Genomic DNA, 56,684 nt, shown 5'->3' with positions numbered 1-56,684 from the left:
GGAAAGAGAGGCGTCAGTCTGCAGGATGAATACAAGGCGCCAACTCAGTGTCTGCCAGAGATGTATATTCTTTGTATATATATATTTCAGTTAATACAAAATGTAATGAAATAATAGAAGAACATAGAAAAAAATGGTAGATTAATGAATGTAAATAATTTATGACAATTACTTAAACATGTGCACTAAACAATAAATAGATAGTTAAAAGGAACAAATTAAAAGCAGTATAAACATAATCTGAAAAGCCTTTAGGTCAATTAAGATTCAATAGTTTTAACATACATTCCGAATTAATATATGATATTTTTAGGCTACTTGAATTCATAAGAAAGAAACAACAATTATTGTATATTTTATTGTATTGTGTTATTGTATAGATATAGGCTATATAACAATTATCGTCAACAATTATACTGACATTTATGAAGCACCCATAACTGCATGTTGGTGTATAAACCGATGATGATGTATCAGTGGGTGTAATCACATCAAATCTGTCTTCATAGGGAAGTTACAATTTTTCGACAAATACTGTAGATGAATAAACTCCACAAATGGCTGTAAATCTGCTTATAGCTACATTATGTGTATCATAAACAATGTATTAAATACCTATATTTAGCTTAGAAATTATAACAAGGGGGGTTTTACAAAATGAAATCTTTTCTTAAGACTTTATCGTGGACTGCTTGTGCAGTTTCTTTCCATTTACGTGTAGTATCAAAATATCTATTGCAGTCATATTTTTGATTCCACTGTGGTGTGTTCTCTCTGCGACTGGAATGTTTATCATTTCAAGGCACACAACAGGAGCCTTTGACCTACATCTATAAAATGTCACAAATAATTCCAGAGCTCTCAGTGTGAGAAAATGTTCTCTTTTTCAGTCAATCCAGCTCCAGCTCCTTATTCTTTAATCATTTCCGTGCCTGCACAAAAGGTCCTTATTAAACAGTCAGCTTTACAGAATAATCCTTCAATAAATCCTTAGATTCCAAATTTCCTCGCATGTGCATTATACATATTCTGGCATCAGATGCAACCTGTCTCACTGAGGGTTGCTGAACGAACGCCTGTCTGACACAGTGTTTAAACTATTGCTTACACATTTGAGAAAGTCAGTGTTTATTGCGCCACTGCGCAGTGTGGAGAGGTTTCACCGACCGGGGGGGGGGCGCTGTGGAGACGCTTCAAACGGCTCTAGTTGAGTGAAATTGACAGTTGTGTTTTTTAACAGACTTGGCCAAATTCAGCCACACCGCAGATATGTGAGAGTTCATCACTGAAGCGACGGCAGGAACCGAATCGGCGACTCGGAGGTGCTCGAAATGGCTCAGCAGGTAGATCTGAAGCGATGCTGTTGCTGTGGGATTTGAATAAAAGAGTGAAAGTTTTTTTTTTTTTTTTTTTTTTTTTTCCTTTGTAATTACTCTGCATTGTTTTCTTATTTTCCAGCTAAATAACGAAGAAGGGGCCACGTTAATTCCTCCACAAAAAGCTGCTGGAGGAGCAAGAGGTTCTATGATATCTGCGTCTTTCAATTTTATCAATTCCATCATAGGATCAGGAATCATAGGTAGGCTAAACATTCACTCCATAATTCAAGTGGCCTGCATTGTACTGCTTAATAAGCTGAATAAGTTCAATTACAAGCGAACGGTTGAATGAACGATACAGATTGTTGAATGTTACCAATTTCCAGCTTCGTGTTATTGATTATTTAGTTAAATCATCAGTTGCAGTCGCTCAGTTCTGTGCAACAAGGAGACGCTTTCATTACCGCTGAAGCCCTGCAGCGGTGAACCCTCCGGATCATATGACTAGCGCCTGTTGCCCCACTATTCTCCCTTTAACTCTTTCATCCTCAAAAATTGCCCCCGGTCCATATGTGCATATTTTTCTTAACATTTCTCTAACAGCAGCACGTAATCGTTTCAGCCACACTATTTGATTGGAGCCTGTCTGAAATACTTTGTGTGTGTGCGTGTGTGTGTGTGTGTGTGTATGTGTGTGTGTGTGTGTTTTACATGACAAAACAAATAATAATTTATGGGAAGCATAAGCTTTTGATACAAAAAATTGTCACAATGCCTTTAAGTTGAAAAACATATTTAGTGAGTACATTGATTAAAAACCATGAATAATCCATGGATTGTTTCTTACAATAAAAAGTAGCTGCTATTGTGTCCTTATGTGACACAAAATGTCCCACAGTGTAATTTTCTTGAATCTGTGCAGAATGAACCCTTTCACTGTGACTTCAGCTGATTTCCTCTTTTACCACAGCGATGCCCCAAAATGAGCATCTTCAGATGTAAACAAGCAGATCAATAAACCCAGCTATTCTGTTTAAAAAGTCTCAGTGGCTTTATTCAAAAACCTCAAATATGACTTTATGTCCACTGTAGAGATGTGTCATGTTCTCTGTTTCATTGATTTCACAATGTTAGAAATATTAGGAAATATGACACAGATGGAGAGAGTGGTTCATCTTCACTTGATATTTATCGTGAAACCAAAGCATGTAACCACAAAGTGAATGTGCCAGGAAGAATTAAAGTAACCATTAAGTATGGCATGTACCTATATTTAAAAACAGAACTCAGTGTGACTAAATCTTTTTGCTCGGTCTACCATGGATGCTGTGTTACAGCATTCCTAAGCTTCAGCTGCATGTCTTTTTTGTTTTAAACCAGGTTTACCATATGCACTGAACCAGGCAGGGCTCCCCTTTGGCCTCCTGCTTTTGATAGTTGTTGCGCTCATCACAGGTGAGTATGTGGAGGAATAGGTGATATTGTGAGACATGAATTTACCACTTGGACAAATCAATCACTTTATGTTTGCATTTCATGGCAGACTACTCAATCGTCTTATTAATTAAAGGAGGCAACCTGTCAGGGACAAACAGCTATCAGTCACTGGTGCAAAGCACATTCGGTTTCCCGGGATTTCTGATTTTATCTGGACTGCAGTTCCTTTATCCTTTTATTGGTAAGTTGTTTAAAGTATGCAAGTAGCAAAGTAGCCCAGACTTGAATATTATATCATGTAACATAGCAGCATGTGAAAAGTAATTCTCTTATATTCTCTTTGTTTCATTCTCATCGTTGCTGTTCTATGCCTTTTGACTTTTGGTTCAGTCTAAATACTATAGATTAATGTGAATAAACAATGATTCTTCACCCCTGTTTTCCTCCTCAGCTATGATTAGCTACAACATCACAACTGGTGACACACTGACCAAAGTATTTCAGCGAATACCAGGAGGTATGGGGCACGTAGTTGATTCCACCTCAGATGAAAGCTTTTAATAAGCTTTAAAGCTCTTTAGATAAGGTTCTTGAAATAAAACATGCAGTACATGTTGGAATGCTTCAAATGTGTTGTTTTGATCTCTTGTATTTTCAGTTGGTCCGGACCACATACTTGCAGAGCGTCACTTTGTGATCTTGCTTTCAACTCTTGTATTCACACTGCCTCTCTCGCTTTATCGAAACATAGGGAAACTTGGGAAGGTAAGGCTGACAATAAGACATCTGTCAGTGTAATTTGGTGTTTTCAAAGCTGCCTGTAAAACATCCATGTATGTTACCAGGTGTCCCTCCTGTCAATGGTGCTGACACTTACCATCCTCGTCATTGTTATCATCAGGGCAGCTACCTTTGGACCCCAAATGTATGATTCTGCAATTTGCCAATCCATAGTGGCTTGACTGTGTGTGAACCATGGGGTTCTTTCTTCATGAATCCCCAGTAAATGCTATTATAGAATCATAATTGTGTTTTTTTTTCTGTGTTCCTTTATGACTACATATGAATGTCACTCTCTAGCCCCCCTACAGAGAATGCATGGGCATTTGCAAAGTGGAATGCAATTCAGGCAGTTGGTGTAATGTCTTTTGGTGAGTGTGTCTGCATGATGCTGATGACGGAAATGCCTGATATTTTAAGCTAAATATCTGTGAATATTAGATTACTTTTGTTTGGAGGCCAGATTTGTAATTTATTTTATTTAACACGTGAGCCATAACAACTTTACTTAAGTGGGGACCTGTTAGAGCTGTGTGTCTGTCAGCTTTTTGTCGTGCCCTCTAGTGGCCAAGAATCAATTCCTGCAGCTTTAATCTAATGTCATTAAACTGATCCTATCAAAGATCCAAAGCCCGCAACTTCAATGCACTGTATTGTCTAGTCAGCTCTCTGTAAAGAGATCAAGGCCATTAATTTAGTTAGATCACCGTCTAAATAGTATTATGCCGTTGGTAAATCAGTGCACAACATCTCAAACGACGTCTGTTGTCATCAGCGTCTTATCAAGACCCTGCCCATCATTGCACACTGAGAGTAGAGAGCTAGGACTTTTCCACTCCATCGAGTGCTTCACATACATTGTGGTGAAAATGATGGCCTTGAATCAAGTGCCTTTATGATAATAGCTACTACTGCTACAAAGAAGGCCATTTAGATGGGGCTGTGCATGCTCTCAGGAAAATACAGAGCAGTTTTACCCAGAAGTTAAATGGATATCGTTGGCAACCTCTCAATCCCAAATGGAATGGACATGCTCAGTTTAGTATCAAATCCAAAGACTTGCACTGTGTTGTTTTCATCTAGATGGAGAAGTATTTTTAAATCTTTTCTGTATGTCTCTTTAGCCTTTATATGCCATCACAACAGCTTTCTTATCTATGGTTCCCTGGAGCAGCCCACGCTAGCAAACTGGTCTCGAGTCACCCACATCTCAGTTGGTTCTGCCCTAGTAATCAGTGCTGCATTTGCTGTTGCTGGCTATACCACCTTCACTGGCTACACACAAGGTAACAATACAAATGTAAAACGTAGACACTAGTGTGACAGATGTTGAGTTGAATGCACGTTTTTTTTTTTTTTTAATAATTTTTAATACCACAAACGTATTTTGATCTCAAATTTCCACTTTTCAGGAGACATATTTGAGAACTACTGCAGAAATGATAACCTGGCAACATTTGGTCGCTTCTGTTTTGGCCTCAGCATCATAACCACATTTCCACTGGAGTGTTTTGTTACACGAGAGGTAAGTCATACACCCGCAACCTCAGACTTAAACAGTTAAACGTTAACATATGTCAAGGTTATTCCGAGGGTTTGAGCGAGAGATGGCTTCGTTAACAAAATGAACAAAAAGAAAGTGTGGCGTTTTTCACCCAGTTGCCCCTGCAGGGCTAACAGCCCAACAGTGTCAGCTGAGAGACTAGTTACTGTGTGTGTTACCCTCTCTCAACTTGCAAATACAATGCTAATTAGTTATTTGTCCAACCAGTGGTATATAATGTATAAATTTAAATACATGCAGACATGGTGCAATTCATTTTCATATTGTTGTTTCCCTTCTCAGGTGGTATCCAATGTCATTTGCAGTCGGGATCTTTCAAAAGCTGAACATGTGGCCATAACCTTGCTTATAGTTGCAGTTTCCACATCAGTGTCTTTGGGCTATGACTGCCTCGGAGTTGTTTTGGAGCTGAATGTAAGCCAGACCTGCTCAGCTGACCTGTGTTCATTTATTTGTGACAATTAAGTGCTCTATTTTAGCTTACTGCTATTTTCTTATCATCCAGGGTGTTCTGAGCGCCACTCCTCTGATCTTCATCATTCCTTCAGCATGCTTCCTCAAACTCTCCTCTGGCCGCTGGTTCCAGGGTGAAAACTTGATACCCACCATCTTGATAATAATGGGCTTATTCGTCATGATCACCGGGCTGACCATGACAAGCCTCTACCCTCAGGACTGCTCACACGGTGTGGAGATGCTCTACTGTGCAGACGCCAATGTCTCTGGCACTGTACCACCTGTATGAGAGAAACGTTTTTACAGCACACCTTAGAATCTTATTTCTACAGATTCTAAAATGATATTTTGGACAGTATTGTGCTACAGATGTTGTGGCAGCAGTTTGAGGAAGGACCTTCGCTGTACCATATAAAAATGATTTTCCCTGTTTGGTGTTGGAGCACTTATGTAGCCTGCACAGAGACCTGACTTCAAACCCATCAAACACCTTTGAGATGCCTCAACTGTGAGCCAGACCTTAGTGGCCAACAGCAGTGCCTGAACTCAGCAGTAACCTTGTGGCTAAAGCCATTCAAGCCAAACTCTTGCGGGGAGCCTTTCCAGGAGCGGCATTTTAATGTACAGGCTTTTGGACCAAGATATTCAGAAATCACATTTGCGCGTAATGTCAATGTGTCCATACTATATACTTTTGATCATATATTTTAGAGGAAATATTAAAATTGTAATTAGTTCTCTGGTTAGTTTAATAGCTCTTTTGCAATGTGTTGATGTTTCTTACTCTAGGCTGTTTGTATCCCAGGGAGGGGGGACTGGTCGTTTCCACGTCCGACCATGCGGTGTCACTGTAGACAAATAAAACATTTATTCAAAGGAAGTTCAAAACAACAGCGCCGGTGTCTATTGATACGACTTATTCCACAATAAATGAGCGGACTTGTGCTGTTTTTCAAGACATTAGTGTATGGGGTTGTTGCGGTGTGCGTTCTTGCGCAGAGGCAAACGTGGACAAATGCCTCATCGGGATCCTGGAGGGAAGGTAAACTGGCTCCTCCTCAGCGCTGCGATACAGTGCGTTGGATGTGCAGAGAAAAGTTGGCAGAGTTCTGCTCGATGCCAGGAGGGATGCGGTTTAGACATGGTCGACTGCATGGTTTGAAGATAGGAGGTGAAAACAGAAACATTGAAGTCCGCTGGAAGGGGTTGCGTTAGAGGCGCAAATCGCGGAATTTAAACGGAATTATGGATCATTCATCCGAACAACATCTGTGCGTACAACTGACGTTATCTTTTTGAAGACTGATGGAAGTTGACAACTGCTTCGAAAGCCAGCTGCATTCATGGTAAGGTGTGACCGGTTACTGTTGCAAATGGAAAGGCACATTTCTAGTGAAAAGACGGAAAAAACGGTTCACAGTCTTTGATTGAAGGGCTGATGACCTCATGTGGGATTCGCCCATATTTCAGTATTTGCGCGTTTGCATCACTTGGAAGCAGCAGGTCAGACCAAGCCTTTACAACAGTATGTGAACTGCTACTAAAAATGAACTGTGCTTTTTGTTTGTATCTGACTAGTCCGAGGGATTTTGTTAAACCGCTGAGTTTAGTCATGGATGATCATGGATCCCAGCCCCATCCACGGAGCTCAGGTCTGAGGTATGTAACTGTCAGTAGGATTCAGTCAGTTCTGTGTATTTTATTTTATTACTGCTAAGAGAAAAAAAAAAGAGTTATTGAGAACACTTGTGTCTAGTATTCTTTTTGCAGTTAGAAACATTATTATTATAATTCCACCAAAGTCAAGTTCTGCTGCCTCTGAGTGGCTGACAACAGCTGGAGGCAGGGAACCAGCTACTTTCTGACCAAACTGTTAAAGGTATGAGCATAAAGCCACCATTGTATAATAATGCATCTGCATATATACCCAACTTCCAACTAACATTCCTTTCACTCAGTGCATCTCAGCGAAGTTGCAGTTGTTGCAGACGCCTCAACCTTTGAACTCTCCTCATTTCCTGCTCTCAGAGTTTTACTGAGAAATTGCCTTGACCATATGTAGAGGTCATGGGAAGTATTTTGCAGGCAAAACATTCTACCTCCTCTGTCTCTGCGATGAGCTCAGTGATCCTTTTTCTTGTGGAAATCATGTGTTGACTGGGCTTGACACTGATATTCTATAAAATACTGATTTGTCATGTCCAAAAGTCAAAGAAAATCACAGTTAAAAAAAAAAGTGCTGTGAGTATATGGCATGATGGAATTTCCCATCAGTTTTGGTTCAGGGACTAAGAGATGATGTCAGCCGCACTGTATTCCAGTGGTTGGAATCATTAAAAAAAGGGGAGTGAGTTTCCAGAGCTTTTTTTTTTCTTCACAGTCTCTACTCACTCCTTTGGCATTCAGTGATCTGCCGAGTTTTTGAGATTTAAATTAGAGGTGAGATTTTGAACCTAGTTTCCAAGCCAGTATTCCATACAAGCTAAGTTTCCAGTCCTGCCCTGCATACTGTAATTTCCCTTTTGCAAAAATAGCATTCAAGCACATCATATATACTTTACCGAGAAAAAAAGATCACCCTCTTGGTGTGACTTGTGTTCATATTTCATAAGTGTTTTGTAATCTGGGAGCGCAGCCATACTCCTTGGCCATGGGGAGCAGCAGACTACCTAAATCTTTCTGTGGTTTGACTATTATTTGGAAAAGTAAACCACACTCTTCCATAAGCTGCTGGGGTGTGGGCGAAGACACATGTTCTGTGTCTTATTTGTGGCTTCTTCTATTTCGAGCCAATAAACCTGCTGCTTCTCACTTTATCAAATGCAGTCATATGTGAAGATTTCATATGACCCCCAAAGCTATGCTACATTTGCTATCCAAATACTGACCCTGCCAGAATCAGTCTGAGCGGGCTGTTGTTCAACAGCTGATGCTGCTTATGCACTAGCACACACACAGAATATTATTTAACATAGTCTGAACAACATTATTGAGCATGGTTTCTTTATTGTTTGATATTTGGGCGGTCAGTTAAAAACTCATTTCAGCAAAGTTTTTTTTCTGTGTGTATGATCGTTCAAGACGCATAATCATCCATTTCTGTTTACTCTAACAGTGCACTTCTTGGAGCTTGGAGCCCTGCTAATTGGACACACCTTAAACCATGATCTCACATGGCTGGCTTTCCTCAGGGCAGAATGTGGAATTAGTTAAGGTATTGTGAATCCCCACAGCTGTTTCCCAGCATACAGGCAGTCCAAGGGCACAGCTGCTCACATGAGTCTACAGATGAAAATCGTGGCAAGATTGACAGGTCAGACTGAGGTAGATGAAGAAGATGGACACGTGGAGTAGCAACACAGTGACCAAAGCCAAGGTAGAAAAATCACAGGGTCTTGAGTGGACTGAAGCACATTACAGTATTTTCTCAGAGAAACTGTGCTCAGAGACAACAAGACTGTCTTCATTCAGGAAACTATATAATTTGGTCTACAGCATGCTGCCCTCAGCAAGCCCACACAGATCATCTGTGGTCCGAAAAGCAGGATAAAGGATGTCATTCAAAGATATCCACCCACTAGATGCAATAAAGCAGGAGGAAAACCAGCATTAAGGCCCAGCAATCTTCCCCTGCTAATGAGTTGATGTGTCTTTGAATACTGGGACATTTTATTTCATGGGTACTTTCTGCCTCACAGGGCTAAAACAGACAAAATGGCTAAGAACCAGGGAACGGGGAAGAATGGGTTGCCTTTGTTACCACTGTGAAGCCAACGCATTGACCGTAAATACCAGTGAAGATTCTCACTGGACGGTTATTAACACAAAGAGACACAGTTTGTTGGTCATTACAGCAATTTTTTCTTTTTATGTCTTAAGTAGACATTATGCTTATGTATTTATGTGATAGTGATGTCGTGCACAGCAGCCTATTTAAATAGATTTGCTGCACTGATCCTGCCTGTACACCGGCTAAATAGAATGGAAGTCTTGGCCCCTCTTTGTTTCTGTCTTCCAGGGCATAACAGTTGGATGCCTCCCACTCTCAGCCTGTGTAATACGACCTAACATGAATAGGTCCTTTGTGCACTCTTAAAAGGAACTTTTATTTATCTCCAATAACATTCAAACATTTTATGCGACAAAGGAATAAATTGCCTTGATTTGCTTGACCTTTATTATCAGTGTTTGTCTTGTTTAGATGAGATAATGTATGTGTAGAAATGGCCCAGCCAGTCCTGTCTGGCATTGGTTGAGACCTTGAGAAGTATTTATCCAACCAGTGACAAATCATGAAGCCAAGATTTAACCGGTGTTGGGACAATAAATGGTGGGTGTAAAATGGGAAATTGCATTCCTCGAAATAGTTCACTAGATGGCTCTATCTCAGTGTGTATGTTCATACTGTTGTATACGCCCAGATGTGTGTGCACATGGGTACTGTAGCACTAGTTCCTGTGGTGAATGTCAGACGGGTAATGAAGTGATTTAGTGAGCCTTCAACATCATCATCTTCATACATAAAGTGTAGCAAGCTAATGAACCACAAGCAAACAGCAGCCAGCCGTTTCAGTGAGCACATTCACACTGACAGGAAGCATGAGTTTGTGAAGGAAGCAGGGCAACTTTGTGTTTAAGATCCGCTCACTTTGTTTCTATTATGTACAAAGCCTCTGTGGAGCTGCTTTTTGTTGAAGCTGAAGTAATTGAAGGAAAGGTGCAAAAGCTCCTGCTCTGACCGTGACATTGAGAGAGCAGGATGGTTGTGTTGTTCTTGCCTTGAGATTGCATGTGAGAAGAGGGTGTAACCCTGCTGACATTAAGATAAAATGTGGAATTTTCTTTTTGTGTTCCAGATCTCAAGGTCTCAAGGTTTGTGCAACACTGAATATTCTGTTTACGCTATTAGCGATGAAATAAGACACTGCATGTGCCTGTTTTAGCGCAGAGTCACTGTGTGCGTACTCACTTCAGAAACCTCAGTTCATGTGATTTGCAAAAGAGGGAAAGCATGCTGGTGTGCTTTTGAAAGATGCCCCACTGTAGACAATGCTGCATTGTTTCAGATGAAAGAACACAGTGTGACAGTTGTAATTAGGACTCAAGGGGGGCTTCCACCAAGTTATTTTATCTAAATGTTTGTCTCACTTAAAAAAACAAAAACAAAACACACAATCGGTCAGAGGTCAGAGCGATAATTACCTTATCTTTTCTGTACCTTATTCAGACTATGCAGGACTATTCTGAGTGTCTAGTAAACAATGTGTGCAAATCCAAACCACTTCTTCCAAGTTCACCTTCTTGATAGGTTTATTAAATCTAACATTGTGTTCTTTCTTTTGTGTTCTTTTTTTTTTTTTTTTTTTTTTTGTCTTTGCAGAACCAGGGTTTGTTTTGGTGCGGTGTTTAGACTAAAATTATTTGAGCTGCTCTGAGATAAGGTGAGGGTAATGTACCATAGCAGACCCCAGTTCACGGACTAGAATGATATGGGGGGATTTGTACAGAGAACTGAGAGCTCACCCTCTATAATCTTAAATCTCATTACCTAACTGGCTGGCAGACATACTGGCCTGCTAGCTTACTCTGGCTCTGCTCTAGTACTAGGCACTGTATAACATATAGTGCAAGAGTGAGCACCGCAGGGAGTTAGAACACTGAGTGAAAATGAGGCGGATCTTGAAAGACGGATATTACACACTGCATTGAGAAGCTAAGAGTGTCACAGGATTGGTCCAACAATAATGGTGTTAAGGACGCCCGGAGAGTTTGCGTTCAACCAGGCCTGTGCTGGAAAATGCTGTGGGAAAAGGTTTTTGTTTTTCCTGCAATAATAAACAATACACATAGGAAGTGGGAAGTTCTCATAGGGTCCCTGTGCTCCCTTTCTCCCTAATCTCTTTCCATCCCACACTGCTTATGATAGTGCTAATGGTCTTTCCAGACCCGCTTGAAAAAGAGTTTACTCTGAGTGACCTCTCGCCAAATTACCAGCTGTGGCCCTGTGTTTTGTCTTTCCTCAGGGACCCCCCCCCCCCAACACACACACACACACACACACTTTTCAGTGTAACTTCTCAACCCCACCCCTTCAGCCTTCCTGCTTCAACACACTATACACATCTAACTAACAGAACCTCCTTATCATCTGATGGTATTTGGTGACCGTGTTTGTAGAATGGGACGCACTTTCTTCACTCAAAGTGTAGGGCTGCTGATAAAGGACTGGCGGTCAGCACTTATGTAATATCGGAAGGTCAGATTCATTGCTTCCGTACCAGACGGTGTACAGTTTCCTAAACTAAGCCATAGCTATTCAAACTGGATCAAGCACTTGAATCAAATAACAAATCAAATAACAATAAGTATGAAACCGTATTGATTTATTTTAATGCATGAGTCACAATAGGCCACTAATGTTCTTCCTGCCCCTGGCTTTTGGTTGCAAAATCTATTGCAATTCTACATTTACATCAAAGAAAGGAAACAAGGATATTTTAAAGTTTGTATCCGTTCCTACAAAAAATAACCATCAATAAGTATATACAGTATGCAGTTGAAAGTTAGTCAGTCATATGTGCAGTACATGTCATTCCTCAGCTCATCAGGAAATGATACAGTTCCCCATTTTAGACTGAATGCTTTTTTGATTTTAATCTGTTGATTAAAGTAACAATGACAACAGAAACATTTTCAAAGGCAGTGCTTCCTTGTCTGCATCTGTTAAGTGCAAGGTGCTGACAGCCTCTTTTCACAGCTTTTATTAATGACAGTATCTCATTGCTCGCGTGGGTATCTGTGTTGACTGTCGAATATTGTTCTAATCATGGCTTTTAATTTTTATTTTTTTCAAACTTAAAGTGTTTAGATGGATTAGTGTATGTGCTTTGCACCTTTGTTTGCCAGAACCACTATCATTGTCGTTCTGCTCAACCAACGAGTCCTCTAACATGATTTTGGAGTGAGTCATTTCTGCAAAAGTAAGGTGTGGTTTTGAAAAGGCAATGTCTTTCATAATGAAAAGCAAACACAGGAGAACTACCTGATTAAATTAGGGAGTGGGGAGGAATCCAAGACTGTAATGGAGATAAGAGTTTGTCTAACTCTCCTTTTACCCTGATAATCATATCATCACAAGCATGAGCAGAATTAAGGCTCATTCCTGATTAAAGCACATCATGATAGTTCGGCATATTTACTCTAGTCTTTATCCCAGTTACCGCTGAGAGCCCACAGTGTGTTTGCAGTGTGTTCCAGTGCACTGTTGCTCCACTGTAGCCCCACCCACAGGTTCATGTCTGCACAGGGAGGCAAAAAGCTGCTTACCTTTCTGCCCGTGACCGTGGGGGGAGTGCTGCCGACAGGAGGCAGATTTGTGATGTCACAGCTTGGGCGTGGCATTAAGGTGGGCCTTTTTAAGCTATACTGATAGAGTTTAGTCTGTCTGACTACTCATGGGAGATACCCAGCAGAATGGAAATTGTTTGAGCGGAGACAACAGTAGACAAAGAGGTAAGAGTGTGGAATGAAATGTTGGCAAAGTGAGAGGAAAAGCAGGTCTGTCACACCTGCTATCCAAATCTGTGGTTCTCGTTGTTATGGCTATAGTATTATCTTAACAGCACAGCAGTGCTGTCACTGACTGCTCTGAAAGTACTGGAAAGGACCTTGAATTATGATTGTGTTACTTTTCTTTTTTTTTTTTTTTTCATTCAGACTGTTAACTGTATGTGTTTTGACTTGAGGAGGAGGAGGGTGTGTTGGACTTGCTGCACTCTGGCATGTTTGAGCCTGTACACATGACTGTACAGCTAGCTAGTAAACTACTGTTTGTAGAGTTCTGGCAGCACTGTGGTCACTGGAGCATTGAATTGTTGCCCTTCTGTCTTAAAATAATTAGGGTGTTGTCTGAAAGTGTAACTGAGCAGAAGGACTTTTTTTTTTTTTTTAAAAGCTTGTTTGTTTCTTTACACAAACCCAGTGTGTACATGAATCCCCCAGGGGCCACTCTGCTACTCAGCAGCTGCTAGCACGCCACAGTAGGCATTTTTGCTAATCCTAGACCCTCTCACAGTCTCAGAGGAAAGTTACATTTCTACCAGTGCTTTGGTCTGGTTTCTCCTCTGGGCTACTCCCACCTGATCACTGTTACATTTGATCCAGGATTTGCCCGAGGGGAATTTCATTGATTGGGCGGAGGAAACACATAGAAGTGAGTGAAATATTTCTGGTAAAAGTCATGCCAGCTGGAACGAACTGTAATGGAATGTAGGGAATTTTGATATTCCTTTGTTCAGCTGGTTGACTTCTGCTGATATTACATTTTTTTCATTTTTGATGACTTATAACAAGGGACAGATATTTCCACCATTCTTCAAACTCTTTCTCTCCCCTGTCTCTCTCTGTCATTCTGTCTTTTTCAGACATAAGCACAGAAGTATTTCAAGTATTTTTACACGAGAAGCAGCGTCTGGATATTTTGCCGGCCTTTTGTTTTCCTTTATCATTTTCAGTGTTGTCAGTAGAGATTTAGTGAAAGCTTCACCAAGCGTATTTCAACTTTTGAGGACTTACAGCCTTTCCTCACCTGTCTCAAGTTATGTAGCAGCAGACATCTGTTTTAACTGTTGCACTTCAAATCACAAGTCAACGGATGGCTGCAGTTAAACCAGTCATAGCAAACTATCATAGCATGCGGTATTTATTTATCGCAGTGCATCTCTGAATCCATTTATCTGCACTTACTGAAGTTGACAAGATTGTTGTATGATGAAACAACAACAAAAAAATGGCACAATGACAACAGGCCTGTTATTTCCTGGTAGTCTGTGATCAGGTCTGTCAGGCATGTCCTCTGGTATTGAATGGGCTTGTTTGTGAGTGTCAGACCTCCCAGGGAAACCCTGTGAATGAAGCATCAGCACAGTCAAGCTTCAACACGTCTCCTCTCATTCAGCAACACATCCTGGGCTTCTGAAAAAACACAGGCCTGGATGGCAAAAACAAACCAGCCTGTGTATCCGTGTCTGTCACCTGCTCGAGGTGTCTCGATAAAATCACTGATGACACAGCTGTATAAACTGGACTGACCCTGAACCTGAGGCATGGGTATTGTGTCTTTTTTCCCATGTTAATGTATTAATTGTTTCTGTTTGGGCCGTCCACAGTTGAATATCACATGAGGGTTTTTTTTTTTTTTCCACTGAACTATAGAGAGCTGTATCAGAAGAAGAACTGTATCAGTTAAATAAATCTATTTACAAGGCCCAGTTCTAGAGCATTTGTAAAATGTGTGGAAAAAGAAAAAGTTTAGACACAGTGCTAAAGGATTATACTCTTGTTGCCAAGTAAATAGCCAGAGCCATCAAATCAGGACTTTGTACCCAGTGGAGATCACACGGTAAATGTCTGTTTTAGCTACTCTGTCTATTGACATATGTGCAGGGAATTTGTGACACATCGCCATGATTCAGCTCCAGGAGTCATATCTGTATATTATTATTTGTCACTCTCCCTTCCTTAATTTTCTACACCCTTCTAAAGTGTCCGGTTTGGGTAAAGAGGGGTTGCTTTTCAACACGTCAATATTATTCACACAGACATAAACTGCTGCTGTTGGTCCCTAGAGGTGGCAGTGGTACAATTATAGCTGTAGAGTTACATCTCATAATAATGTGTGATTGTGTTGGATAAAATTAACAACAGATAGTTTTGCTTTTTTCTAGAGGCCTCAGGGTGGTAAAAATCAAGCTTTGGAAGTGAGGATGGAACTACCACCCTGCTCTGTCTGTGGTTAACACAGATGTTATGTAAACCAGCCTGTTTCATCATGTTGTTCCATGTGAAGTGGAAATTTTGTTGTTTGGCAATATCAGGATATTAGATCATGTGGGGAAAATGAGCATAAAAAGCAAATATGGTCATAATGTCAGCCACCAGCAGACTATACCTGCAAGACACTGGCCTGCATTGATTTGTCAAGCTAAAATCCAAACAATGAGAGATCAAAATGGTTTTCCATTTTGTTGTGTTTTTATCTAATCGCTTTTAATCTAATCATAGTAACAGGTTATATCTTATCTCATAACTCAACTCCGGCTCCAAAATGTCAACATAACTGTGGGAGTTATTATTGCTGATTGATAATCCTCAGCAAAGCCCTTTGTCGCATGTTAGCAACAAAGGGTTAGTTGCTTTTTTCTGAAAATAGAGTATAGGTAGCTAAATGAAAAAAATAAAAATGGCAGTATGTGCCAAAATGTTGAATGTAGTAATATCAATACTGCATCAGAGTCATGTGTGCAGCTCTCTCCTCTTCCCTCTGATGTCTACCTCCTGCAATCCAGTGACTCACAGGAGCAGGTTTTGTTAGGTGTATTCAGTGGAACTGACGAGAGGCAGATAGAGGTATTTACTCATAGTTTCAGTCATTCAGATCAGTCAAACTTTACACGGAAAAAAGTTGTTTGCTGCTCTATTATTGTTTAAAATCCTTTTATATATTGTTTGGCCCCCTAAAATCTTTGTATTTGGGCCTCACAGTATTTTACAGCTCATGATGCTATGTGCCTATAGTTGTTTGCTTTTAATTGGAAGTTGTTTCCTAGCAACAACTTATGCATTACTAAGTCTTAAATGCGTTGCTGAAGTTATACTGGCACAATTTGTGGGAATAGTGGGTGCAGCCCAATCCAGGGGTCCCCAGGAGTGATGAGGACTGTATTTGGATCCTCTTTCTTGGTTTACATGGCTTTTTGTTCCTTTTTAGTTTATTTTTCAAGACAGATTCACACTCATCACTGTCACACAACTCATGGCAGTATTTGGGTTTGCTGGTTGCTGTCTGCATTAGATCGTGTGGCTTTATTTATCCTGGCTACTGGTGGCTCCAAGATGAACTGATAAACAAGTATGTTCCTGCTGTGTCTTGTTTGTTGTTCTTTTGCTGCCCCACCACTCCTTGCAATTTCTCAAATTATTGAGTATCTTCCTCGGCACTGCCTGTAGTCTGGCTGACCTCTGATCAACTAAAACAGTTCTCATGGCTCAGGCACGACAATTTCAGAGCCTGTCATGCAATTCTTTGAGGAATAGTAGACAATAATGTGAGGGGGAAAAAAAGTCTCTCTGACATATGACTGATGCTGTGTCTGAAATAGTTCTGTTCGTGACCATCACTTGTTCCCTCCTTGTTACATTGCATTGTGGCATATTTCATTTTATGAAAGAAGTAAAAGAGCCAGACAAATATAGTATACGGTCAGTATTCAGTGATTTCAGACACACCCTGAGTCGTGGGGGTCTTAGCTAGCAGTAGCTACCGTAGCAATAACACGCTTTAGCTCCCTGAGTCTGTGTGTTCAGCTGGCCTGCTGAACACACAGACTTCTTTCAAACTCCACAAAGTAAAACGATGTTTGTGGGGAGCTTTTCCTTTCAAACTTGTTGTTCCTCTTGTTCTCCATTTGATTCTTTGTCACAGCATACTCTGTTGCAGAGGGTTTTATAAACATGGCATGTAGTAACTAGTCCACAAGACAAGGAAATGGATAATGTCTTAACTGGCAAAGTTCCCCTTCAAGACCAGAAAAAGTCACCAGTAAAGTTGTATCAGGATATTATGATAATGAGCTTCCATTCACGGTAGTAGAGAGAATAGCATTTGTATTGGTAGTATAGTATATGCCCCAGCTCTAATTAGTTAATAATTAGCATAATGTGGTTCCAGTTTAGACATTTGTTTTTTAAATGACACTTATAAGACTGACAGACTGAGGCAACAATGTTAACTGTACAATGTGGCTGGTGGGGTTGTGCTGATGTAATTTTGCATTTTATAACGTGTATGATGTACATATCCATACTGACTTGATGATTAACATATCTACAGATTGTGGTAAACATTGTGTTTGTCTGTGTTTTTATACGTGTCTTAGTCATAGTGTTTAAGGACAGCCACCCCCATAGCAAGACTAATAATCCTTTGCTAGACGAGCCTCGCTGGAGCCTGTGACCTTGCATTGCTCAGATTCCTCTGTTTGAATCAGCAGTGCCCCCACGTGAGACTTTACAGGCTATAACTCAGGGCACTGGGTCTGCAGAAACTTTTTTTTTTCTATCTATATGCTGACTAAATGAAGTGACACTAGAATGTGTCTTCAGTTACGAACCTACCTTGGCTCGCGGGCGTTGCAGTACAATAATGTGATGTTTGCTGAGTTGATGTGATCTTGTGTTTACTTTCCTTTTTGTTTTTTTTTGTTTTTTTGTCATCATAACATCTGCAGCTTTTCATTTCAAGTGTGTGGTAACACCAAACAAAATGGGTTACAGCTAATCTCAAAACATTATAATGACTGTTTATGGAAAACAGGCCCGCTTCTCAGGAGCATTATGAGAACGGTGCAACAGATCCTCTATGTATTACTGTGTCCAGCTGATAGGATGAAATCATTGGTACAGTACATGAAAATTATGGGCCTGTGACCTTTTTTTTTTTTTTTTTTTTTGTGGCCTACCTGGTGAGTCTGTAAGTCTCACATGACAGCTACTGCTCTCTCCCACACTTTATTGACACAGTTTCCAGGAATGTCAGGCCTAGACAAACACTCAAAAGTGCACCTCAAAACTGAAATGTGTTTGTCATAGTTACAGTGAAAAAAAACAAAAAAAAAAACACAATAAATCCTAGCTGTACGAATTGATGTTTGGTGATGCATGGGAGGTTGGATATACATACGCTTCACTGTAACACCATTTACCACAGCTTACACTATAAAACACAGTGTGTACAGTTACTGAAGTCTTTATCTTGCATCTTATTATCCGTCTCTCTCACATGCCTGTCCATTCACAGCCATTTCTTCAGGCTCAATGAGTAAATCTGTCTACTTGGTTGTCTTGTGACTTGTTTGCAAAGTGGACTTGAGCTCTTTCATGTAATAGCTTCACTGCTTTCTAAAACCTGAGGAAAAAAAGGACTCCTTTCAAGCTGTCTGGTGCACTTTGATTTTCAATCAGGTTGTTGTCCAAGATAACAGAAACCAATTTAATGGCATTCTTTTTGGAAAATGAATACGCATGCATATGAGTGGAAAACAATGCCCAGTCGTCTCTAAAGTGTTCATTTGTCCAAATGTAGGGTGTCGACCAAAAGCAAGGCACCATCCCCACCAGGACTAAAGAAGCTGGATTCTCCAGGTTTCTCTCAGTGGTACCCGGGAAACCCTCATCTAACCATGGACCAGAAAGAGAACCTTATTGATAAAGACCTCTCTCTGGTTGTGGTTTTGCCTGGTGGAGTAGAAAAGATGACCACGGTCCATGGCAGGTACAGTCAGATCACTGAATCTAAATCAGTGTCTCACAGTCATGATGTGTGCAGTTTAAATGCAGACAGTTGCTGCGTACAGGATGCTTTTATGTGCAAGCTGAGCAGGAAAACCGCTGTGTATTTGTTCAGACTGAGCCTTTTGATATATAAATATAAACACTACATCATGAGACTGAAGTCAGAGTAAGTCATCACATAGAGTTCAGTTCCAGTCAGATTGAGTCAGAGAGGTGGAGTCTGAATGTGTGGTTTTAGTTAATATGTGTTTATGGAGCAAAGTGGATTGCCTTTCTTTATTTTTGTTCTCCCATTAAATGATATGAGTGAGATTTAATGAACATTTTATTCTCTAATTGGGTGCTGCATTGCAATAAAGACACATGCAAATCATTCTTTTGAACACTTAAACTGGGACTGCACAAAGCACGATGTTTTTTAAGAACAAGATTTGCATGTCCCTCTGCGAGTCAACTCAACTCAGACAGCTTGGACTTTCCATCAACAGAGTTTACTTAAGATATCTTTATCTTTCTCACATTGCACACAGTTTACAAACATTCTTTCATAGGTATCTTTTGCAACATGGTCTCTTGAGAAATGACTGAGACCAAGCCAGTGTGAAAGGATTAAGCACTGGATTCTTTACCTTCTTTTCCCCCTCTAAACCTTTTCTAAGTGCCTGCACAACAGAGTTGAAGCTTTATTTTGAGGATTAAGTTTAAGGCATTACATTTTAGCTGTATTATCAGTTGTCAGGAAAGATTAATGCAGCTACTGTTGGTAACTTACTGTAAATTTCCTCTGTATTGTTTTCACACATTTAGCAGTTACATTTGTGAAGACATTTTTTTTCTTAACTGGCCCTTAAATTTTAACTGTACCTCTTCCCTATTTTTTTTGTCTTTCAGCAAACCCCTAATGGATCTATTAGTGATGCTTTGTGCAACGTATCACCTGAACCCATCGAGCCACACCTTAGAGCTGGTCACCACCAGCAGGAACAATATCAAGCTCAAGCCCAATGCTCTCATAGGAACTTTGGATGCGGAGAAGATTATACTTAAACCGAAAGGGGAAGATAAAAATAAGAAGACAAGTCCTCAAATGCCGGAGGTAAGTTAAACACATGCTGGCAGATACAGTAAACACCACTTTTTTTTTTTGCTGTTTATATCGTGTAAACCCAATTAAAGTGGCACATTTTGTATTCTCCAGGCAACTGTTCGGATGGTGATAAACTACAAAAAGACCCAGAAAACTATACTACGAGTCAGTCCCCGAGTTCCCTTGGTTGAACTCTTACCAGCTATATGTGAGAAATGTGAATTTGACACGGAGACTACAGTTCTATTGAAAGATGTCCAATCACTGACCCCTTTGGACTTGTCCAGTTCTCTTAATGATTATGCAATAAGGGAAGTTTATGCAAGAGACACGAAAGGTAAGTGCTAATGTATTAAAGGATCATATTCTGACTTAGGATTTTGTGGTGTAGCATACTGACCACCCGGTGTTTGTCAGACTGTACCTCATCAGCTCACTTGTTGTGTGTTACTGTTCTGCACTAAATCTAATGCCTGCTGACTCTGCAGGACAAACAGCTTCTCCTGTGTGTCCAGCTTCGCCAAGTCATGCAGGTAGTTCTGTTTGTAAACTGTATGATTGATATCAGCAGACCTATCATATTTCTGATTAATTATATCTTACAATGTTTTTTGTTTTTTTCCCCAGGGACAGTCACGCCAGGCAAAGATAAAAATCAGAAGGAGAAAGAAAACAAAGGCCTCTTCAGCAAGTTTAGAAAAAGCAAGAAAAACTCTGACCAGGTAATGCAATATTTTATGATGCACTGATTATGCAAAGATATGGCTGTATTAGAAAGTAACTTTAAACATTCAGAGGGAGGTTTGTTTACTTTGGTTAGCCATTGGTTAATGTGCACTGTGTTGTTTGGGAACAGTCCTCTTATCATGTTCTGATTGGATGATTGTTCTTTAAAGGCAACGACGGCCAGTGCCCCGGCTTCTCCAGTGCTTGTGAGCAAGCCTCGACCACTCAGCATGGCCTTACCTAGCACAAATGTGTCTCCGCTCAGCTCTCCCACCATCTCCACCGATGTGCCAAAGAAGAGACGTGCACCCCAGCCCCCAATCCTTGTGTCTCAGAGCAGCTCCTCTGACCTCAGCGCTCACAGGAGACTCAACTCTGAACCTGACGCACAACTGGATAGTGACCAGGTGAGTGAACTGGACTTTAAGACAGAAGCTCTGACATCTCAGCATAGCTCTCAACACTTGGCTTTGATGGTAGAATGACAGTCATAAGATTTCTATGTTTAGGTGCATTGATTATGTAACTGCATTACATCTTGTTACGCAGATGGCTGGTTTAAGTCGTGGGTCCTCAGCAGAGTCTTCCTTAAAAAGGACCAAACGCAAGGCTCCCCCACCCCCCACATCCCCTAGTGCTGTCGTCCAAGAAACGGCTCCTCTAGATGAAAATTTGCAAGGTTTGTCTTTGTTCACATTTGTGTGTCTTTATCAGCGTTTCATGGCAAACTCATTAAAAATGACTCCATCAACCTACTCAAATCAGTAGGTTGATGGAGTCATTTTTACTGAACATTTCAATTCTTGAATCTGCTGCATTGAATTAAAAAAATGCCTGATGTGTGAAGTTTTGTCGTGTACTTTGGCCTCAAAGACAAGGACAGGTCTTTTCAGGTTTGCAGCCTGATTCTACAACTTTTTATTTGATTTGACTCTTGTGCCTCCTAGTGGTCGCCATTGAACAGTGCCTCATTTTAAGCACTTCCTTCATCCTGTAAAGAGATTCGATCTTGGGAACTTGGAGCAGAAACAATAATTCATCTAAATAGGATTTATGTTTAGCTCTGTAGGCTCTGCTTAATCTGTGAACAAGAGTTTATGCTGCCCTGGTTCTGCCAGTATGTTCTTTGTACTGCATGTTTCATTCATAGAGATCAAGTCTTGTTTATTCAGATATCTGTGAAATGTCTAAAAATCCAAACCGCAATCAGATGTATGTTGAAAAAACACTCAGTGTCTGAGAAGCTTGTTTATGCTATATTACAAATTACTGTAAGGGTCAGAATTATTTGGTAGTTTTTCATGGTTGAGTATAATTAACTTTTCCTGTGATTGTGTAGAAACAGCTGACCCTCACTGTGTTGTATTGTCCTGTGAGGGAAACTCTACCCATCCTGTATGCAGAGTGCTTTAAGGAAAAAAAAACATTATTTTTAACTGAGGTTTAATAAACAACACAGCCAATTTATTTTAGTTTATATTGCTTTTGTATCTGTGTTCTTCTTTGTGGTGCTCTGAAATTACATTTAATTAATTTCAATGTTTTTTATTAATCAAAAAAAAATGCAGCAAGATCTGAATTTGTCCCTGGACCTGAAATTTGTGTCTGGGAGAAGATGCCCTTTTTGAGTTTTCAGTTACCTTGAGCACCATTTACTAAATTTAATTCACTCCATCAAGTGTATACTGATTAGACATTGTAAGAACTAGTGTCCTGTATATCCCGCAAACATCCTCTTTCTTGTATTTTCTATACTTATACCTCAGTGTCTTTCTTTTTCTTGTTCTCTTTACATGTTTGTATTTATACTGTGTTGTTTCGTCAGAAAATCTCTCACCTCTCTTTATTAACCAGCGGCACATCTCACAGACCTCATTAATAGAATGCGTCGTCATAGACATTTTACAGCTCTTGCCTGCGTGTATACACCACTGTTTCTGACCCCCCCATTGATTTTTCAAACACTTAGTTCACAGAGAAAGATCACTTCCTCTGCTTTTTCCCTCAGAGCCCAGTGTGGCTTAGTAGATACAGAGATCAGAGGCTGAGAACAGTGAGTTTTGTTTAAGTAGCCTTGATATTCCTTCTGCTCTCTGCTCCTCTGTGATGCATTTCCTTGAAGTGCTAAATTAAGAACCAGTCAAGAGGGAATGAGATGCAAAAGATTATTTAGGGGAAAGTTTATGAAACTGTTTTTATTGGAAAGGGTGAATGTGTAAACCCATGAGATAAAGAAGTTGTCAAGCTTAAAGTGGGAAAATATCACAACTAAAACAAAACAAATATGATGACTTAAAACAGTTTTAAGACTTTTGATCATATTAACAATTGTTTATACATTACAGTCAATATATGGCCTTGCCAAAAGTTCATTTAGCAACACTTCATTTGTGTAAAAGTGAGTGATTTTCGACTGATTTCTTTTATGATGATGTTCTACAGGGGGTTCAGCTGCTAACACACTGGAGGAGATCATGGAGCAGGAGGAGACAGCTCCTTCTGTAATGTCTGCAACTGCTAGTGATACCCAGGGAGAGAACAGCAGCCTCAGCATGTCAGCTGATGTCTCACTGCATTCCCCGTCCCCAGATACTGAGATACTGAGCACAACGTCAATGGAGGGCAGTGGGGAAGATCAGTCTCGTGATCTGTCCTCAGATGGCAAGTACGAACTCTAGTGAGACTCCTCAAGGCTGAGCCGTGTTTTTCAGCAGCATTAGCAATACTTGTAATTCTTTATTTTTGCATGATTTTTTACAGTCAACTGCAGAGCATGGGGAATGATTCTGCAACTCTCAGTGATGTGAGGACAGCTGCTGGCACGGACTCATCTGAACAGGCAGATATAAGTGGGTTTGCTCTTGGATTGAAGTGTTACTTTCTTACCCGTGGGAAAGATGCCTGCGAGTATATGTCTTAAACTTCACCTTAATATGCTAGGTCAGTGTCTTCTCAAAGAAAGCCAGCACTCCTGTCTAACGTGAAATATGTTTTCTTTTTCCTGTATAGATGGTGGTCCATGTCAAGTTGAAAATGTAAGCCAACAGCCAGTTTGTGAAGCTGACTGCAGCACTGCACCCAGCAGCCTCCCTCAGCCTGTAACGCAGGGTGCAGAAGCGCAGGCCTCTGTTCAGGCAAACACTGAAACCCCGTGGGAGCAGACTGACAGGTTGGTGAGCCCAGTGGCCATCAGTACATCACGCCCCATTGGAGAGGATGCTCAAGTGCAAACAGAGTTCACCCCGCTCCCTGTGCCTCCACAACAACAACATATGGACAAAGTTCCCTCTGCAGATAATGTGCCTGCTTTTGAATTGGCAGAGAAGAAAGATATGGCCACTTTGACTGACGAGCTGGACCCACCTGACTTCGAAAAACATGCCTTATCCCACACCTCAGAGACCTCATCATGCCAAGACTCAACACCAAGTCCCCCTGCCACAACTAAGACTATTTATGCCACAGACTCTGAGCCAAAGCCCAAGCCTTCCAACGAGCTGACAAGGGACTACATCCCCAAGGTGGGGATGACAACGTATACTATTGTGCCTCAGAAATCTCTGGAGAAACTGAGATATTTTGAAGTTGCTCTGACACTGGAGGCGCCTCCTGCAGCTCCAGAAGAGGGACTTAACATGGGTTCTCTTCAGTTAGAGGAGAGCGCAGCAGCGAGGGGACAGACGGAGGTCTCAAAGGAAAAAAGAGAGCTGCACTCTAATGTACCCAGGGAAGACTTACTGACTAGCACTGCTACTACCCAAGACACTGTTAATGGAAGTATACCTGAATCTACTCATTCCTCATCCCCAACGAGTTTACTTAAAGCAGATGACACGATCTCATCCTCTGCTAATGGGGCATCTCAAGCAGGTTCACCAGCAGAGGTCAAGGAGACGAAAATTCCACCCGCAACTAAACCCAAGCCTGGTTCTTTCCGCTTGACACAGCACAAAAAAACACCTGGGTATTATGTAACTTCAGCAGCAGAAAAAAGTCCCAGTGCCAGTCCTGGCTCTGGCCAGAGGGAGGCTCAAGGAAGTGCAGAGAAAGCAATGTTGCCGCCCCCTCCTCCTCCACCTCCTGTGCAGTGTCAAGAGGAGACAGCAGGGGCCGCTAACGTCCAGCTGAGCCCTAAAGGGCATGACAAGAATGTAACCATGATGCGAATGACTAGGCAAAGCAGTTTGCCGTGTAAAGAGCAAAGTGTGGGGTTAAGCTTGGAAAAATTAAGAAGCTTTGCAGCCCCTAGACCCTATTCTCCCACAACCCCATCCCGCTTTGCCCAGGCTGTGTCCTCTGCTGTGAAAAGGAGCCAGTCCTTATCCCATGGTCCCCCCAAGTCACCCCACTCGCCTGTTTCACCGACGTTCTCTCCAATTACGAGACGCCCACCAGTCACAGAGTCAAAAGAATCATCTAAGCTCAAGGTGAGTTATGATAGCGTGCTTACATTTAAATATCTAAATAAAGATGAAAGCAGCAAAGGGCTATTTTCTGCTCACAAGACCACTGATGCTGGTCATGGCTGTTTTAATGCTTTAACTCATACACTGATATATTAATGCTTGAGTAGAAGAGCACTCTGCACTGCTGATTAAAGCACTTTTTTGGTTAAAAGAGTTACACAGGACAAGAGTGTGACTTATCCCACTGCCACTTGAGTTTGTTTTAAACTAAAACCACTTTTGCAGCTGCTCTGCTGCTTCTTTTTGGTGCTGTCTCAGCCATTTACACTGACCACTGGTGAGTTATTGACTGTCATGAACACTATATAAGTAGCAAAATACTTTGTAATAGTTCCTCTGACCCACTGAGTTGAATCACCCCAGGGTTGAATATAAACTACCATCTGTTCCCAAGCCTGTTAAATGTAATAGCATCGGGCTTTTAATGATTTTTACCTCTCTGAAGTTTTATCCTGGTTAGTTCATTTGAAATTAAGGATCAAGAAGGTTATGGTGTATCAATTTGTCTAATAATAATAAAAGAGAATAATAAAAGACAAACAGAGGGTGGGGGGCAGAATAAACAAAGAGGATATAAGGGGCACAGTCCACTCATGAATAACTAAACAACAATTCAGCCACCATTTTTAATTATTTCTGCAGGGTATTGCACGCAGAATAGACTGAGTGATGAAGTCCGTTTACCCCATGACCCGTCGCTATCTGAGCTTTAGGGATGGCCAGAAGAATTTGCAGTTGTGACTGCAGACTGCATTATAATCCACAGCTCTGTGTACAAAAAAGACGCTGCCTACCACATCTAGAATTCATTGTACATTTTTAGGCTCAAAAAAATGAGTTAACTATTTGGTTAGGCCTTCAGGACCTTGTAGGCTAAGATAAAGGATTTTATTAGTTACCATGCTTAGATGTTATTAGTTAATTGATATTTGACATGGTTGAGTAATAGATGTTCACTAAATGTTCATGCAGATCAACACAAAACTAAAAATAAATTCTGAATTTATGCATTGATGTGATCTCCCTGTACTTTTTTCTGTAAAATAGCTTGGTTATAAAGTTTGCACTCTGTGAAAAAGCACAACATTCTCAAGTGCAAAGCCGGCGACGTGGTTTGTCCAAGGATTTTTCATAATGTGTGCAGGTCTGGAAATGGTTCACAAAGTCCAAACAAATGAAGAGAATTGCTGAGTTGTGATATAACACAAAGTCCCTTTAGCTGTGTGTGTAGGTCACATCTTCACCTGTAGAAATTCTGCTTTTACCTTTGTTGGGCCTAATACAGTTATTTATTGGCTCTTAAAATATGTGTAAAAAGATTGTGCAGCCTTGTTTTCTTTTTGCCTATTTCTGTTGTCTGGCACAATAAGCCCTCAGTGACTGCACACATTGTGTCTCTTTTTTTAACATCACAGGACGGTGAAAACAGAGAGGTGGACAGTGACAAAGGCTCCATTCTGCAGGGAGTAGAGGGTGAACCACCATCTTTTAGTAGGATTGCTCAAATGGAGGGAGAGAGCAGTCCATAGCTGTGCCTTCAGTCTTCTGACAATCATCTACTGTAAGCAAAACCACACGCATTTTTGTATGATATTATGTAAATGTCTGCACAACACATGCATGTAATACTGTTTTTTTTTGTTTTTTCTTTCTTCCAGGAGGAGCTTATCCTGTCTACTTTGAGTTCTCCAGAACCCTTTATCCCACGGCACAGAAGCAGCAACTGTCTTTTATTTGACCTCTTTTGGTAGTCTCCAGCAGTGTACATAAAATTATGTATTTTGAATATTAATAATTGCTGTATTTTGGTTTATGTCTCACATGTCATTAATATCCCTGGCTGACCTGCATATTTTATTGCTTCGCTTGTACTTTGTGTGATGACTATCTTGCATTTAATGCAGTATCCTACTGTTGTGAGTGAACAAGCACATTAAATAATAACAATTCTATAAATTATTCCACTGATTTCCAGAGTTGTAATATTATTGGGTTTATTCAGAAAATGTATTATCTAAATAATACTGGATGTATAGGACAGAGCAGGTCTGACCTATGGTACTTAAATGCTCCTTAGATTATACATCAAATCTATATTTAAGTATGACAGAGTCTCGAAGCTTTATGCAGAGAGACACTGATGTGTACAGCACACCTGTTGTTCTTGTCAAACTGTGTTGTTATGAATAAAGCGTTTATCGTTTCCGTTGCCTTTATTATTGCCATGCAGAAATGACTGTTGTTGTTTTTTTTTTGTTTTACCCCCCCTGCTGCATTAACAGCTGAAATCGGACCCCGCTGAACACCAGTTGTTCCCAACAGGTAAAACGTGATCACAGCCTGTGACGCAAATCACGTTACAGTAGAGCACCTGTGCTACACGTGTGAACAGTGGGTCTCTCTCCCCTCCGGAGCAGCGACATGAAGAGTCTGAGCTGGAAACTCCACCTAAAGAGGCATAAGGTAAGAACAATTGAACAACAACAACAACAAAAAAAAAAAAGCCATGTCACAGCTTTCTTGTCAAACGGGAATGATCGAGGCTGTGGTGCTTGTCAGGCTGGTGTGGTGGGGAGCAGCAGGAAGGCGTGTGCCACCGATTATTTTCAGTGTTTTTTTTTTTTTTTTTGGTTATTGAATGTTTACCTTCGTGTTTAACTTACTGAATTTTCGCTGGGTTATATTTTATTGGTAAATGAAAATAAGTCGCCTACTTTGAAGAAGTCTAACAACGTCGACAAGAGTCGAAGGTCGTTCATGTCTGTGAAGGAGTCGGACTCCGGGACAGCGAAGCTTTGGCTGATTTAGTGCAATGATATCGTTACAAGTTAACATTTCAAAAGGTCTCGGTCTCTCCCACGTACATTTCTAAATAAAGGACACGGAGAGGCAGACCTCCCCAAGCGCACAGGCTAATAGCAAGTATGTGTCTTTCAAAATAAAAGCTTATTTCGCATGGATATTGTTTAACTTTGCTCCATAATTTCTAGTGCCATGGATTTTCTTTATGCTAACAAAATATAACAGCGTCAAGCTTGTCGGTGCCTGTAGGCAAAAACTCGTTTTATGTGGCTCAACCTTTGACTTAATTAAAACGAAGAAAGCATATTACACTTTTCGTATTATTAGATATCGCTTTTTAGAATCAGGTTTTGTGACTGGATCAATTTATCCCCACTTTTTTTTAATACTACTTCATTAGTTATATAATATAACATCCAAATTACTCACAGTTGAACATGGATGAAATTGTTTCCCAGACAAGTGGGACTGACTGAACATCCCATAAAATAAAGTTTCTTTTCAATAGGGTATTCTGTGCTTCATTAATTCAGAGAGAAGAGGACATAACGACATTAGGCAGTCACTGACAAGAATTATTAGATTTTCATATTAGATGCAATGTCACCAAGAGGCCGGCATCAAAAGCAGTTCTCAAATCTCACAGCCAGGAGCAAAGGCACATTGGTGCTGTATCACAGTCGCTTATCTTTGGACATTTTCAGCAGATCAAAATAGGACAGCACGCTGGAAAACACTACAATTTTTGTCCTTGCTCCTCCACAGCTTTTTATAACATGAAATTGAATTCAAGTTAGAAATGGCTGCTAGTATCAGCAATGAGGCTTACTCAGAATACACAAATAATACTGCTTCCAAGTGGTGACAAATGGCATGATCCCCAGTGTCTCACATTTTGAATGGGCTAACATGGATTTTGTAAAGACGCTGCTGCTGCAGGAGTGTTAACCAACCGCCCTCTCCCTGTAGTTTCCAACAGCTGCTATGCCTCACTCTGTGCATTCCTCATAAGCCGACCCACACAGTACACAAATGTAGTCACCTTTCCCTTTCAGTAGATGGCTAGAGTGCATCAAGCTGATCTGGCCAGCTTTACCTTGACTTAAACTCTTGATGTTTTGAAGCATGCAAGGCAGTTTTTGACAGGTTCTCAGATCAGTTGGTGGACCAACAGAGAATTTTTTTTTTACCCTCTTAGCTGAAGTCAAAGCCAGCAACTAGTGCTAAAATGATTAGTCAATTAATTGATTAGTCAACCAGAAACCTGTCTGCAACCATTTTGAGTATTTGCTTCTTTTCTTTGTCCTGTACAACAGCAAGCTGAATATATTTGGGTTTAGGACTGTTGGTTGGACAAAACAAAACAAATCACTAATGAAAATAATCATTAGTTGCTGCCTGACAAGCAACACTATAACAACAACAACAATAACATGAGCATTTACCACAAAGTGACTCAACATTAGACATTTTATCTTGACTTGCTGTACAGAATAAGAGGTCTGGCTACCACCTGACATGCCTGTGACAGTGCTTCCTTGTACTAAGGAGCTGTCCAGGGTCGTTCTACCAGCAACTGCGACATTTATGTTATAGTTATGCGGTCCAGAACAGCCAGAACTGTCGAAGAATACTGCAGGAAGGGACATCCTGTCAGCCATGCAACCTTTCTCAAAAGTCAGGCTCATCAAACCAAGGGGAGGGGAGCCGCACATGCTTGGTTGACCCCTGCAATGACTCAGTCCTTCATTGTGGGTTTAGAACATCCTCAGAAAGAGAGAAGCTGGTAACAGGATACTGTAGACTTTAGCAGACAGGCAGGATTAGAATGCAGTCATAGGGGGCTGAAGCCAAAAGTGAATCCATAGACTGTAGCAAAGGCTCCGTGCTGCTCTCTGGGTCGAAGCTGAGCATTGTACTTTTCTCCTCAAACCGGTAGAAGGCTGGTAAGAAAAGTTCAACAGTACGCGCTGTTTTTAGTGCTAGTTTCTTCTTTTTAATGCTGAAGATGCTGGTCCTAATAGTGACAGTGACCACCCAGGAGCTCTTCAGTTTCCTTGTATTTGAGGACAGTTATGCAACATGAGGAATAACATTACCTATCGCAGGCGAAGTTGTTCCTCTTCATCAAGTCTAACTTCTTAACTGATAAAGAAGTCTTACCTGTTGTAATAACATTGACAGGGACATTTCCAACAGCCCCAGGTTGTAAGCCACCATTGCCAACTGGATAGCAAAGTGGAATATCCCATTTCCACCATTTTTCCGTCCATGCTTTGCTGGGGGGTGGCATTGGTGGTGCACGTTGGCCGTAACAAAAATGAGGGGGTGACCCCTACACTGGAGTAGAGCGATTAAACTTGGATGAAGTGCTACCTCTGTTTGCACCACTGCTTTAATCTGAACCATGATTTAAAGCAACAGTGCAAGCACTGTCTTACTTTCTTACCACTAACAGGGCAGCAAATTAAGTAAAAACACTCATGGTGCTATGGCACTGACAGTGGAGCTGGTGAGGGTCAATGGCAACAACCAGTCCCTCATTAAAACAATTAATATTTGTCCGTGATGTCATTTTTAGTGCAATGGGAGCAAAACTACCACTGTAATTTAATACAGCACACTTCCAATGTGGTGGAATTCGTGGTGAAATAATGACAAAAAGATGTTTAAAAAGCCTTTGAAAAACAATAAATTATATTAAAACATCATCTGTCCATCATTTAAAGATAAAATGATGCAATTTAATAATTAATTGTCACATTTAATGATAACTGTGTGACTTCTGTGCTAAGTAGTAAGGTGATCTAAATAAATCCAGTCTGTTAAAAACAAACTGCATCACAGTACAAAATAATGAAAGTAAAACTGTATCTTACAGTAAAGTGAGACACTGTTATTAACCCCCTAAAATAGATTTGGCATTCATCCTACACCAATGTAATTAGCATGTGCATTGACTGATACCAAAAGAATGTGTTCCAGGCTATGAGTTATTTCTGGCCCCCTGATGCTGCCTGGGGTTTCTTGACCTTGTATCAATCCACTGTAGGACCTCAGCTAAACCATTTGACTATCCCCATCTCCTACTGCTCTCTCTCCACCAAAATCAACCTCAAGAAACTAACTCTGCTTTTTTTTCCCCCTCTTCACCTATGGCAGCACTGGCACATTTAAACTCAGATTCAGTGACCAGTTGTTTCTCCTGTATTCACATTTTGCTTCTTGAGTGCATATAATAGAGCTTAGGTAAGAAGGTATCCTAAGCTATGTGGAGCTCTGTTATTGTAACAGATATTTTTGTAAGGAGTGTGGATTAATAGAGACAGGAAGACACAGGCTGATTTCCATCTCAAAGCAAGAGGTCTCCCAGTTCTTGCACAGTTCCCTTATTCTGTGTTTCTTCCTTTTGAAAGTGAAAATGACTGGGTTTTAACCACTGCTTGTCATATTTACTTCAGTAATCAAATTCTCCTAGCCTTCTGTTAATGTAGTGAGATTTAGTTTTAACCCTGTGCTGCCTGTTAGTCTGTATCTCCAATAGCCTGTCAGACTCTGTTACACATTACCTTTCAGAAAGATGTTATCATCCCAACCATCCCCCACATGGAGCCTGTCACTGAATGACACAGCCCACAACACAACCAATCTGTTGGGCTGGCTACTCTGTACAACCACATGCCTTCTACAGTCTACTAAGTTTAAAGTGCAATTTGGATCCCTGTGCGAAGTCCATGACAAAAGAACAGTTGATTTTATAGTACTGGCGACCCTCCCGGACTCATTACTGAGCTAAAGACATCCTCTTTTGTGTAAGTGTGCTTTGTGTGTTCGATTCCTGCCTTCCAGGTTGCAAAGGGAACTATATCAAAAACAAAGGGAAAGAAATTAAAGCAACAACATTAAGAAAAGACTTGATAAGGTTGAACAAATTAGTTGATTATTAATATGCTACTGTGTCAGAGCAAGGATGACTGTTTTGGGAGTCATTGCGTTAAAAATATCTTTATTGTGGTGGATCATGTTTGGGTAGGAGGGATCGTTTTGCCCCACTGGGCCACCCTTGTGGGCAGCAGATGAGCCAGAGAGACTGTGTGTGTCTGTGTGTGTCTGTGTGTGTGCTCTGCTGAGCTGTGAGCAGAGGAGCCCCGCCAGCCTGCTTGCTCTAACTGTGCTCTGCACACACTCCAGTCCAACAGCTTGTCTCTTCTCTCTGCTCCAGATGATGCCTTGGATTTAGCTGGCCCACATGAGTGATATGAATAACACACTGGACGAAATACACACTTCTGGAAGCCTCGGAGATAAAGCACAGATTTTTCAGAGTGGCAAGGGTAATGTGAGTGGCTTTACCAGCCCATCCCTCATCCCTTTGCGAGCTCCTTTACTAACACCAAATGCCCAGAAGAGCAGGACTACGCTCTGCAAGGGAAACAGGTATGACTCAATTTTCTTTAAAGTTGCCATGAATGATGCCAGAGTGTTTATGAGATTAAAAAATTCAGTTGCACTAAAACCTGAAAGTAGCATTTTCTACTCTACACTTTACAGTGTCAGCTCCCCTGCAAAAGAATAGTACTCTCTTTGTATTTGCAGGAGCGAGACACAGAGCTCTATTTGAAAGCTGTAGTCTAGACTTTGTACCTGTAAACACAATTGGCTCAACCCACATGCAGCTGTCAATGAAGTGTAATGTATTATTTCAACAGTGCAGTTAAAGACCTGGAATCAAATCAAGCACCTGTTGGTTTGTGGGAGATAATTAGTAACTCAGTAACTGCTGCTTTTACAGCGCTGTAAAGAAAGTGTCAGTCAGAGAACAGCACCTCTCACAAACTAAGGCCCTCTCGTCTGCAAGTGTGCTGAAATGTCAGTCTTTCTTACCTTATCATAATGGTAATGGGATATAGTGTTGTGGATGACCTGTTCATGTCATTTTTTTCTGATTTAAAAGTGAGCAAATTACAATGACATGCTAAATGCATTTTAGAAGAACAGTACAAAGCATGGGTCATTTCTACTCCTTACTGCCAAACACATAGTTTGTAATGATTCATCCCCAAGTGGTTGTAAAAGCTGAAGGAGAATCATAATATTTTTTGACTATGATAAAATAAAATAATTCCTTTACAAGCGATTATTACATTTCTTGTTTACAATAGGGATTACTTTCCTCCAGCTAGCAGTTTAAGCTCTGTTTGTGCAACTGCTGTATCTTATAATGGTGAAGTCAGGGGCAGCTCACACGTGCATTATCTGCCATCTTATCAAAAGGCTGTTGGTGATCGGGGCGTGTCGTCTGGTAGTTGAGAGCACAAGGGGTCCAAGCAGAGACAGCCTTGTGTTTCTGTCAGATCTGTCAGTTTGTTTATCACTCGCTCCATTTATACTCCTCATTCCTGTGCATGTGCATGCGTTGTGAAATTCAGTCTAGCATAAAGGCGAATACATAGTTGCATTGTCACAGTCTATACTGACTCTTTCAGCCAAATTCAGCCTGACATGCTTAGTACTTTTGAAAACAACATGATCTCATATAGAATTTAAAATCAAATCTGAGCAATGCTTGGCTCATTTTGTGTAGCACCTGATTCTTTCTCTCACTGTGTCTTTTTTTTTTTTTTTTTTTTTTTTTTTTTTTTTGTTCTTCAGGAGCAATAAAGAGGGAGAGGATTCAGTCTCTTCTCCTGTTCCAAACCCCTTTCCCGAGCTTATCCCCTCAACCCTCTCCCCCTTTGTCTCTGAATGTTTATTACCGTGGACCAAAAGTAGTGCAACTCAGGTGAGTGTTCCATTTACAGTACTTGAGGGCATTTGTGACACAAAGGGGCATATTATTTGAAAAAAATAGAAGCCTAACTGTTGTAAGCTTTTCCATATGCTGCCCCAGGCGGCAAAGTCATGCAAACTCTAATTTAAACAAGTTCCAGAAAAACAACAGCAGGACATACAGTATTAAATTTAATTAAATGCATAGTTACATGATGTTTGGCTTGGGATTTGCCTGAAACATCAGGGCATATGGATGGTAGAACCAGTTATGTGAGTATGGAAATGAGGTGCGGTGAGGAGATGATGAAAATGCTATGTCAGCATGCACGGACAATCTACACACATACACAGTGTTATTACTTTTGACATCCCAGATTTTTACCTGCACACAGTACAGGGACTACTAAACCACATAAGAAAAGGCAAAACACATGAAGTGTGATATGGCCTGTCGATGTTGTATTTGAAATTTGATTATAACTTCATGCTTTACCCAGGAAATACCTGGCCTACTGCCCAACAGCCACTCTTGTATGTTTGTTTTAGCACAGGGTGTGTGATTCGTCACGCACTGAATGTCGAGAAGTATCTACTGGTGCTGGAAAAACTTTTACTCTAATCTCAATGTGGAGCCAATTTTTGCAGTTTCGCTTATGTGGAATTTCATTAAAATAAATTCCTTTTAAAAAAAATTTTAAATTGCTCAGCAATTGGCTGTTTGCTAAGCCCCGCCCCTCGTAGTTACTGTTGCTATGCCTAACAAGCTTTCTAATCTAGCACAACACACATGCAGTTGACAATAACAGTACCAAATATGATACTTGAAGTTTGTAGAAACTTTGGAAACAATGACTCTTTGATTTCACACAGAATTTGAAAGGCTTCTCATTGGTGGCCAATGACTGTCACTCACAGACTTTATCAGCTGCATCTCCACACTGCAATACAGTGTGGAGATGCAGCTGATTTTTTTTTTTTTTTTTTTTTTACGAAAAAAGACGCTACACTCACACACAAATTCTTCAGATAGAGAGTACCGCTCTTAGCAATGCCACACCCACACTGCATCAACATGTGAGGAAATCCAAAGCTTGTGCTTAGTTACAGTAGTTAAGGTATGATTGGACAATGGCTGTCAGGGGGCAGGCGGTTAGTGAATTATAAATTACCAGTGAATTGAAACACATAAATCTCAGTCCTGAATCACTTGTATTTTTTTTCTAATTAACTTATGAGAAGATAAATTTAATAATTAGAGCATTTTTGTCGAAACACCATTGTGTTCTAGTGCTATTGTGGCTTGCCTTTAAAATCTAAAAAACTTGTAATTTTGGCAGACGTAATGCAGGTGATGCACAACTCATAATGAATAATCTTTCACTTAATTTCCTTCTCTTTTTAACCAGTGTGTGCAAGTCAGAGGAAATTTCAATATAATGCACAGCAAAAATGTATTTCTCTTGACCCTGTGATCTGTAGTTGATTTGTGCGTTTATACAGAACTCGCTGTCAAATTCTAAAAAGAGAGCACATTCATTATGTTGGAAAGCTAACAATTATGGGTCTGCTTCAAAAGTGCATGGCTTTCAAAATGGATTTTGTCTATACATTTTCCAGGGCTGTTAAATTAGTCTGGTTTGTCAACCACTAGATATTTCCTGGATGTGGATCCCTGTAATGTATGCTGGAGTTGATTTCAGGTTTTTCAGTATCTTTGTGGTCTGTGTGTATGTGCATATGTGTGTGTATGTGTAGCAGCAGGGGGCAGGTCAAAGCAATGACTCATAGGAAAGCTAGAAATTACAGAGCTCAGCAGTTACCGACGACTATCAGCAGTATTAGACCTCTGTGTGCTCATGTGGTGCTTTCAGGTTGAGAAAGAAAAATACATACAGAGGGTTGTGTTTTCTATTTTTTCTAAGCTTCCACTGTACTCAGAAGAGTATGTGTGATTAGCACAAGAATGTCATCGAATTGGTATTTGTTTCTCTACATGCATTGTGGTAAGATTGCTTGATTATCTAACACTGGAGTGTCTCCACTTGATATACAAAATCACAAATGAGCCCTTCAGTTCCCTGCTCACTGAACCCAAGGTTTCACGTCATAAAATTAGACTGATTGCCAATTCTCCTGTGCTCTCACCAGCCTATTGTGAAGACAGGTCAGGGAATTGCACGGATTTGGCATTTTCTTTGATAAGTGCAAGAGTAATCCTTAGGTTTCTCTGCAAAGGAGCAGAATGACACCCAGCTGACCTCACTCTGCAACAATGTGGCTTCCTTGTTAGTAAATCTTAAAGTGATTTAGCAGGGTCTGGCAGCCTCTTACATAGCCTTATCAGCAGCAGTATTGGGAAGACAAAGGGAGTATGTCAGACTACACAGTTGTTTTTGTGTGACAATCCTCGTTTTACAGCATTATGCCCTCATTTCAGGAGTACCCAAGAAACCAGTGACATCATCGTTTCAACTCATCCCTCACTCACCCCTCAAAATTTTCTAGAAAGGAAAATTATCCATTGGGCTTCCCTGTGTGTGTTTTGGGTAGTAATTTCCCCATCAGTTAGAATTATCTGAAAAAAAATCATCTACAAACTTAGATTATAAAATGAGCTGGCTAAGAAAACGACAGTGAGGTCTGTCGCTGTGGTATCTTGAGCTGCTCAGTGTCTAGCTGAGATCCTTTGCTTGACATCATGTTTTTTTTTTTCTTTTTCTAGACAGGCCTTAAAGCTGTTTAACTAATGAGAGACTGGTTTATCTGAGCCTCTTGTTAACCTTGTGTTTGCAGTGTCATGGTACTTTTCCATAACAAAAACCTCAAAGTCATGAGAGCCATATTATTTCAAGGAGACACTTAGATTTGCTGTCAGCACGACAGCCTCCAGAAAACTATATGTCCAAATGCATATAAAAAAAGTGTGTCGTTAAGTAAACTTTACACAAAAAGGCACTGTTATATGTAAAGTAGGTTAAGACAACTAGATTGTTAGGACAGATCAGTTTCCATGGTGAATAAATCAAAGTGTGTCCTGTACTATCTCAGCTGTTTCAGACATACAACTGTGACACGAGAGGTTGCTTTGTGAAATAAAATCCTCCTGCACTTTTGAGTTTGACCTCAGGAAAAGTGCCCACTGGCAGCGCCGAGGCTTCAGCTTCTCAGACTGTCCCCAGCCACAGCACCACATCACTGCCGACACTCACACAAACTTTAGCATGACACCATGATTCTGTAAATATTTGTCGGATTGAGAAAGCTATTGTCTTGCCAGTGTGTCATTGTGCAGGCAATTTTGTGTTGATATCAGTGATAGGGGCAGTGTAACCTGGCTTTGAGTGCAACATCATGGAAGAACTGGTATATCTTCACAATACAATGGCAAAATAAACAGTTTTTGGGGAAGTCCAAGTGGCTGGCACCGCCTCCACTCTCCAGGAATATTGTGGGCAGTCATGCTTGGACTCATACCAGAAACCAGAAACACACAGACAGCCTGTGTCCAGACGGTGTTGAGTGCTCAGTTCAGCCATATGACTCAGAGGAAATGCCTGCCTCTCTAGAGATGTTATTTCAGATGCATCATGTCCATGTTCTTCACTCTGAGTTTTAGCCTCTCTACAGCAGATGTTACATGGTCATCAGGTCACCCTTAATAGATATAAACCATCTATACTAAACTCTACTTAATTATTTGTTCAAAATCTGCTTACTGACAAAACAGAGCAAAGCTGATGAATAATTTCTATTTTACAATCTTGAATCAACATTTGGTTGATGAGTAACTGCTGATGTCACAACCACAGTCTCCAGAAAATGGGAGCAGACATCTTTTTTTTTTTGCATCGTTATACTTGTCTGTGATTTTTCATAACAACACTGATTTCAGTGGCTGAATATTGCAGTAATTCATTATAATGCAGTAGTTAAAGTGAGAATTGGAGGAGTTAGAATCGGAGGACTCACACAGCTTTCATTCCTTGTGCCTAACAGAGAGTATGTGTTAAATATAGTTAGTCATCTGGTGTTAGATGCCCATGCTGCCCCTTTATTTCTCTCTATGTCTCTCTCTCACCCCTTTCAGACTCACAGTGATGTGGGATAAAATCATGTTTCTTGTGGTTCTGAATGGTTCAACACATATTGTTTGGGTTCAGAACCTGCTCTGAACCGAGCTTTGATGCGGATCTTAACGCAACTTGTTTTTTTTGTTTTGTTTTTTTTTATAGAGGAATAAAAAGTGTTTTCCATAATACATATAGGATTACTATATTACCATATTACTGTTACTGTAAAATTATTTAAGGATTACAATAAGCCTCTGGTGGAAACAACTTTTTAGTTCTCAATTATATTTCTCAACTAAGTCCCCTCTCAATTTTAACATTTCCTAATGAGACCAAATAAAGCTAGTAATGCTATAATGCTAACCCACTTCTTCTGCGTTGTCTTGATGAACATCAATGTGACAATTGCCATTTTCACCAAACTTCAATTTCAACTATGTTTACCAAACATACAAGGTATGGTATTATTGTATGGCTTAACTATGGCCTGGAATGAAGCTGCAGATGCAGGTCTACGAGCAACAGCCAGGGAGTTAAACTGTGAGACGTGTGACGTGAATCACACTCGTCTATCACAGAATGTGTTGTCGTTAGACCATGTCAAGCACAAGTAGCACCCACTGCCCGCTCTCTTTCTCTCTGATGCACAAACACACAACACACAGATAAATATGCCGCTCACTCTCTTGTATGATCTTATCAGAACCAGACAGTGCTAAATACTATGTGAATGCATGGAAATCCATTTCTCACTGAAGGTTGGCCCAGTGAACTGTGTATGACACAGCACGCCTCTAAAGCACAATTACTATTCTTATGCCAAACAACTTGGACAAGGTTTTAAGTCCATTGTCAGTGAGGTAGTGCATTAAGCTAGAGTTCCTCTAATGACCACTGGATACTGATCGCTGCTGCCTCTTTTCTTGCTCCACCCTTTGACCAAATCTAGAGTTTTTGGCTCGAGTAATGGCCAGGAAATGGCGTTTGCTGCGTTTTCAGGACTTCAGTTCAGAACAGTGATCTAAATGGCACTGATCAGCAATGCTGTAGCCACCACTGTAACACTGTTAACTAACATTACATTTATCTCACAATATACATTTGCTGATGATTTTCCCTCATCAGTAACCTAACCTCTGGTTGTTGTCCGTTTCGTGGGAGCCATGCAGTTTTCCTTTTGATGAAGCTTTATTACGTGCTTTGTGCTTACATCTATGTGCAAGATATAGCTACCGTTATTTACTGTTTTACCTACAATCATTATCTTTATACCCCTACACAAAACTCACAAGTTACGGATTGACAAGGAAACTGAACAGTGTTCTGTTGCCTCAGTAAATTCTAAAGGCTTCGCTTTTTTTCAAGTTGCCAGGGCAGAGACACTGCCTTAAAGGCTAAATTCAGGGAACAAAAGACTTCTACAGATATGACTATAACATGACTGGCTACGTCCTTGGTCTGCAAGATGTAAACTGATATGTGTCTCTGGTTGTTTTTAAGTAAGTATACTGTAAACCCCCCTGCCCAGACGTGGGTATACACTGTATACCTGCATCTGTGCACCACTGTACCTCTGGTTGCTGTATTGTTTCTCTGACAGAGCCTGCAAGGGGGTCTTGATTGAATCAGCTGTGGTCAAAACTGTGGTCAAATGTGTCTGGAGCTGGCTTTGTTATGAGAGTGGTGGAGACTCTGTTATCATTCTGGCTCCATTAATTCCAATTCATTTTAGCTGTGTGATAACTAGCAGCGTCTGTTTGTCTGTGCTCTTACAAGTCACTGTGCTGTGTTTCCAGATAAACATGAACCCTGTTGTGGGAGGTTCTTCTTTTTCTGTCTGTTCTCATGAGTTGAAAGAGAGGACAGTGACTGGTGCCAGACTTCCACATTCAGTACTGTGACATTAGATATAATAATATATACTGCATGTGTCTATAAGGAAATGAGATGAAAGAAAAATAGAGTCAAGCAAATGTTGCAATGCAAGGTATTGACCTTTTCCAGTAGCTTTACAATTTTTTTTTTGTTTTGGTGACACAAGTAATATACAGTAGCTACTTTATCTCTCTGGGACGCACTTCAGCAAAATCAATAATACAAAATATTCTCAGCCTGACAACTTTCACACTACCACTGACATATAATCTAGATAGAACTGAATCTAAATACATTGTCTTAAAATGATACAGTACAGATGACAGATACAGTATTACCATAGTAAGGCTGAAAGAGTTTGTGTGTGTGTGGTCTTTGTCAGACAATGAATTTAAGGCTCCTTGTGGTCTAAAACTGTTTCTTATTAATGCATTAATAGCTTTACTGAAATGTGTCTCTACCCTCTACATCTGATATCTTTTGCATACTTTTACTCCTCAACTCCTCTATTATATTTCCACACCACCCTCAATATATATCCCATATGTCATATTTTGACATGTACAAACAAGAATATGCAAACTATCTGCAAATTATCGGCATTAATGTCACCAAGCCATTGTCATGTCAAAATACTGCTAGTTCTGCTGCTACTACTACTGCTACTAATAATTGAATACATAAATGCAGATCTGGAAAGTAATAAGAAATAAGACAACAAATAAATAAAGTGGCCTGATGTACTGTAAATCTAACAGGTCATACAGTATAATATAAAAATACAACTATCTTTGATTTCCTCTAATAGGATGCACTCTTTAGTTGTTTTAAATCGTCTAAATAGTAACTGAACTGCAGGCTGTATAATGATCACTTTTTGCCACTATTTATGTCTCAGTAAAAAATATAATGCACAATTTTCACGATTATGCTTATAAATGTTCGTTTAGTGAAATGTATTATGTCGGAGACTAAAAATAGCCATATTTTGTCTGGCACAAAGTCAGTAAAAACAATCCGACACAGGTAGTTTCTGGGAAATCTTCAGCTCCTTTGCTGTGGTTTCGACGTTATCTCTTGGCAGAATTTGTTACTTTGATTCCAAGAATTTCAGCTCTCTCTGGCCTGTATATTTTCACTCTGTTCACCATGAGAAAAACTCTTTTTTTTCTTTTTATTTTCAGTTTTGTTTCTTGCAACTGCTTTTCTAAAAGAAGAGGAAAGGAAAAAGCTTTTACATTCTCAAGGACAAAGGAGGAGTTTGTGTTGTGGGGAGGCAACATGATGTAGTTTCTCACACTTTCGTTGGGAGGATCTCACTGTAACTGGTTTTCCGTACTATCCAACAGGGTTACCATATAGAAAAAAACTTTTTTGTATTAAATACCATATTCTATATGATTTATTATTATCTTTAGAACCATAATTTGTACATTAAGCTTATTTTCAGATACTATGTATGGATATTTTTCATGTAGTGAATTGTGCACCTAAGGCAGAAGCATGAATTTCCATGCGAGAAGAGTCACCTTGCCTGCCATCACACCACTTTGTCTGCAGAAGCGGGTAGGAATCTTAGATGGATTTCCTCTGTGCTACCTCTCTAACTTTAAAGCTTTCTCCTATTTATTAGTGAAGAACTGCCCTCCGTTCCTGATCAGAGATTGTTCTAAATTTAAGCAGTTTTTTTCAGATGTTGCTGGATGAGCACTATGTAAGGGCTTACTTTATGCAAAACTTGTTCACAACAGTTTGCCTGTGCTATTGTTACTTGTTGAAACTGACTCTCCTTTCCTTTACACTGTTAGCTCACCATGAAGCACATTTTTCAAATTCATCTTTGACACAAATGGAAGATGTCATTTTCAAAATGGTGATTTAAACTTGGAAAATAGCCAGTTCTTAATGTGGAAACATGCTTAAATGTAAAATGTGCATTTCATTTAAATAAGGAGCATAAATGCTGAATAAAGAAAACCCACACGTTAAGTCAGAATGTTGATTCTATGTTGTGCCCGAGGAGCTGTACTTCACATTGGGAGGACATACCTAACTGGAGTATTGGTTGTGTGATTTCAAAGTCCATGTTCAAAAACATCAGTTGTTCGTGTTCAGCAATGACACAATGTAAATTCTCAAAATGTGGCTCTTTATATCTGCTCCATTATTTCTTGAGGATTTATTGATAAGATTCTCATTTTCTATTTTATGATGGTTTGCTTTAACTTTTTACTTGGACAGTGGGTTTTTTAAACTTCCATACTAACAATGAAATAACTTCTTATTGCTTTGATGTCCTAATAACTTTTCATTTTTATCAAGCCACCACAATATCTTTGCTATCCCATCTTTGAGTAAAATGAGCAGAATGAAAATTAGGCCAAATAATAATTAATAACTGTATTTTCACAATAGTAACCCCTCCAGCAGCTCACTATCATTTTCACCATATAAAAAAAGCATCTAGCTTTCCAGCCTGCTTGTCAGTGTTGCTTGACAACATTTGTCTGCTGTTGTAATTCATCTCCTCATTGGTGAATACTCTGAAAAGCAAATGGTGTTCTGGCTATTACTTTGTATTTCTAAGTGGTAATAATGACTTAGTCAATTTAATTTAGACACCAACAAGTTCAACCCCCCAAAAATGCAGTAGAAAGTGCAACTGTAAATGTAAATCGCTCCTGGTCTGGACATTAAAGAGACAATTCTGTATACAGCAGTGTTATAACAGTGAGACGCTGGGAGGACATTTCTCAGTGGTTGTCTTTGCTAGACAAGGCTGGAGGCCACCTCCTCGCCACCACACGAGGATACAGCTGCAGCTGTGAGAGTGCAGTTCAAGGTTAAACCATAGTAGTCTAATTGGCAAAATGGCTCACACTGTCCTGTCCTTGAGATAAGAAGTTCTAATGGAGAAGTTTATATTCAACAAAGCTATATATAGTCCTGCAAAATCCATGTCTGGATTTATTCTGCCTTGTCTAGACTTTTTTGCTTTTCATTGAAAGCCCTTTGTAACACAGCACATTATGTTCTGTTGCTCTGCCTGTTGCTTTAACCCTCACCTCTGTGATACACTGCTGCAAAAACTGGCATTAAAGAGTGTTGACTCTGGCTTGCAGTTGCACAAGGTAGCAGTAAACCCTGACTGATGAATTAGTGGGCCGACATTATTGGCCAGTATCAGCTCATCACATACAGTGTACACCATTGTGCCAAAACATTATGACCACAGATGAAGCAACTAATGTTGATTATCTATTAACAATGGAACATGTCAAGGTCTAAGATTTATATTGAAGTCTATGGGAAAATGGCCTTACCTCTCATCAACTCAGTAAACATTTTCTAATGAGTTTATGTTTTCAGTCATTAGTTTTAAGTCTTCTTCAGTACAATATGATGTTAATTTTTTAAATAATGTTCCCATTTAGAGTAAAATAGATGATAGATCATTTACTAAAGAGTTACTTGAGTTATAGCTGAAGCCAAAATGCTATTTTGTTCTTAAAGTGAGGGACAATAATCTATCTAAGTAGAAGTAACTCTCCAGGTAACATTATTTTTGCATGTTGCAACATGATAGGTGGATATGATTGACATGATGTGGGCGGACATGAATGCTTTTCAGGAGAAAATATGTGTAGATTTGGCTCAGAGCTACTTGCTGATGAATACAGCTCTGTGTTCACTGATAAAGACACCAGTGGTTTACGCAGCACGCTGGCTTGCCTGGACATTCATTAAAAACTCTTAATGATTAACAGTACTGTACACAGTGTTTTCAGTTGCCTGATGTGAAACAATGATGCATAATGATACAATAATTTGAACTCTTACATTGAGTGTTGTGATTATAATTATTTGACCAATCTGTTGATATTATAAAAAGTCTGTTTGTATGTAGTTGCCAATTGATTGTGGAAACACAGGAGCCAGTCGAGCTATGGGTCCACTTTTATGTTTTGCTGTTATTCACATCCCTGAATGACAGAGTTCAAAAAGATGCTGAAAATTACTATACTTTATTATATATGTAGTTAAAAATTCAAATACAAAATGTATTTCACACATATTTCTTTGTGATACAATGTGTAATATTTTCTATGTTTGGAAAAATATGGTACTTTTCTGTATGAGTCAGACATCAGCTGAGTTAATTAGCAAATCTAAAACAACCTGCAGAACAGAATTCATTTCTCCTTGGTGCTGTGCCTTGCTTTTTAATAGCAAATCATATGAGCACCAGTTTGGTGCTTTAGGCCAAACACCCACTATTTGACAACAAATAATTGGTGACAATTATGCAAATGTAACAAAAAAATAATACTATCTGGGTAACCATGGCGATGGCACTTACATTCACAGAACACTGGTCTGCTTGTATGGCTTTGATGTCCACACTTAGCAGCAGTAACATGATGCTAAAACACTTTCCAAAACAGGCTGTATTTTGGCACAGCTTCCATTAGCTTACTAACATGCTTATAGTGACACTGCTAACATGCTAATGTGTAGCAGGTATAATGTTGACCATGTTCCCCATCATAGCTTATCATTTTAGCATGGTAATATTTGATAACTATCACAAAAGGCAGTGTACAGCAGAGGCAGATTTTATCTTCATTCATCTTTGACATTTTGTCAGAAACCAAAATATTAGACAAATTGAAATTTTTGACCTGGCACTGGCACTAGGGGCAAGATTACCAAAGCTAATACAATTCATCCAGAAGTGAATTTGAATGTCTGTACCAAATTTCATGACAATCCAGCCAACATTTGGTGAGATATTGCTACCAAAACCACACGCCAACCTCATTTTGACAGAGTCAGGTGATCACCAAAATCAGTTGGATTCATCTGCTAGGGAGCAGCAATGTCTGTACTTGATGGTCATCCACCTAATAGTTATTGAGATGTTTCACTGTGGACCAGGCTGGTGCACTGGCCGATTAACATTGTGACTAACATTATGATCCCCAAAACCATGCTGCTAGCATGACAAAAAACATCTAAGCTCATTAGTTTAAGACCTTTTCACTATAGGTATTGTCACCACGAATTGCATCAGGACACTCCTCGTGCCCCTCCTTTACTCCCTTTCTCAGTCTTTGTCCATTTTCTAAATTTGCAAACAACATCAGCATTCTTTTTTCAAGGAATCCCTCTGTAAATTAAAAAAAGCTTTATTTTGGAAACTTTTGATGTGATTAATGTCATAGTTCAGATAAAATTTGATCTTCAGAGGGCATTCCTTGTCTGTGTGTGTTTTTTCGAAATCCAAAGTAAACTTTGCATGAGACTGACTGTAATGTTTTCAGTTGGTCTGTGCTAAGTATTGTAAACATAAAGTACATCTGCAATGCTAATGCACCAAAAAAACAAGGTTGCCTCACCCTCTGACAAACCCTACCCTGTTCCTAGTGAAATGTGATGCCTGAATGATTTGATTTGGCCAATTCTCAGGAAGCCACTTCCTTAGGCAACTCAACTAAAGCCCAGGACAGATGCAGTCATGACCAACAGTGCAGTAAATGCATAGCTTTTTTTGAACTGTTGTTTGTGTATTTTAAATGAATATGAATATGAATTTTGCACCACTGTTGTGCCCAGCTGTTGTTGTCTCAGTTCTTTTTTTTTTTTTCAGATAATTAACCTGCAGTGTTATGATGCTGTGTTAAATAGACACACTGGTACATACAAATGCATGATATTACACTTTGGTTGCTGGAGAAATCCGTTTAATGCAGGCCTTTGTTTTTGTTAGACATCGACTAACAAAGATATTTGTCTTGCAAGGCTCCGTGTGGGCTGATTAAACACTAACTGGTTTACACAGAGAGGTGATGTCGTAGCTTACTGATGGCTCCTTGAGGGCTTCAACCTCAGCCCCGTTGGAGAGCTCTGACCTCCTATTATCTGCGCAAAAGGAGTCAGGCTTGTCCTGCCCAGCTTTAAACCCCCACCCTCCATACCCGACCCAGTCAACTTTAGGCTGAGTTGACCCAACTAGCATTACATTTAACTAGCACCTTTATAATTGTTCCCTTGGTTATGCAGGGAACTCTGCTTGCCATGGGTGTGAACGTGAATAGAGAGGGGGTTGGAGCCTTGTGACTCTCTCTGACCCTCTCTCTCTCGCTCTTCACCCACTAGTGAATGAGCGGATTGATCTCTGGCTTCTTCACTCTGCGTGGTGAGAAAAGATAGCTGGTGATTTGGTATTGAGCCCCAGCAACACAGATATATGGAGTCAGAATAGCGTTGCGCTAAGAGGCAGTTTTGTCTAATTACCTCTTTTCAGCTCCACTGCAGCACAGAGAGCGAGAGAGGGAGAGAGACAGAGACAGAGAGGGAGAGGGAGAGAGAGAGGAGATAGTCGTTGCCTCCCAGCTGACACTTGCTGTGCCGTCTGATGCGTGTTTTTATGTTTCTTACAAAAGCTCTCCTTTACAATGCTGTGTACTCAGCCATGTTTAGGCTACAGAGCTTGCCTAACCTCAGAACTATGCTTGGCTCCAAACAGGGGTGGGGTAAGTTATACTTTGAGATGGATTAATTTGTGTTACATTAAGTTTTTGATGTCTCAATGTGGTATTGCAAGATTGCCTCATGGTTTCTTCACAGGCTCAAGTACAGCTCTTTACATCCTGGAACAGGCTTTGCACATCATTCTATTTTTTTTTTTTTAATTCTATTTTCTGAATATTTTGCTGCTGTAATGGGAAACGGGCCTCACTAACTACCGTATGTGGGTCAAACTGATTAAATTATCTGATACTTTGCCTCACTTTTAATAGTGGTCATTGCATTGGTTCAAGCCAAAAACAACAGTCAGCGTGTACTCCTTGAAGGTGAAACATATTCTGTCCTGGTGAATAGTTTGTTAATTCGATGCTTCTGTTGCAGGTAATCAAAGTTTATAATGAAGATAACACCAGCAGAGCAGTAGAGGTTCCCAGTGACATCACTGCCCGGGACATATGCCAGCTGTTTGTCTTGAAGAACCACTGCATTGATGACCACAGCTGGACTCTTTTTGAGCACCTTTCCCATCTGGGAATAGGTAAGATTTTGTTTTCCCCAGTATTATCTTTTTTTTTTTTTTTTGAGAATAACATGGTTAATACCCTAAACAAATCTCAAAATGCTCAAGTTGTGTTTAATCGAAAGGTCCTATTGCAACCAGTCAGAGGCTCAGAGCTACATGGTGCCCTGTGCTGTTCATTGTAGCCAAAAGAAAAACTCTTTGACGTGTATTTTATTTCATTGTTATTTTGTTGTCTCAGTCTGAGTCAAGTGTTAATGAATAATAAGCAAAGTTTTTTTGAGGTAATGTTTCAGATAGTTTTCACTGATGAAGTGAAAACCAAATGTCTGTATGGCTGGAGGACAAAATTTTATGTAATTTTTTATAAAGTCTTAGTAAGATAATGTGCCAAGCCAGCTGTGGTTTTAGTTTGTTTAAATATACATAGCTCTACCTCTGCTTTTTTGATAAATTTACAGCATGTGCTTGATTTAATCATGTGATGCTAATGTTGTTAGTCCTATGGGCAGGGTTTGCTTGATTCAATCGGGGGAGTGGCTGTAGGTGGTGGGGTGGCGAAATGTGTATAAGAATGGAGCAAAGCAAGTTGTCTGTGTGTTGTGTTCAATCCTAAACCACATGTGAGAGGAGCTGATGTTGTGCTGTGTCTTTGTCACTGTGAGACCTGAACTGTAGCTTCCTTGTGTAGAATACTATCTCTTATCCTGTCTTGGACTTGCATTAATGGTGCAGTGCACGTTTGAAGACATCACTGTCTACACTGACACATATGGAGTTTCTCCCACTGTATGATTTTCAACCCTACTGGTATTGTCCGCATGGCTTTGGTTGTTGAATGCATGAGGTTGCTGTGAGCTCTAAATTACCTGCTGCTGTCAATTTGCTGTTAGCTATAAACTGTTATGTAACATACATGTCAGTGTTTGTAAATTAAAGGGACATCACCTCCATTTGCATTGAATAATGGCATAAAATATTCTTCTCAGTAAGCCAACAGTGAAAACACACAAATTTGTCAATGGTATATTAACGTTGATCTGCAAGAGGAGAGTGTGACTGCATAAATTATTTCTGAGCTGCATTTTCACACTATTGCACACATTACATAATTCCTCCATCTGTTCTGTTCCAGTCATCAAATATCTATTTTTTAGTCAAGACTACACTATCATTGTTATCCAGAAAAATCCATGTATCTAGATATTTGTTCTTTAACTGTATTCAGATAAATTGAATAACTAAATTAAATTCTCCTTTCAGGCCTTTTTGACACAATTCCAGTGAGCTAATGTAACCCTGTAAGAACCTTTTGAAATGTGTCAAAATACAATATCTCAAGGCTTTGTTTTTAGTACATGTTTTTTTTATGGTATTAAGGCTGTAGACTGTAGTTTCCTTTTTTGCACAACAATCATATTTCATGTGTAAAGGGCATATCTATAAATGCTTATTCAATTAAATCATTTATAAAGGAGGGCGTGTGTCATGTTTCACATTTATTTTATCAGCCACATAAATCATGACTAGTCACTCGTTGCCTGTTGCTTTCTTTGTCATAGTTCACTATGCACCGCTGCTTCACATGGCAGTCTGAACAAAAAAAAAAAAAGTTTTCCCATTAATTCAACAATCATTTTTAGTTCTAGGAAATAATTAATGTTTATGTTGTACTGCCTGACTTCAGAGCCACACTCTCATCCAGAGGTTACACATTGATACAGGGTTAATAATCAAACTCTGTGCCTCGAAGTTAAGCAATATATCTCTTGCAGGAAAATCTTTTGCAGACATAATTTCTCTGTGATTTTTAGAAAGTCATATCTTTAACTTTGGTTTGGCATTGTAGCTGTTTTTGCTGGGTCTCCATTTGTTATTGACAGAGCAGTGAAAAATACATTTAATCTCTTGTTCATTTTCTTTCCTCCTTGTCACACTAGAGAGAACCATTGAAGACCATGAGTCTGTCATGGAGGTGCTATCAGGCTGGGGGATGGACACAGACAGCCGGCTGTATTTTAGGAAGAACTACGCAAAATATGAATTCTTCAGGAAACCTCTGGTGAGTTTGTGATGAAATTATGTGTGTGGTTTTAACTAACCCACCTATATTCCCACCACAGTGCGGGTTAAGGAGGTTAAACAGCGTTGCTGCTTTCATGTTGGTAGGACTTTTTCCCGGATCACATGGTCTCCATATCCAGTGAAACCAATGGGATGGTGGATCACTCTCAGATTATACAGGTATCAGGTTCTTTCTGTTTACATTGAACTCACTGCCCTTGAGTGCCAATTGTGAGTTTCCCAACCTCTGTCTAAATGTGTTGTACTACCTTGAGAATTTACCTCACACACACACCTACTGATGAGTATTTCTCCCTCCAAAACAGACCTTTCTCAACTCCAGCACTTGTCCAGAGATACATGGACACCTTCATGCCAAAGAACAAAGCAGGAAGTCTTGGAAGAAGTTTTATTTTGTCCTGCGGAGGTCGGGGCTTTATTTTTCCAATAAGGGAACTTCCAAGGTCAGCAAAACAAAATCGTCCACATGCAATTTAGGAAAATCAAAAGCAATAAATTTCTGTGGGTTATTTGTTGCATACAACTAAAACCCTGTGCATACACTAAAACTCTGTTGCATGCAGCCCTAATTTGATATGTAAGTGCATTACATTGGTCCGTCATGTATGTACACACAGTTCTTAGTTTACACAGTAAACATACAAGATAAGAAAAAATGCATGGCACCATTTGAAATAATCTATGAACACCCATTGTTGTCCTCTGTTTTTACACTATGGGCTCACCAGTTCATCCTCTGTATATACTGTATCTCACTCATGTTGTGCGGGGGCAGTGGAACAGGTTGAGCTTGATTTTCCTTAGGTCAGCTGGCACAGCAGCCAGGCAGAAACGGTGCTCTCAATGCTGCTGACAAGTGAACCTTATACCTACGCACCAGCCATGCCAACACAACCACTTCTCAACTGCTTTCATTTCCTGCAACAGTAGACCTTTTGTTGTCCAGCACAGGCAGGCTTTGGAATGGTGCCCACTTTTACTCTAGCAGGTTTACCATTCATCTGTGGTCTTGGTCAGACACGTTGCTAGTCAGTCAGCACAGACACTAACGGCTGTGGCTTTACTTTAAATAAGGAAGTGGCAACGGAGTGTCACATGAAAGCAGAACAATGGGAGCCCTTGTGCTTTTTTTTTTTTTTTTTTCCTTGGAAATTTATCTCTGGCACAATGTGGCTGTTGATACTGATTAAATACAGCCCCTATAAACATTTCTAAATTTATCTTTATCTCTTTCATTGCATTTATAGGTCAACCACACCCTGAATTACTGATAATAGTGTTTTATAGATTTATAGATAAATATGCATTGTTTACCTCTGTTACTAGATTAGACTGTAAGCATGGTTGCATTCAGATACACTATGGTATTTATCCACTGCAGTTTTAGTTTTCTAATAGAAGTATTTCCTATTCATTTCTAAAAGTAAATGACCTTCTTATGCACTGTAGACAGACATGTTGTAGAAATTAAAATTAGACACAAATGTATAATTTGATGTTGCCTGACAGTTCATACTCTTTGTTTTACAGGAACCAAGACATCTCCAGTTCATTGCCGACTTTAGTGACAGTGATGTCTACACTGTTTTGTCAGCCAAAAAACTACATGGAGCACCTACAGATTATGGCTTCTGTGTCAAGGTACCATCACTTTCTAGACATGCCAAAACTGTACAGAAGGAGCAGAGGTAGAGTATTGATTTCCAGCATGTTGAACTCCTTTTGTCTTAATGTAACTTCTCCCTCCAGTCCACAAAGTGTAGTTCAGCCCGGGACTTGAAGCTGCTTTGTGCGGATGATGAGCCCACCAGGACTTGCTGGATCACAGCCATGCGCTTGTTAAAGGTTGGCTTGCTGATCACAAACTGCGGGTCTGTGTCTAAGAGGGGGAATGCTGAGTCAATGCTAGAATCAGATTTAGCTTTGGGAGGAGGTCAAGGGAAACTATTGAGTGATGCTGGATTAGCACTCCATCTCTTGATAGAAGCAGCATGTGTTCATTGTCTGGATGTCTGCTAGATACAGTTTAAAGCATTAGTCACTCTCCTGCTTGTCTATAAATAATATACAGTAAAGCTCAACAGACTGATTTATTTGTATCTGTCCATTTTCATCATTATGCTACAAGTTTACTGAAAGTATTTTTAAATTAACATGTAAGAGGTTCACATTTAAAAATCTGACATTTTTCTGTTTCAGTATGGGATGCAACTGTACCAAAACTTCATTCAGCCACACCAGAAGCAAAAAGTGTCTCCAATGGTAAGCTGAATCTCTTATTGTTTCACCATCTTCTAACTCACTTGAAAAATAAACTTTTTAAAAAGCTGCTTTAATCAGTATTTTTATATGTAAACAATGTATCAAGTGAAATCAATCAATCGCAGTGACAAATTTTGATGTTTGCCTCTGCTGTATGGAGCCTTTTAGCCCCCTTTTTAACATTAGCTCATTGTTTTGGTTTTTATCCCACTAACTTTTTGCTCATTAACCTCATTTCCAACTCCCAACAGTCACCTTTCTTTAAGCCAAAAAGCGTTGGTAAATCCACTTTATAGTACGTGCCAAGCACCAAAATACTGTCATGCTGAAGATGTTGGCATCTATCTAACTAACTCTACTACCCCAGGTCACCAAAAAAAGAAAAAAAGAAAAATGAATGTATCAAACACATGTCAACACACAGGATTGCAGTAATAGTCTATAATTGAGTAGGACAAATGAGGCACCTTCAGTGTGTTAATGTGGATTTCTTGTCCCATAATAGCCTCAGACTCTACTGGGAGTATTCTTGTGGCAGTGAACACAAATCTATTTATGGCTTTTGGACATGTTCATGAACCCTCTGCTTTCTAAAAATACACAGTGATCAGCTGCTCTCAGATTTAACAACTCATCACCTCTTCTCTGTTGTCAGAGGGTCATATGTGACCAGCAGCCTCGCCAAGAGGATTAGCTAGAAAGATAGAGGAGTGCATGAATCTGCCAAAAGGAGGGTCAGGCTGTTGAATCTCCTGTAGTCTACAGGACAGATTTAGCTATACCTGCTATCCTGAGAATACAGTTTTATAGGTTCACACTGAAAAGTAAATGAAAGCCATATTTAAGCACAATGTTACCGTAAGTGAGACATTGATAAGTGGTGATAACTATCTTTACACTGGAATTGGAGCAAAGTACATAAGAGGAACTGGAATGCCTCTATCCACAAAGTAAACACTGCTCACTTTTTTTAGCCACTTGTTTAAATTGCAGGCTTAGTCGATGGTAGAGGAACAAATGTTGTAATTTAAAAGCTTTTTGTTAATCCTGATTTAAAAAAAAATGTCTTCAGTGTGCACAGTTATTTAGAGCCACTCACTAGATGGCAGCTTAAAGGACTAAAATGTGCCCATGTGTCATTCTTCTCAAAGCCACACTAATCCTTTTTCAATGGGGTTTTCTGTCTGGAATCATCTCGAAGTGATGAGGATGGAGTCATGATGCTCAGACACTAGATGGCAATACAATACCACATGACAGCAGAAGTCAGTTCACTTCTCTCAGTATACAAAGGAAACAAAAATAAGAAGAGCCTTGGCTATTTTGTAGAGTATAAGACATTTTTGCATCTTTGTTTCTCTATCTTTTCCATAATTGTGACAAAGTGAGGAATGATTTAAGCATACATGAGCTCACACAGTCCTTCAGAAATAACAGCATGATAACTGTATCATTTCAGAGAAGCATCTCAGAGAACTCATTGGTGGCCATGGACTTTTCTGGCCAAAGGAGCCGAGTGATTGAGAACCCATCTGAGGCGCTTTCTGTGGCTGTAGAGGAAGGCCTGTCATGGAGGGTAAGTCCGGTGTCTTATTTAAAAACTTTGTTGCTCCTCTGAATGAAGAGTTAGAGAAGATTCCTAATACTGTAAACAAGAAAAAAGGATAAACTGGAGGTTAATTATTGATAATGCTTTATTTTGCAGTTGCTATATTACGGTTATTTCACATATACTCTGAACATTTTGCTGAACTTAATGAAAATCTCTGAAAAATAAATGTGCTAAAAAAAGTGTGGGAGAATCTAGTAGCAAATTCTTCAAATGTAGTCGCATATTCTTACAATTTACAACTTTATAGTTATTAAGAATTTACCTCATGTTTTTGAACAACACACATTATATTCATACAGACAGCTGGTTATCACAACAAAATGTCAGGTCAACCGCTGTAAGCGCCTCATAATTAAACTAGATTAAGAAGAGAGGAGAGACAGAGTAAATTAACTATGTTTTCAAATTAATTTGACTAATGTTGCGGCTGTAACTCATTTTCGCCTCAGAGGAAAAGCTGCCACCGTCTGAGCAGTCATGGGAGCCCCTCCACATCACAAAGTTCAGTGTCAAACATAGGTTCGTGGGACACATTTTTATATTTCTGATTTACTGTATGAACACCATTGACATAAATAATTAGTGACATATTCTCCCTGTGTGCGCTTCAGCTCTGCACTTGGCTCAGCCGTGGTTCCACAGCAAACTGTCTCGGGATGAGGCTCAGCGTCTAATCACTCAACAGGGTCTTATTGATGGGTAAGCAACTACAGTAGACACTTTACTGTTTAAAATGTGGCATTAAAGACATCTGGGTTGTTCACTGTAAATAGCATTTAGTGTATGTTCCTTACACAGTGAGGATTTTATTCTATACCTATCTAATGTGAGTCACATTTGAATTCTTTGCACAACAGAAATCATCTAAATTTAACAAATGCACTTCCAGTTGACAGTACAGTAGTACAGTTGTGTGGTGAGTAAGTGCAACATATAATCATTGAGAGTGTGACATACAGTAAATCTTCTGAACCTACCTTTACATATTTAGGTCTGTCAACAAACTGTAAGCAAATCTCCAATAAGCAAAAACAAAGGGGCCAAAGCAAGATTCTCTAGTGGTCTGTGATGGGATTGTGTGTCATTTTTTTTTTTTTTCACATTTTAGATAGTTATCTGTATTTTAGAAAATCCTAAAATAGAGTGAAGGTAAGGACTTAGAGCTACAGTGAAAAGTTTTCTTTTTGCTTTCAGAGTATTTCTTCTGAGGGACAGCCAAAGCAACCCTAAGACATTCGTACTGTCACTGTGCCACATGCAGAAAGTCAAACACTTTCAGATCTTACCTGTGAGTAAAATCCACTGCTTGGATATACAGTTCCAAGATGCTTTTTATCCATCTTACAAAAATTACCTCCAAAATTTTAACCTAATTTCCAATAAGTAATTTATCTCTTGTGTGTTATTCCCTTGTGTGTGGATGCACATTCAGGTGGATAATGAAGGGGAGTTGCTCTACAGTCTGGATGACGGTCACACACAGTTCACTGACTTGATCCAGCTGGTGGAGTTTTACCAGCTAAACCGTGGGGTGCTGCCTTGCAAGCTCAAGCACCACTGTGCTCGGATCACCCTGTGAGCAAGGGAAGTAACAGACCCCTGAGGGCCCACGTGCACCTTAACTCCAGGGCCTTTCTGGACAAACACCCCCAGTGTTCTTGTGCCTTGAAGAAGAAAGATATACACAATAACTGAACAGCCATGCTAACTGAAACCACTGTTATCTTCATCTATAGTTCACATTCATACTGTGGTACATGGTCCGCCTTTTTTTTTCTATTTTAGAAAAAGCTGAATTTGACAATAGACCATATGATAACTCACTATGGGCGCTGAAGATGGTGTGCAGTTTTATCTGGTTAACACTACTCTGTTGTGGGGCCATATGTGGCAGTAAATCCAGTTCAATCATGGCTTCTTGTCCTGTATATTGTAAAGCGGAATGTGTGCTGCAAACAGATTGTGATTCTGACAACATCATGATGCCAATGAAAGAATGTAGCTTTTCTTGGTAAGTGACATACAGTAACTGGAATTTGAGTTTTCACTGAAAACATTTCAGCAGAAAGTCTACTGCAGTATGTATACAGTCGTTCAGTTCTGGTCTGTCAAAGCAAATGATGATTGAGTCCCAACAAGAACATAATCATAATTGTTCATTTGCCAGCAAGTCATGCTGGGGATTGTAGTACCCAACACCTCTGTCCTGTTAAAAATGAGTAAAACTAAGCTAACATACTTTTCATTGTCATTGCATCTCTCTTGAGTATTCAGGTTTTGTTTTTGTTTTTTTTTGTTTTTTTGTTTGTTTGTTTGTTTTTGTTTTTTTTAAGAAAATGATTGTTGTTTTCTATTTGAGAGATAAAATGACCTCTCAGGAAGTGTCACTGTGCATGCTCTGTATGCTGGACTGCGTCTGCTGTAGAGAGAAAAAGAGAGGTAAAGTACAGGTGTAGAGGTGGCACACAACCTCACAAGCCTGCACTGTACATTAGTTTTAAATGTATGTGATTAAATGAAATTTTCTATTAGATGAAATCAGTTGTGGGCTTGCTTTAGAGTAAGGGCAGAAAAATATTTCACAAATTTTAGATAAAAGCCATTAAGATGGAAATCAGAAATACTGTATGACTGATTTTGATCACATCTGAATTCATTGTATATTGAAATTTAGCTTTTATATGTTCCAAAGATTCAGGTACACCATGTGCAAAGCCTGGGTTGGTTGTATTTTGATGTTATTACCACTGCTGTGGGTAAACAGTGTCATATTGTTTTGTTTTTGAAAAGCCAATAATGCATCAGCTTTTCAGAACAAGGTGTTCTACATCAGTGACACGATTGAAATGACCATCTGGTGTTTGTTGTTTCATTTATTTTACAGCTGGACAACAGTGCATTGAACAATGAATGTCATGGACTGCATAGTTTTATATATATAAACACAGCCTGTTTGTAATGTATGAGTTTGTATGATTTATTGTCACATTTAGTGTTTTCTGACTCCCAAAGAACTGTAGAATAGTTATTAGAAAATCATTGTCTCATTTTGACTGACTCTCTACAGTAGATATCAGTGATGTTTAAAACCCATAAGCAATGTGTTATTCATGTTTACTGTGGTTCAGTAAGCAGCACCACAAACTCTTAACTCTAACGCCTAAATACAGTCTGGTACAGAGAGAGGTAATAGATCAGTAAGCTCATAAACTCTGGCTTTATTTAAAATATAAAACAGTTTACATTGTACTCTTTGGATAGGATATTTCTCAGTAAGTAGGGCATACATGGTTATCATATAAATGCAGTGACACACATGAAATATAACGGCAAAATGAAATGTCTACCTGAGCCGTCTCATCAGCACACAGTGGGGTGCTTCTCTGCTCAGAAAGATTTTTATAGTGAATACATAAGTCTTGATTTTCTAATGGGATCCAGCACATAGTTAAATTTAGTTACACTGCATAGCCTGTGCATGGGACACATTAGCCTAACATTGTCAAGTATGATTTACTGAATTCTGTGGGCAGCACCCTGTATACATATATATACTTTACGTGTCCCCCATTACATAAATATTTTTTATAACCACTAGATGGTACTAGAAGCATTTTGCTTTTTGCTTGTCCAGGTTTATGAGGTTCCTGAAATCTTATTGTGTCCAGTGCAATTTAAATTACATAATACACAAGAAATGTGCAAGCTGGGTTAAACTTAAAAAATAAAACAAAAAGGGAGGTTACAGAAAAGTTGTGCAACTAAGACTCATTGATATTGATCATCTGTTATTTTATTTGCAACAATTATTTGAGAATACACAGAGACACTCACTTCCACTCACACCAACAACATCAACCCGGTGTGCCTGTTTTCACTCACATGATGAGTAAATTAATATTAAATGTGCAAGTATCAATCTGAGATAATCACATTGTCATTTACAATGGACTTTCAATGCCATTTGGTA

The 56,684-nt window shown here is 39.7% G+C and overlaps 3 protein-coding genes across 8 annotated transcripts; all 3 read left to right on the top strand.

Annotated features, from left to right (window-relative positions):
• The first annotated feature begins 1,202 nt into the window (after positions 1-1,202).
• Positions 1,203-6,444, top strand: slc38a11 (solute carrier family 38 member 11). The gene is made up of 12 exons (XM_071473850.1): positions 1,203-1,343; positions 1,459-1,579; positions 2,700-2,774; positions 2,863-2,997; positions 3,208-3,273; positions 3,415-3,521; positions 3,602-3,681; positions 3,837-3,907; positions 4,661-4,822; positions 4,949-5,061; positions 5,383-5,514; positions 5,606-6,444. The coding sequence occupies exons 1-12, from the start codon at positions 1,332-1,334 to the stop codon at positions 5,843-5,845; spliced, it is 1,314 nt and encodes a 437-aa protein (XP_071329951.1). The 5' UTR covers positions 1,203-1,331; the 3' UTR covers positions 5,846-6,444.
• A 181-nt stretch (positions 6,445-6,625) lies between these two features.
• On the top strand, positions 6,626-27,390 carry cobll1b (cordon-bleu WH2 repeat protein-like 1b). Of its 4 annotated transcripts, XM_071473788.1 has the most exons (14): positions 6,626-6,902; positions 7,135-7,215; positions 18,698-18,886; positions 19,798-20,002; positions 20,105-20,330; positions 20,482-20,526; positions 20,621-20,715; positions 20,890-21,126; positions 21,269-21,398; positions 23,162-23,384; positions 23,480-23,568; positions 23,729-25,146; positions 26,601-26,746; positions 26,844-27,390. In XM_071473788.1, exons 1-13 carry the CDS (start codon positions 6,862-6,864, stop codon positions 26,712-26,714), a joined length of 3,093 nt encoding a protein of 1,030 aa, XP_071329889.1. In that variant the 5' UTR covers positions 6,626-6,861; the 3' UTR covers positions 26,715-26,746; positions 26,844-27,390. The 4 variants fall into 4 exon arrangements, with proteins under 4 accessions (XP_071329889.1, XP_071329898.1, XP_071329914.1 ...); XM_071473797.1 differs by lacking the exon at positions 7,135-7,215 and having other exon boundaries at positions 6,648-6,902; XM_071473813.1 differs by lacking the exons at positions 6,626-6,902; positions 7,135-7,215 and adding an exon at positions 8,754-8,770.
• Positions 27,391-27,507: 117 nt separating this feature from the next.
• grb14 (growth factor receptor-bound protein 14) lies at positions 27,508-55,673 on the top strand. Of its 3 annotated transcripts, none has more exons than XM_071473825.1 (15): positions 27,508-27,648; positions 32,210-32,424; positions 33,640-33,769; positions 46,617-46,773; positions 48,696-48,817; positions 48,925-48,999; positions 49,146-49,283; positions 50,371-50,481; positions 50,590-50,685; positions 51,040-51,102; positions 52,562-52,678; positions 53,164-53,233; positions 53,326-53,413; positions 53,909-54,002; positions 54,147-55,673. In XM_071473825.1, the coding sequence occupies exons 2-15, from the start codon at positions 32,237-32,239 to the stop codon at positions 54,291-54,293; spliced, it is 1,596 nt and encodes a 531-aa protein (XP_071329926.1). In that variant the 5' UTR covers positions 27,508-27,648; positions 32,210-32,236; the 3' UTR covers positions 54,294-55,673. The 3 variants fall into 3 exon arrangements, with proteins under 3 accessions (XP_071329926.1, XP_071329929.1, XP_071329938.1); XM_071473828.1 differs by lacking the exon at positions 27,508-27,648 and adding an exon at positions 31,666-31,799; XM_071473837.1 differs by lacking the exons at positions 27,508-27,648; positions 32,210-32,424; positions 33,640-33,769 and adding an exon at positions 41,003-41,270.
• Positions 55,674-56,684: the final 1,011 nt, after the last annotated feature.

Source organism: Trachinotus anak, unplaced genomic scaffold (assembly GCF_046630095.1).
Source record: "Trachinotus anak isolate AG129_WGS33_773 ecotype Australia unplaced genomic scaffold, CSIRO_AGI_Tana_v1 ptg000001l, whole genome shotgun sequence".
NCBI classification, from domain to species: Eukaryota; Metazoa; Chordata; class Actinopteri; order Carangiformes; family Carangidae; genus Trachinotus; species Trachinotus anak.
Note: the sequence above shows the minus strand (reverse complement) of the source record. Positions and strands in the feature narration are given on the sequence as shown.

Coding starts and splice junctions, on each gene's coding strand:
- slc38a11 (XM_071473850.1), top strand. Junction 2,775..2,862: donor AGTTGTTGCGCTCATCACAG/GTGAGTATGTGG, acceptor ATTTCATGGCAG/ACTACTCAATCGTCTTATTA. Junction 3,274..3,414: donor ATTTCAGCGAATACCAGGAG/GTATGGGGCACG, acceptor TTGTATTTTCAG/TTGGTCCGGACCACATACTT.
- cobll1b (XM_071473788.1), top strand. CDS start 6,862: ATGGAAGTTGACAACTGCTTCGAAAGCCAGCTGCATTCATG. Junction 6,903..7,134: donor GAAAGCCAGCTGCATTCATG/GTAAGGTGTGAC, acceptor GTATCTGACTAG/TCCGAGGGATTTTGTTAAAC. Junction 20,003..20,104: donor CAAGTCCTCAAATGCCGGAG/GTAAGTTAAACA, acceptor TGTATTCTCCAG/GCAACTGTTCGGATGGTGAT.
- grb14 (XM_071473825.1), top strand. CDS start 32,237: ATGAGTGATATGAATAACACACTGGACGAAATACACACTTCTGGAAGC. Junction 46,774..48,695: donor CCTTTCCCATCTGGGAATAG/GTAAGATTTTGT, acceptor TTGTCACACTAG/AGAGAACCATTGAAGACCAT. Junction 49,000..49,145: donor ATCACTCTCAGATTATACAG/GTATCAGGTTCT, acceptor CCTCCAAAACAG/ACCTTTCTCAACTCCAGCAC.